General features: G+C 47.2%; 2 protein-coding genes, 1 long non-coding RNA gene and 3 pseudogenes across 4 annotated transcripts; 1 reads left to right on the top strand and 5 right to left on the bottom strand.

The window, feature by feature from the left end:
* Positions 1-14,326: 14,326 nt before the first annotated feature.
* gpn1 (GPN-loop GTPase 1) lies at positions 14,327-20,142 on the bottom strand. The gene is made up of 13 exons (XM_086101872.1): positions 19,950-20,142; positions 19,223-19,316; positions 19,034-19,140; positions 18,791-18,828; positions 18,613-18,691; positions 18,439-18,533; positions 18,308-18,353; positions 17,729-17,875; positions 17,585-17,667; positions 16,944-16,983; positions 16,756-16,846; positions 15,866-15,973; positions 14,327-15,153 (listed from the first exon to the last, which is right to left on the bottom strand). The coding sequence occupies exons 1-13, from the start codon at positions 20,082-20,084 to the stop codon at positions 15,047-15,049; spliced, it is 1,170 nt and encodes a 389-aa protein (XP_085957998.1). The 5' UTR covers positions 20,085-20,142; the 3' UTR covers positions 14,327-15,046.
* Positions 20,143-28,062: 7,920 nt separating this feature from the next.
* Positions 28,063-29,355, bottom strand: LOC147186628 (uncharacterized). Its single transcript, XM_086101873.1, has 2 exons — positions 28,391-29,355; positions 28,063-28,304 (listed from the first exon to the last, which is right to left on the bottom strand). Exons 1-2 carry the CDS (start codon positions 29,218-29,220, stop codon positions 28,298-28,300), a joined length of 837 nt encoding a protein of 278 aa, XP_085957999.1. The 5' UTR covers positions 29,221-29,355; the 3' UTR covers positions 28,063-28,297.
* Positions 29,356-30,117: 762 nt separating this feature from the next.
* Positions 30,118-30,985, top strand: LOC147186627 (uncharacterized). The gene is made up of 3 exons (XR_015098994.1): positions 30,118-30,238; positions 30,476-30,490; positions 30,793-30,985. It is a non-coding gene; the product is annotated as an uncharacterized LOC147186627 (long non-coding RNA).
* Positions 30,986-33,548: 2,563 nt separating this feature from the next.
* LOC147186626 (interleukin-17F-like) lies at positions 33,549-36,362 on the bottom strand (annotated as a pseudogene). Its single transcript, XR_015098927.1, has 3 exons — positions 35,380-36,362; positions 34,268-34,473; positions 33,549-34,193 (listed from the first exon to the last, which is right to left on the bottom strand). The product of XR_015098927.1 is annotated as an interleukin-17F-like (transcript).
* A 4,481-nt stretch (positions 36,363-40,843) lies between these two features.
* Positions 40,844-49,752, bottom strand: LOC147186625 (uncharacterized; annotated as a pseudogene).
* Positions 49,753-56,189: 6,437 nt separating this feature from the next.
* LOC147186624 (uncharacterized) lies at positions 56,190-57,398 on the bottom strand (annotated as a pseudogene).
* Between the last annotated feature and the right edge of the window lie 13,700 nt (positions 57,399-71,098).

The following is a 71,098-nucleotide window of genomic DNA, read 5'->3' as shown; positions in this document are numbered from 1 at the left end:
CAAGCAAAATTATTCAGAATGAGGTTCTGGATTGTTTAGCAGACATGGTTCGAACTGAAATTGCAGAAGAAGTGAAGTTTTCAGCATCATAGCAGACGAAACAAAAGATGTAAAGAAAAATGAACAGATCTCAATTGTACTAAGGTACTACTACAATGGAGCTATCCAGGAAAGTTTCCTCCATTTTGAATCCACAGAGAAGCTCGATGCAGCAGGCCTTAGTGAGAAAATAATCCACATATTGGAAAGTTATGGTCTAGAGTACAAAAAGAATCTTGTAGGCCAAGCTTATGACGGGGCTTCTGTCATGAGTGGGAAGCATTCCGGAGTACAGGCGAGAATCAGAGAGAGAGCAAAATATGCCTTCTACATCCATTGCACCAGCCACTGTCTAAATTTGTTTCTTGTAGATACAGTTAAAGCTATCCCAGAGGTAGAGCAGTTCTTCTATTTACTAGAAAAACTGTATGTGTTCACATCTGGATCAACTGTCCATCCTAAATGGCTTGCCATACAAAGAGATATGTATGAAGGTGCACCAAGAGAGCTCCAGCGTTTAAGTGACACTCGTTGGGCATGTCGATTTATAGCTCTACGTAACATCATGGATCGACTGCCTGCCCTGAAGCGACTCCTGCAAGAGATTGCCGCAGAACGTCATGGTGAAAGATCTGTTGAGGCTCGAGGTCTGCTAGCACAGATAAATTTTGAATTCACAGTGTATCTTGTTGTGCTTCGTAAAGTGTTTGGAGAAACAAAACTTCTCTCTGATATTCTGCAGTCTTCAACACTTGACATTTCAAAAGCTGTAGATTTAGTTGAAGCATTAGTTAAGACATTGAGTGATTTCAGGCAAGAGTCGTTTTTTGATGATGTGTGGGATGAAGTGTTGAATGTTTTTGGGCAGTGTGATCCAACACCACCAGCTGAAAAACGACCAAAAACACTCAGCTCAAAACTCAGCCAGCACTGTGTACTTACCACTCTTGGGCAGAGAGAGCCAGAAAGAGATAAGGCCTGGTTTCGTACAAACCTTTTCTACCCAGTCATTGATCTTATGCTCAGTGAGCTTGAAAGACGATTTTCAAATAAAAACTGTGAAATCATGAACAGCATTCCAGCTCTAAATCCCCAAAAAGATGCATTCCTCAAAGAGAATGATCTGTTTTCATTTGCAGAACTGTATGATTCAAATATTGATGACCTGGGGCATGAACTACATTAGTTCAAAAGAATCTTGGAAAGAAAAATCCAGGCTGGGATGCTGAGACCCTCGAGTACAGTGCAGCTCGTACAGTTCATTGAACCATACAAAGACGGGTTTTTTTTAGCTCTACAGACTCTGTAAAATCGCTGTTGCAATCCCAGTGAGCACTGCTGCTTGCGAACGGAGTTTTTCAACATTAAAGCTGGTGAAAACATACGTCAGGTCCACCATGAATGAGGATAGACTAAGTAATCTTGGGGTACTGAGCATTGAGTCTAGGAGGGCAAAAGCACTAAATCTTGACTCATTTGTTGATCGTTTTGCCAAAAATCATAAAAATCGCAGAATACGGTTACTGGAAGGGTAGGGCAGCTTAAGAATGTGATTATTATACTGTTTTCCCCCTTCTCATCACTGTAATGTTATGACTGCAATGTTTTCAAAGTTTGATTGAATAAAGAGTCAAATAAGTCTTTTTTTCCCTGGGTTGAATGTGTCCCCCTATCAAAACCCCTGGCCCCAGCCTGGCCCCCTCAGTGAAACTGATCTAGAACCGCCCCTGTCGGGCGGCCTTCCCAACTGCCGTCGACCGCCCGGAGGGGGACTTAGAAAATTTTTCAAAGTGAAGGAGCTCCGCCGTAAGAGGCCGGCTCCGTGCTGTGGGTGGCTGGAAACACCCTCACGATGGTCGGATTACACTCTGAGGGGCCTCCCGTGAATCGCCCTGGAGGTCACTCGTTCGAAACATGCTCTCCTATATACGTTTCGGAAGGTATTTTGGTGAACGCTCACTTTCTAAGCCTTTAGCCTTCTTGACCCCCCAACTGGTTTACCTACTGCAGCGCCCCTAACGACCAAAAACGGTACTGCATACCCCTGGTACCTCCGCCATTGAGAATGAATGGGGAATTTTCTCATTCTCTCAATCCGACCAGGAGGCCTCTTCCCCGGCCACACTTGGCCTCCGAGCCGGCCCGGGCTTCGCCCCTGGTACCCCCAGCCGCACCCCTGGTACCTCCAGCTTCACCCCTGGTACCTCCAGGCTTACCCCTGGTACCTCCAGCGGCACCCCTGGTACCTCCAGCGTCACCCCTGGTACCTCCAGCCTTACCCCTGGGACCTCCAGCGGCACCCCTGGTACCTCCAGCGGCACCCCTGGTACCTCCAGGCTTACCCGTGGTACCTCCAGCGGCACCCCTGGTACCTCCAGCGGCACCCCTGGTACCTCCAGCGCTACCCCTGGTACCTCCGCCATTGAGAATGAATGGGGGAATTTTCTCATTCTCTCAATCCGACCAAGAGGCCTCTTCCCCGGCCACACTTGGCCTCCGAGCCGGCCCGCTCTTCGCCCCTGGTACCTCCAGCCGCACCCCTGGTACCTCCGCCATTGAGAATGAATGGTCACTCGTTCAAAACATGCTCCCCTATATACGTTTCGGAAGGTATTTTGGTGAACGCTCACTTTCTAAGCCTTTAGCCTTGTTGACCCCCCAACTGCTTTACCTACTGCAGCGCCCCTAACGACCAAAAACGGTACTGCATACCCCTGGTAACTCCGCCATTGAAAATGAATGGGGAATTTTCCTCAATCTCTCAATCCGACCAAGAGGCCTCTTCTCCGGCCACACTTGGCCTCCGAGCCGGCCCGCTCTCCGCCCCTGGTACCCCAGCCTCACCCCTGGTACCTCCGCCATTGAGAATGAATGGGGAATTTTCTCATCCTCTCAATCCGACCAAGAATGCTCCCACAATGCTTTGCGGCACTAAGAATCGCGTTTAAATGCATTTTGTGACAACTATTTTCTTTGTGACAATTATTTTCTTATTTGTTTTGGATACATTATTTATTCAGTCGATTTCTCTTTTTCATAATCAGCTAAAATAGATTTCAGTTGTTGTTTTATTTTGAGTAATAGCTCCCACCATGCTTTGTGGCACTAAAAATCGTGTTTAAATTTCTTTGAAGTCAAGATGGCGCCCGAGTAGGCAGCCGTTGGCAAGTGCTCTCATGATCCTTGCTTTTTTTTGTTGTTTTTTGGTTTGTTTTGTCACTTTGTGTTTGTTGTTACATCGTGTGGACCTGATGTGGACTTTTTTCAGCATTTTTTGGCCACGACATTCATCAAGGAGGAAACTCTGTGCTTGGTGGTTGCACCTTCTCGGCAGCATGGGTATGCCAGCACTGTTTTTGCCTGGGAGGAATGTCGGCGCCATTTGACTGTCGTTGCTGGACAGTCCCGGGGCGCTTGTGTCTTGCGCCTGTTATGGGCAGCATTTTTCACAGCCCCACTTTGTTCAGCGGAGAGATCGGTGCTGTTGAACGGTCTGTGGCTGGATGGATGTAAGGCTTGAGGAGCCGACGATGAGAAGAAAGGAGCGTTAGCGCGGAGCGCCGATGCGGATGTGGAATTGGGAGTCGCGGCTTGGAATTGAAGTGGATTTACATGGGACAGGAGATGTGAGCCAATCTCTTTTTCGTCAATGGACGCTACAGCTTCGTGTTTGCTTTCAAAACTTAGCTTGGAGCAGACGTGTGCACATTTTCAGCATGGCGTCTCTGATCCACTGGTGAAAGGACACTTTGATCCTCTCCTCTTTCATCTATAACTGCTTCAGACAACAAAGTGTATGCAGAAAAGTGGTGAAGATTGCACGACTGTCTGTGTCCTATGTGTTGTGTTGTGTTATTTTTGTTATTTTGACTTCAAAATGGCGCCGCGTGAGTGGCTGCCTTTCCAGCAGCTCCTATATTTTGTTGTTCTACTTCTTCCTTTCATAACTTTGCTGCTGTGAATCTGGAATTTCTCCATTGCGAGACTAATAAAGGTTTTCTTATCTTTTCTTATCTTAAATGCTTGTTTTGTGACAATTATTTTCTCATTTGTTTTGGATACATCATTTATTCAGTCGTTTTTCTCTCTTTTCATAATCAGCTCAGATCGATTTCAGTTTGCTTTCATAAATGTGTTTAAAAGTCGTACCGTGAGTGTACTGGAAGGTCGGATTGGAGGGGTGCGATGGCGTGGCGTGTCCACCGGAGGGAGACACTTTCATGCCTTCGAGATAGTGGCCTTTTTTTTCGGAAATGCTCCCACCATGCTTTGCGGCACTAAGAATCGCGTTTAAATGCGTTTTGTGACAACTATTTTCTTTGTGACAATTATTTTCTTATTTGTTTTGGATACATTATTTATTCAGTCGATTTTTCTTTTTCATAATCAGCTAAGATAGATTTCAGTTGGGGGGGGTTTGAGTAAGAGCTCCCACCATGCTTTGCGGCACTAAAAATCGTGTTTAAATGCATGTTTTGTGACAATTATTTTCTTATTTGTATTGGATACATTATTTATTCTGTCGTTTTATCTCCCTTTCCATAATCAGCTCAGATTGATTTCAATTTGCTTTCATCTATTTGGTTTTTAATGTGGTACCGTGATTGAACTGGAAGTTCGGATTGAATGGCTGCGATGGCGCGGCGTGTCCACCGGAGGGAGACACTTACGTGCCTTCAAGATTGTGTTTTCTTTTTTTTTTGCTGAATATTTCCCACCATGATTTGCGGCACTAAGAATAGAGTTTAAATGCATGTTTTGTGACAATTACTTTCTTATTTGTAATGTATACATTATTTATTCAGTCGTTTTATCTCCTTTTTCATAATCAGCTAAGAATGATTTCAATTTGCTTTCATAAATTTGGTATTTAATGTGGTACCGTGATTGAACAGGAAGTTCAGATTGGAGGGATGCGATGGCGTGGCGTGTCCACCGGAGGGAGACACATTCAGGCCTTCGGAGATTTGTTTTAAGGAAGACAATTCAATAAACGAGTTGATCGATGGAAGAACGAAGAAACAAAAATCAAAATCATCCAACAGTTCGTCATACAAGGGGACAGAATTCTTTCCCACGCCGCAATTGGTTTAGCTGCTGGGAAAGGGGCACAAAGCGGACCTTAGACGATTCAAACTGTTTGGAGGGGTGCGATGGCGCCGTGTGTCCACCGGAGGAAGACACATACAGGCCTTCGGAGAGTGTGGCTTTGAGGTACAGTAAATATTCCCATCCCCGGAATTCTATGGAAAGGAATATCCTTCACCCGGAATAAAAACCTATGCATTAACATTTTGACTACGATATTACATGTTACCGGAAGTTGCGTAAGCGGAAATTCCACTACCCGTAACCCGGATGGAGGTGTAATGCCGCGGGAGCTTAAATACACGCAACGCCCACCTGATGCGACGGAAAAGACAACGCTGAAACAAATTTTCACTTCGCGTTTTTCGATCATCAGATTCTAAACGATGACGTGCAAGTGAGTTTTTATTGCCGTGCGTTTTACTGTAATTGTGAATGATTTTAACTTTATTCACTTACGTCCTGTAGAACGCGGCACTAGCTTAAAAGCAGCACCCACTCGACACGACCGAAGAAACGTGTTTGCTTTGCCGTTTTCATTCATCAGATTCGAAAAGAAGACGTGTAAGCGACTTTTTATTGGCGTGCGTTTTACTGTAATTGCGAAAGATTTTAACTTTATTCACTTACGTCGTGTAGATCATTGCATCGAAACGTAGAAGAACTGTAACGACTGGAGCGGAGCGAGTGAAATGCATCCGTTTGAGCGAGGCTGGACACAAAGTTAAAAAGATCCAGCAGACACTTGGGAGTCGGAAAGACGCAAATCTACGAAACTTTAAACAACAAAGCATCGATTCAACTCCTGATGACAAGCCACCATCCAGCAAGGAAGCAATGCAAATGGCAACAAAAATCCTTCAGTATGCACAAGATTTACCAGACATCGGTGATCAATGGGACAGTTACTTGCAACTAGCAAGAAAACTGTATGACACGCAGGCAAACATTGTTATAAACCAAAGAATGCATCCAACAAAACAATCCAAAATACATATTTTTTTTTGGATACACCTGTATTGCAGTTTTTGTTATATAAACAGTTTTTGGACAGTATATTTTTGTATTTTATTGATTGTGTTGTTACACGTGCATTTTGTCAACATACTTGCAGGTTCATAAAGGACATGTACCATGCTCATTTCCCAAATGAGGAATTTCTGTTATCAGGACAAATTGGACAGCGCAAACACGAGTCCGTACTAGAGAATATTTACTGTAGATCATTCAACATGAGTTGATACATGGACGAATTTGGAATGAATACCTTAATCATCCAACAGCTAGTAGTATGACAGCAAAGAATTCTTTGCGAAGGCCATTGTTGTTTTTGCTGCTGCGAAAAGGCTCCCAAGGGGGTGTCAACGAGCAGAGTTCGGGAAGCCCTATCCAAAATGGAGGGGTGCAATGGGGCGAGGTCTCCACCGGAGAGAGCCATATTCAGGGCTCGGAGATGCTGGCTTTTCTTTTATTTAAAACGATAATTTAGTCGATGAGTTGATAAATGGAAGATTGAAGAGAAACAAGCACCCGACTCATTCAACAGCTTGTGATATGACAGGACATTAAATGAGTTAATGAGGTTCGGTCACAAAATTGCTACTTCTCTTGAGCTTTTGGATTACATCCAATTTAAAAAAAATAAAAAAAAACAGGCAAGGATTGGGGCAGTTTTTAGTTAATAAAAAATACATATTAACCATAGATCTTGTTTTTTAACTCGCAAATGTATAATACAAGCACCCCTTTCGCAGTTAACACTAACGTGTTTATCATCAATCAAAGCTGAGCTGTATTTTGTTCAATTCGAGTCCAATTAATTTTATTAACATTCCTTCTTATATTGATAATCGGCAATGCCTTCATTGTAATCACTATGTTTGGATCAATTCACCCACTATCAAGTTTCAGCTGCAACACACAAGCATTGATGGTGTTTGTTTGTTTGGTTCAACTTACCAAAGAGCTCAAAGTTGAAAGCTGCTCGAGACGCTGAAATGCAGCGAAATCCACAGCGTGAGCAAGTTTCCACGCACGAGCATTTTCACTCCTCAAGTGTAGAAATCGAACACAAATTACTGTAGTGACGAAAAGCGCTGAAGAGAACAAACCCAACTTGAGTCACTTCAACTTGAAAGAAAACATGTAATAAAGGTCACGTATTTGCTCGTGATGTTACAAATGGAACTGAAGTCGCGAGTCATGCCCAGCACAAAGGAGGCGTTTTTTATTTAGTAAATAAAAAAAAACTCCTGTCCAATCTAGTCACAATGTTTTTGCATACTCGGTACAGCACTTTCGTTCCAGGACCTGCGGTAACCAATTTAAAATGCCCCCAAATTTGTCCACTTACGTGTCCGACTGGAGTCAATCAACTCGAGGGGGTGAGGCTAATTAATCAAGACTAATCATATCGGCTGTGTGCTGTCCTTCCAAACTTTTACAAAAACAGCTCGCCGCGCCTCTGCATTCTCTTGGCTGCAAGAAAAGGATTTTAGCACAAATCTTGCTTTCGCGTAAACAAGTCTGGAGTACGATATATTCTTCTCCTGCTGCCGACATCTCAAGTATGTTTAAACTCAAGCTTCCGCCTCGGAACGAGCGCAAATGAGTTCAAATGGAGGGTAAAATGCTGGCGTTAAAATGGTGGCGTTAGAAGCAGGATTTGGAAGCATTTAATGTATGAAAATTTGCATCTGTGGAAGAAGGCCCTTCTATCGGCGGTCGAGCTGGTCACGCCTCGCGAGGTAGCGAAGCCACATTGGGCGAGGGATGTCATATTAAGCGAGCAGTGACACGGGTGCGTGACAGGTGTTCCCGCATTAGTGAGGGCGAGCGAGGCACGCGTAGGAGCAAGCGCACTGCCCCCGCGTGGGAATTTCGTTCACTTTTCTCGCGACGAGCGTCAGATTTTGATTCACAGGTGATTGGCATTGGCAATTGATTAATCGTCATACCCTTTACAGTCAAGGTGTCACATCTAATTCGTAATTATCACATTTGGTAATAGCAAACTGAATAAAGTACGAGTAAAAAATGACACAATAAAAGCAATGACTAAATAAATGACACAATAAAAGCAATGCCAAAAGAAAAATGTCCCTAAAACTTATTTTATTCATTAAACACGATTTACATGTTGAGTGAACGCTGGCGCGTTTTGGCTGCCGGTGCTCAACCCGTATTATTTTGTGTTTTTTGTTATTGTAAAGTGTCCTTGGGTGTCTTGAAAGGCGCTTATAAATAAAATCTATTATTATTATTATTATTATTACATGCTTCGAGGGTGCCGCAATGGATGCTGGGAAGGTATAGCTTCCGGCCCAGCATTCCGCGACCGTATGTTGTAATACACGCAGACCATTCAAATTTAGAAATGCGTACAACTTCAAAAACTTCTTAAAACACATCGTGAAGATTGGAAAAAGTGGAAGAATGTCATTAAATTTTTTCCAGAATATCATTAAAGAAGTAAAAAAGAGCGAGAGTGGAAGCCATTTTATATTTCATGTGACGTCAAAGGAAGAGCTCCCACCATGCTTTGCGGCACTAAGAATCGCCTTTGAATGCATGTTTTCCGACCATTATTTTCTTATTTGTTTTGGACACATTATTTGTTCAGTCGTTTTTTTTTCTTTTTCATCATCAGCTAAGATTGATATGTTTGCTTGTGGGGGTTTTTTGCCACTTTTTCTTTGATCTTTTGATCTGCTTCAATAATGTCACGAATTTCAAATGAAAATAGGGGTTTTCTCAGTTTTCTCATTTTTAGATGAGATTAAAATTTAATGAATTAGACCCTAATTAATCACACGATTTTTTAAATTGCCTGACAGCACTAGATATAGACATATACTGTAGATATAGAGAGCTCCTTGCAGTGACTCTTGAAACCTGAAACAAAATATTTTACAATAAAAAAAAAAAAAGCATGCAATGAGGAGTAGGCCTAGGCTGGTCGCAAAACGAAAAGCTACCCTCCAGCCCGCCCTGACAGCACCGGGTAGCTCCTTCCGCCAGAGACTGTTACGCCCGCGCTGCAAGAAGGAGAGATACGGCCGCTCGTTCCTCCCGACTGCTGTCAGGCTGCTGAATAAACATACGGGAAAACCTGCAACCATTGGAAATAGCACAGCCACCTTACGCAGCGTTTTCTATGCTATTGCTAATTGATGACATTTATTCGACAAATATATTGCTCATGCTATATTTTAGATTGCACTTCTATCGAACTGTGTGCAGTTCTTCTCGGAAACATTTTTGTGCAATGAAACACTTTCTCCCCCCAATTTGGCTGCTGTAGACTGCAAATTTCCCCAGTGTGGGACAAACAAAAGTTATCTTATCTTATCTCATGTAATTGCACGCATGCTCATGAAGGGCTCAAGATGACTTCCATGTTCATTTCAACAACGCGCCAATACGAGGTAGGGGAGGCCACACTTGTATTCCGCACCCTACAAAATAGACCTCGATGCTGACCAAACTAAGATTTACAGCACGTCATCATTCTTGCTTGGCCCTCGACGAAGGCGGACGCTTTTGCTTTCTGCTCTGTCCCCCACCCCCACCCCCACCCTTCCCTGCTCGCCACTCAGTCCATGTGCTGTCTTTGTCTGACTTTTCCTAGCCTCCTGTCGTATTTTCATCTTAAAAACAAACATGGAATTGGTTGGCTGGTCTCTCGATGCCATCGACAACATTTTCTCGATGAGAAGAGCAGGCAGTGGGGAGCCTACTTGCCCCTCGGGGACTTTTGCTGCTGGGTACACCCTAGATCCTTGGAGGAAGCGGAGAATGGTGTGCCTGTCAACACTGTCCGTTGAGGATGTGGATGACATCTACATTTTCGGCCTTCCGATAACAGGTATGCTGCTGTTTGGTGTTAGCAGTTTCCTGATCTATCGCAAAATTCAACCGACGGGAGCGGCTCTATTGGAAGTGAAGAGGCTGCCGGTCTAAGGATGGCATAATGCGGATGTCCAACACTCAGACGCAGACTGTGCTCAACCACAAACTGTTGCGGTTTTGGAGCGTCTCTGCAAGATGGTCAAGAACTTGGAGAAACTGGAATCCGTGCTCAAACATTGACTGAAATCACAGATTTGGCTGATCGACGCCACTAAAGAGACATAAGCCACGGACTCAAGGCTGTCTTAAATTCTTGGGCAGCCTGCTACCAAAACAACATCTGCTATCTCGACCTTCCCCTGATGAAAGTATGCACGGAAGCTAGTCCCCCATCACCCCCTCCCTCATACATTCCCTTGTTTCACCGTCTTCATTGTTTATGTCTTGTGACCTGTTGTAACTGTCATATGCTTGTGCAGGAGTTTTTTGCCTCACTCAAATTATCCTCAAAATGAGGGTAGTTCGAGCGTGTTTTTTTTCCTCCCCCTCTCCCTCCCTTGTGGTTTCTTTCTGACTTTCGGGTTGAGTGAACGCTGGCGCGTTTTGGCTGCCGCTGCTCAACCTGTATTGTTTTGTGTTTTTTGTTATTGTAAAATGTCCTTGGGTGTCTTGAAAGGCGCTTATAAATAAAATGTATTATTATTATTACCCTCAGGCAGGACAGCGGCCCGCGAGGACCGAGTTTGGACACCCCTGCCGGACTACGAATACCCCCTCCCCCCCTACTGTTAACCCAAATCCCTCGAGAGAGAAAATTTTATTGAAAATATTTTTTTCAAGGTTTGTTTCACAGCCTCATTTGGGGAGAAATGTCCAGCCCTTCATTGTTTTTTTGTTTATGTTTTGTTTCCCTTATTTCCCTGATTGAATGAAGGAGCCGTCTTCTTTAGTTCACATTTTCTTCCTCGAACCCTTTTTGGTCTCTCCGCTTCTGAGTAGTCTGCTTTTCACACAAAAAACAAGCTTCGGGCTGCGGCTTTTGGCAAGAGTTTTTTGCAAGAGGCAGCGGAGATGCCGAGACACGTTCACGGTTGATTAGCCAACTCTGTGTGTGTGTGTGTGTGTGTGTGTATATATATATATATATATATATGTATATATATATATATATATGTGTGTGTGTGTGTGTATGTTAGCAGAGTCGCTTCACAACACGTGCAGATTGGCACCCTTCTGCCTAGTATCCAAGAATGACAAGTTGAGCGAGGTGTTTCCATCGGCCATGTATCGGCGTGTTTTATTGACCAGGTGGAGAGAGAAAGAAAAGAAAAGGCGTGTCCCTTTTTATAGGGCCGACCACGTCACTCACACTGAAACAAAAGTAGAGCTATATTGCCCTCTACTGGCGCAGTCGAAAAAGGCAATCATATAATCCCAACTATATATATATATACAGTGTGAGAGAGCGAGAGAGAGAGAGAGAGCACCTTGCAGTGACTCTTGTGAAACCTGAAACAAGACAATGCAATGAGGAGTAGGCCTACACTGAAATAAAAGGTGTGTCGAATTTCCTCCGTTTTACTTGGTTGAGCCGGCTGCACGCAACAAAATCATTTGGATCAACTTCAATATCCGGATGAGCCACGTCACATATTTACTGCAACTACGCCAAATTCATCACACAAGGCCAACCTAAACAAGATAAACTCAGTTTAGGGGGTCATGAAGTATCCTACAAGTGTTTTTCCATTTGCATCACAGATGGGATAATACGGTCTTGTGTCATCACATCAAAGCGAACATCGGAGTTTCCCCTGCAGATTGATCAGAGGAGTCTTCTGTATCATCGGAGGAGTCCTCTTCAGCAGCTCCCTGGATCAAGAAAATCAAAAGCACGACAATGTTTTCCGATCCACATCGACATGCAAACACACGCACAGAGATGTATTTTGGGGACTTGGCTCAGCAATCGACTGAGCTAAGTCGCTGACGCCCCAGCGACTTGTTTAGACCGTCACAAAGGAAAAGTGGACATCGTGAGCGGTGGTCGTCAAAACCCAACTGCATACTTGGAAGAGCAAATACAAACATTTTGGATCAAAGTGGCATCATTAAAAAAAAAAAAAAACAACTCCCCCACGTGTGACCGAACATCGAAAATGAACGTGGGTCATTTTAGACCCACGTTGGCCCGTCCGAAGGGTAGTGATGGAAAAATGTTTCCGATTCAAAAAGGAAGAAAGGAAAAAGATCAAATCATTGTGTGTGATGGTCAAAAACAAGTGACTTGAGGAATACCTTGAATACCGAAAGAGGGAATTAATTGATCCAAACCAAAAACTCGGCCGAGTCGCTTTCGCCCCATGTTGTGCATCAGAGGGTTAACAGCGCGGTGTGTCATTGATTGGAAGCCGCGTGTGCCGGCGTGTGCCGGTGCGTGCCGCGGTGCCGGCCTCACTTCCATGGGCACCCGCTCTGTGACCGTTTGGTCCGCCTCAGGGTCGTTGATGATGTTCCTGGCCTTGCTGGCGTACTTCAGCGTGATCCGCGTCTCCTGCGGGCAATGCAAAGACGTGCTCGAGGTCCTCATCCGTGCAACGATGTCGTTTGAAACCAGATGAGCGATTATGTGCAGTTGAAGGCCAAAAAAATTGTCTGGATGGACGGTTCCTTTGCCTCATGGTGGACTCAATGAACTGGAGTCCAAGTCCATGTCATCTCCATCTCAATTTTTTTTTCTTTACCACGGTGGGACAAACGCACCTCAAGGTCACTGAAGAGCCGCAGGACGGTGGCGATGATGGTGGTCTTGGTGCACAAAAATGTTGTGGATGAACCTGGGGATGATGCCTGCCTGCGAGTCCCGCCAACGTTACGAGAGCCAAGCGGTCGGGAAACGTTTGCGGGGGGCCATCGCCCAATGAGAGGCGCGTCGATCTTGCCTGGCCCCAGTTGCGGCCCGCATCCTGACCCCGCCGTTCTCCCATCACGGTGTGTGTCTTTCCCGCTCCCATCGGCCCGTAGCTGCAACGCATCCACCAAGAACAATGTTCAGCCCCTCCGGGAATTTGCAATGTCCGGCCACAATTCGACGCATCACCGAATTATGGAGGAGTTTGCAATTTCCAGTGATCATTCAAGTCCAAGTTAGCGCCCTAGGAGGCGGCCGTCGGCAGGTGCCTTGTATGTGTATGTGTGTGCGTACTGACGCAATTATGGTGCACTTCAACCATCGGAGGACATCATCCAAGATGGGAAACACAAGCCTGCTATAGACTTCAATCTGGGTGGTGAAAGCTCCAAGCACCCTGCGGGATGCCGACAACGTCAACAAAAAGTGCACTCAGGTTCTGTCAGCAGAATGATGATATGCAGGATTGCAAATCAACGGACCTCATCGAACGTGTACCACTGCTGAGGCTCCTCCTCATGACCTACCGTCTGCACACTAACTTGCTTCAATTCCGTATCGTGCACAATCGTGTATCTTGTCAACGCGTTCGGCATCACTGTGTCGCGACGGCTGCAAGGGAACAAGGTGCACGCAAACATTTTCAGCTCCCTTCAATCTCCGCATTGTTCAACCTCAAATATTAGCGCAGGGATCGAGAGTCTCTATCGATGTCTGGATCCGAGACATTGTTTTCAAATTGCCGGACTCGACTGAATGCGGAATGATGGACACTCATGAGTAACGACGAGGATGACCTGATGATTGATCATTGAAAAAAAAAAAAACAGGAACGATGGAGATTACCTGCATCTGAGGACCACGCGGATGCATCTGTCTGTCATCTGGGGAAAAATGATCCATCGATATCTGATTCCATCAGGAGGGGGAGGACTCGATCCGACTTCTTCCCGCTCCTTTGAACATGTCGCTTTGCTGGCAGACGACGCTTTTCTTTTCCTTTCTGAAAATGGGACTGACCTTCTCTTTCTCTCCATTTACTCAACAAGCAAACAAGCCCCAGAGAAGCTCGCGACAGTCAGCATCCCAGGCGGCGCCCCCCAACACAAAAGAGCTGCGAACTTACCCGCGCCCTTTCTCGAGTGAGTGACCCGCCGCGCCGCCCAGCGAGTTGATTTGGTTGCCCATCAGCGTTCGGTGGGCTTCCATCTCGGCCCCGACGCAGACCGCAGCAAGCGAGGCTGCCTCTCGGATGACGTCCGCAAAGAATCGGTAACGTGGCATCGGTTGCCAGCCAATAGCTTGGCACGCACACAGGAGCAAGCTTCAATCTTGACTAAGCCGGGCTAACGCACCAAGAATTTTTTTCTTCGAGAAACGGGTGGCTCCAAAATGGGATTTAAAAAAAGAAAAAAAACCATTCCTTCAGTCGGTCAGTTGGGTTACCGCTTGTTCTTTATTGAAGTCTCTCATGCAAAATGGCTTCAACCAGAGGTTTGTCTTATGCCCCCCCCCCCCAAGATGACACTGTCGTGTTTGTTTTTTTTGGAATTGCATTTTGTGAAGCACATGAAAATAGCCCCAACGGTTCCCTTGTCACAGAGGAGATTGGACCGCAGAGTCACCGGGAGAAGAAGCGGCCGCAGGGCCCAACGAGCGGCTCCGCTGACGAGACGTCACGCGTCCCCGAAGACGAGCGGCACGCCAACGGCTCAAAGGGCCGCCGAGGAGTCGGAAGCGTGCGGGAAGCCCTCGTCCGTCGCCGGCATTGAGCTTGCGCCGGCCTCCGTCCGCCGATTCGGTTGGATGCGCGCCCGCGGACCGTTTCGGGCGCGGGTCGTCGCGGGCCGCCGTCCGTCGCTCCCGGCCGATTCAAATCGTCGGGAGTCGACGATTCGAATCGGGCGAGTTCCGGGCGGAAAAGGGGCGCCGCCGGCTCCGGGCCCCGTTTCGAGGCTTCGGTGAGCCCGACGCGCAAGCGCGTGTCGGGAGAGCAGCAGAAAAGAAAGCCGACTCGACGGGCAGAGCCCGCATCGGGCGCCGCGCAAGCGCCGAGTCCAAAGCGCAAGCTCGGAACGAAGAGGCGGCCCTCGGCAACAAGAAGAAAAAGGAAGGACAGGGGGCGGGGCTTTGAGGACATCTTGATTGCGCTCCGCGTCAAGGGTCCGGGGGGAAGCGGCACTTCCAATTTCGCACCTCCACCACCTCCCTCCTCTCCCGCAGGAAATTTCCAAAGGCCTCCTCCTCTTTGCTCTCCTCCACCCCTGAACACAAACACACAAACGAGAGGCCGCCGTGACTTACGAGCGCCCCGACGCGGAGGCTTTGTTCCTCAGACGTCAAGCTAGCTTGGAATGAGAAGAAAGGGGAAAGGGCCGTCTCTCTCTCTCTCTCGACGGGTCTACAGTTGCAGACCGCCGACCTATCTGCGAGTGTTTTGTCACGGGGCTTTTGTTGCGGCCCTCGGAGGCGTCGGGCTGCGGAAAATGATAAGATGGGCGCGGAAAGGCAACAAGCGGGTCGACGTGCGCCGATCGTTTGATTGTCTTCGCCCATTGCAGGATTTAGCCCGTATCGCTTTGCCGGAGGACGATGCTTTTCTTTTCCTCTCTGAAAATGGGACTGACCTTCTGTGTCGCGAGCCCTCGCTCGCGCGCGCGCGTGCCCAAAAGGGGCACGTTTGGAAAAAGGCCGTGCGAAGCCTGGGTTCAAACTCTGACAGCGAGGAGCGCTTCTGTCGCAGCGAGCCGGCCACAAGTGCCGCGCGGACTGTCGGGGAAGCCGTTCTCTGCCGAGAGCGGGGGAGGGGCACTTCAGGGTCCACGAGGAGGAGGAACCGCACCTGGGACGGGGAAGCGAAACGTCCCCTCCGCAGGTGGCGCAACAAAGCGCACCGCACCCTCACGGCCCAACACGCCCGCCGCCTCGAAGATCGGAACGACCGCGCGCGCATACGGAGGCCGGCTGCCATCTTACTGCCGTGGTCCACGTCATCCGCGTCGCTCGCCGCCTCGTCGTCGTCTTCGGAGTCCGGGGCGCCGCGAGTCATGATGAGGTCACTGGGCCCGCCCGCGCTGGCCGTTTCTGGAAAAAAAAAAACAAGCGGCGCCATCGGCGGGGGTCGGCCACAATCACGCGCGCAAATCGCACCGCATCTGCGAAGGCTCGAATTGAAGCGGACTCAAAAGGAACGCTGCTGTTCTCGCGTCCCCGCCGTTGGAACGCCCGAGTTTCAAGGAATCGGGCCTCCCTTTCTTTCCCATCAAGCGCGCAACGAGCCCGTATTCCGTCTCCTCTCTGAAAAGTAACTCGGATGAGTGTCGCTTGGGCGCCACGGTCTCCGTGGCGCGCCATGAGAACGGGTGAAAAGCGAGAGAGATTGGCTTTCACCGAAAATAGCGGCACGGCAAACGGCCGTCGTCTCAAATATGTCAAGTGCGATCACCGTTGACATCTTTCACCCACGCGGGCACCCGCACGCACTTCCGCAAAGATTCCGAGGGGTGAGCAAAAGCCCCCTTTTTCACTCGTCCCGTTCCCCGTTGAGCGCGACGAGCGAGGCGAGATTTGGTGGGATGATGCGACGGCGATGGAGCCGAATGCCAGCGGTTGGAGCATTTGGCGCAGCGGCTCCGCGAGGGGACCGCCCGGGTCCTTTGACGCCGCTGAAGTTTGGGAAAGCCGTTGCGCTCGCTCGCATCATCTGCTCGGAAGCGGGGGTGAAAGTCGCCGTTGGGAGGCCCCGCCTGGGAACGTCCGACCCGGAGCTTTCAATGGGGAAGGCGCGAGTGACTTTGGCTTTCTCCAAAAGAAAAACGACGAGAGAAGCCGGCCGAAGCGTCGACCGAAGCGTCGCGCGCCCCCACCTGCGCTCGAATCGGTCGTCATGTGGACGGCGCCGAGGTCCCTGCCGAGTCGCTCCAGCTGCTCTTGGCGTTTTCCGCTTTGGGCCTCCAGCTGTCGGACGGGGGAGGGGCGAGAAACACAGGCGGTACTCTTTGCCGGGGGGGCCGGCCGCCTCTGGGGCCGGCGCGGCGGGCGCGGAAACACTCACCAGCTGCTTGCGGAGTCGCTCGTATTCCGGCCGATAATCCCTGAATGGCAAAAGCGCGCCGCCGCGCAAATGTGAAATTCTTCTCGGAGGAAGGAGAAGCAACAGAACCGAGCGGACGACATTCGCAAAGCCCTTTGACCCGAGTCGAGGGAGCCAACGCAAGTCGCGGGCGGGCCGGCATCTTTTTTGCTTTGAGCGGCGCCCGAAAGGTTTCCGACGGCTGGCCGCCAACGCCGCCGTCTCCAAAAGAACCGCGGGGCGGACCGGCAAGTGACGCCCGTGCGACTCGGCCGGCCTCAAGCGCGGAGGCAACTTCGTCCCTTCCCTCTCGCCCCGGGGCTCTTCAGGGTAGCCGGCTCAATTCTTTTCCCTCGCCCACGGCGGCGCGCACGTCGGAGCGCTCGCTCAACGAGGCTTTTCGCGCGCGGCCGCCTTCTGTTGGCGCGAGTGCCCCTCGGTCGACTTTGGAGCCCATTCGTCGTGCCGTCCGAATTTGGGGGAGAAAACGGGACCCGGGCCATGGTTGGCTCCCTCCGACTTTCAACGCCGATGAGACTTTTGAAGACCCCGCGGGAAGGAAGCCCGCCCGGGTCAGGCGCACGCGCGTGCAAAATCCAGGCTTTGGAGGAGAAGATTCTCACCGCTCGTACTCGTCGGCCGCCTCCCGCACCTTCGCCAGCAGCTCGTCCAAGCCGCTGCCCGTCACCGACGACGCGCCCACCACCTGCGCGACGAGCGCCGAGTCAGCCCGGTCGACGCCACCGAAGGAGGCCCGGCCGGCTTACCCTCAGGTTGGAGTAGAACTGGTCCAGGACCAGACTCATGGAGCGCGTCAAGTTGCTGACGTAGGACCTCTCCTGGTTCAGGGCGTCCTGGAAAGCCTCAAAGTCCTTCATCCACTCCACGGCGAAGCTTTCTCCAATGATGTCCGTCTGCAAGACGCGCACACCTCGGTCAGGACACCATTGCGGCGGGCTCTTTGTCGGCAAAAGACACACCCGGCGTTGCGAAAAGCACTTTCCGACCGTGCCTTTCGCACGACCGATTTCTTGCAACTCATGCTGAGAAGACCGAGAAATGGGAAACGCAAAGGACTACGCGCTGTCCGGCAGCACTTTTCAGGACGGGCGGGCCGGCCGACGCCCGCGCCATTGGCGTCGAGTGAAACGCCCGCTTTGAAATCAGAGAAAGTGAAACCGACAAACGCCACGGGTGGAATATCTGGCGACCCAAGGCCACGGCGCGGCTCGTCTCCGCCTTTGGGGCTCATGGACCCCGACGGCGGGCTTTGCCGTCAGCCGGACGCGGTCCGAGGGCCCCGCCGAAAAGCTCTGGAAGCAAGGAGGATCCGGGACGCGACTCACTTTGTTCATGAGCACGATGAAGGGGAGCTTGGTCTTGTAGAGGATGCTGCAAAGACAAGGACGGACATCGGAGAACGTCCCGAGCGGCGGCCAGGCAGCGGCGGCCAGGCAGCGGCGGCGGCTTTCCCGACCTGCAGGCGTACAGCATGTTGGACATGAAGGTGACGGGGCTGACGCTGCGAGACGTGTCCATGACGTAGACCACCACGCAGGGGAAGGACGACGCCTGCCGGGCACAAAGGGCGCGTCAAGCGCCGGCGAGGAAGGGAAGCGAGCAGCCCGAGGGCGGCCGGCGACGGACGCACCAGAGCTTCCGTGATGATGCTGCCGGACGCCGACCACGTGAACACTTCGATCTGGCCGGGCGTGTCGATCAGGACGTACCTGCGGAGGTGTGCCGCAGGGCTCGAGTTCAAGCCGAGAAAGGCCAAAGACGGCTCCCGCCGTCAACATTGCGTTTCCTCGTCCAATCAATTGACTGACCTGTGATCGTGCTGCTTCTTCTCGATGAAGTGCATCACCTAAAACGCACGCACATAGAAAACCCCCACAAGTTGTCTTTTTCAAGCAAATTTCCCCAGTGCGGGACAAATAAAGCTTATCTTAGAACTTCTAAAGGGAACGAATGGTGGTGGGGGGGGGGGGGGGGGCATTGTTGGAGCTTTGGCTCCAAAAGGCGTTCCCCTCGGCAAAAGGCCAATGCGGCGCCCAAGGAGTGCGAGTCACCTGATCAAAGCGCGTGGCAAACAGGTTGAGCGAGGTGACGATGGCGCCGTTGGGTCCCAGGCCGTACTGCTTCATCACCTCTTTGTAGTTGACCGTGTCTCGAATGTCTGCCGGGACCCACGTCAAAGGGAGGCGCTGAGCGAGCGGAGAGCGGCGCGTGGGCAAAGGAGGCGACGAGCCCTGCCTTACCGATATTGGCGGGGAAGGGAACGTCGCGGACGGCGGGGTCCAGGTTGATGACGTAAGGAGGACTTTGGAGGCCGTGAAGATGAGCCGTCAGCCTCTGCGGAATCCACCAGACGGGGCAGCGTTGAACGAGGAACCCGGCGGGGGCCGCCGCTCGGCAATATTGCCATCGCGACCGTCTGAGACAAAGTCGTTCGCCCCTGGGGTAAACTCGTAAAAGGCGTCGTCGAGCGCGCGCCTTCCGTTTTGCTGACGTTCAGACTGAAATGACACGCGCCGAATCGTGTTCGAGCCATTCTTGAGCCGGGAAGGACCCGACGCGCGAGAAAACGTTTGCAGCACAAGAAAAAGATCGATGACGACCGATCCACTTCTGTGGATCGAATTCAAAGTGTGGACTAAAAAGGCACTGACGGCAAAGTTGTCACGTGAGAAAGAAATGTGTCGTCGGCAAGCCCTCACAGCCGCCCCGCCGAGGTTTGGCGGGGCTGTTCACGCGCTGTGACGTCACATTGCAAAGTGGACATTTCGCCAAATGAATCAAGAAAGAAATCGAATCAAAAACATTCCACGCTCTTATCCGGACAGCGTCCCGGTTGGTCGCAGCGAGGCAGACTCGGCGGGTTCGGTTGTTCGATAGACCTTGTGGACGGACGACGTTGGCGAGCTGGGCTGTTAGCATTGCTGAGCTAAATGCGCTAAGATTTGCTCAATTTCTTTGGAACGCTACCTGAACGAAGGTGGTCTTTCCGGATCCCGCCATGCCAAGCACGAGCAAACATACGGCTTTCCTCCCATCGTTCTCCTCCGCGAGATTCTTCTCAACGTCCGACAATACGTCGCGCGTTGCACCGGGCGCCGCCATTGTTCTCCGCTTCCGCTTCCGCTTCTTCTTCTTCTGCTCCTTCTTCTTCTACTGCTCCTTCTTCTTCCGGTAGAATTTCATGGCGGCAGTCGGCAAACAATTCGCTTTACCGCCAATTGATACAAAGCGCGAACCAAGTCAGACGACTAAACCAGTGGCACAACAACCCACCCGACTTAAGTCTTGTCCCTTTCAAATGTAATCACCACCTTCACCTCTTCTCCGTCCGTCTTTCTTCACAACTGTATGTTACTGTCTTCCCTTCAATCCAAAGCACGAACCTGACTTTGAGCTGGCTTCCCTGTTGCACGTTGGCCAACTTTGCCACCTCCGGTCTCTTCTGTTGGTTCCTTGCATACATTGCCCGCATGACGCGTCTGCTGACTTGTGCCATCTGCTTTCGCGCACCCTCTTTCTTTCTTATTTTTTTTAATGCCTCGACGCTGTTGGAGGATGATCAAAAAGGGGGAAGCGTGTTGTTGTCGACACGGCGGGATCCCTTGACCGTTCTCCACTTCCCCAGGTCCTCCGCGTGTTCGTTTGATTCGGGCTGAGTTGATGTGCAAAAGTCAGAGGCTGGAAATGGAGAAGTTCTTGCAAGATGTTTTACTGAACGTTCAGGGCACAACACGAATCGATTCGGGCTCCTGTGAGTCTCAGATTTCATCAGGAAGCACCGAGCAACTACAGTCACACGTACATATAGGGATAGTATGTTAATTATATTAATTAGGGGCGGGCAGTCCTTCCCCTTATGTAAAAATCAGAAACAAAGAAAGGTCAATGTAGTTCGATCTTGGCATTTTGACAAAGTACAGACCACATCTGCTGTGCACAAATCTCGAGAGAAGAGTTCCTCCTCTAGGGAACTTGACAGCCTTCAGGAACTTTCCCAAGGTGGGAGACGCAAAAGAAAACACTTGGGGGGCTGTTAATCACTCAAGGGGAAATAGGACCCCAGCTTCACACTACATTCTTTGTTTTAAGTAGCGGATGTTCAGGACAGAGACCTAATAGTCAAAGTCGACCTGTCTATGATACAAAGTTTTAAGCTAAACATATAACATCTATAGGTGATATCTTCAATCCCTCTCTCGGGCTCGAAAGAGTCCGAAAACTTGTTCGAAAAGCTTTCCCTCTCTCGGACTCGTAAGAGTCCGAAACCCTTAAATGCATCTGAAAACATTATGTAAAGACGATGTTTCAACAGCAAATACATTGATTGGTGAGATAAATTCAAAACGATATGAAATGTGATAATAGTAACATAAACGCAAACGTCAAAAATACTAATGTGTAATTCCAGCATGCAAAAATGGCGGTGATCATGAAAACATTGTGCATGCGTCAAATTCAAAAGTCATTTGGGTGTTTCCTATCATATGCAAGCAGATGCCCTCTCTGGTGGAGGCTGAGGTGGAGAGTCTTCCACCGTATCCCACGGTGGTATAAGTGATAGCTTTGGGAGTGGGGCAGCGTTCGTTCGACGAGAGGGGAGTTTCTCGCCTGGTGGATGCGAGTTGCACAAGCAACAAACCGATCAAATACTTTGCGATCATCGTCGGTGGATACTTTGAGTGTGATGACAATTTTAGGGCAGACGACTTGAATTCAGGGTGTGTCGCTGGGATTGCTGTGTGTTTTTTTTTTTTTGCAAGATGTGACCTCAGCTGCTGTTGGATTGCAGTTTTCCTGGGTGGAAGTTGCTCCTGCGTTGTCTGTTGCCGGGTTCAATCTGGAATCGTCTGGCTCTGTTCGGGATTCGTCGAGCGTTGTTTCGAAGTCGTCAGGCGTTGTAGTCGTCCCAGGCTGGTCTCCCTGGCTGTTGATGTGATGGAAGCTGATCCCTGTGGGCCTTGAGCTGGTCTGGTAGACGTCAAGTGGAACCACGTGTCTCCCTTTCCTTGCAGGCGAACCGCAGATGAAGTCCTCTCCGTCACCTTGTATGGACCCGTCCACCTGGGTTCCGACCACTTCCTTTTCAGAACCTTTAACCACACAAGTTCACAAACATTCATTAGCGGTGGAGCATCGGCCTGTTTTTCGGTCAGGCTGGAGAACGTAAAGGTCAGCTGTCGCAGCCCAGGCGGTCCCTCCACCTGCGATTCCTCCAGTGGAGCTGTTGGTGCCGGAAACGGTCTGTTGGTATGACATTCAAATGGTGTCCACCCTTTGGCTGAATTTAGTGACATCCTTACATTCATTAAGGCAATTTGGAGAGCCTGTACCCAATTTAGCTTAGACGATGCTAATGCTTTTGCTAATTTTTCTTTGATGTTCCTGTTCATTCTTTCAACTTGACCTTGGGACTGTGGGTGGTACACTGAACCAAAAGAGTGTTTTAAACCCAGGGCCTTCTCTACTTCTTGTAGATGTTTGTTTTTGAAATGAGTTCCGTTATCGGACCTGATTTTCTTTGGGAGCCCATGAGTTGGAATGTAATGATTGATCAAGTGTTTGTCATGTTCCTGTTCTGGGTCTGGCCAGCAGGTGGCAGACTGAGTGAACTTGCTGGCTGCACACCTGCTACCAATCTGTCAATTATGGAACTGTGTATTTAAGCACCCACAATCTGTCTTCTGGTTGTGGGAGTATTGTTTATGCCTTGCTATTTCCATGCCAATAGACTATTTCTGGCTTTAGATCCCGTCGTGTTTTGCTTTCGAACTCTCGGTACCAATGGTTTTGTAAGTATTGGATTTTATTTTGTGATTTGGCTTTCGCTTGCGTGTAGTTTGATACATTGTTTTTTGTTTGTCTTTGCGGTCCTTATTTTCCCCCCTTGCCTTTTATGCAAGCGCTTTTTGTTGTTCGTTTTTTGTGCCCTCTGGTCCTTGTTTTGACCAGCGCTTTATGTTATCTCTTAGTCGTGGCGATTTTTGTATTAAAAACATATTTTTGCAACGGCGACCTTGTTGACGTCTACACTTTGGGGTCCAAAACTTAATTCGGCTTGTCCGAATCGTAACAGAATACTCCCACCATAATGGATCCCGTAGATGTTAACAGGATAATGACCGCCTTGACCAGCCAGGGACAACTGGTGGGCCAGCACGGACAAGCGTTCGCGGAGCTCCGAGAGACCGTCTCCGTGCTGGCTCATCAGCTGGATAATTTGAGTTCCCGGATGGATCAAACGAGCCACCGAGAAACGCCACCCTCAAGATCACCTACGGTTGCCACCGAGATACCATCTTCCCCGATCGTAGGGCGGGAGCCTAATTTCTACCGTCGTTTTATTCGTAATTACAGCCAGAGAGCACTTCCATTAACCCGGTTGACGTCCGTCAAAGTCCCGTTTAGGTGGGATTCGGAGGCCGACAGAGCGTTTGCCGAATTAAAGAAGTCATTCACTAAGCCACCCGTGTTGCAACACCCTAACCCTGATATTGCTTTTGTAGTAGAGGTGGACGCTTCGGATTCAGGAGTGGGGGCAGTACTGTCTCAGCGTTCACCAGTCGACCAGAGGATCCACCCTTGCGCCTTCTTCTCACGACGTCTCAGTCCTGCTGAAGCCAACTATGATGTGGGTAATCGAGAATTGTTGGCCGTCGTGCTAGCCCTACAGGAATGGAGACACTGGCTCGAAGGAACTAAGGAGCCGTTCACCGTGTACACCGACCACAAGAACCTCGCATACATTCGCTCAGCCAAGAGACTGAACTCCCGTCAAGCCCGGTGGGCACTCCTGTTTACACGCTACAATTTCACGCTCACCTACAGCCCAGGATCCAAGAACGTGAAACCTGACACCCTATCTCGGATCTACGACCCAGCGGCCAAGAGCAGTGTACCTCAGAGCATCCTACCGGACCACTGCATCATGGGAGCGCTCAGGTGGGAGATTGAGCGGAGGGTCCAGGAGGCCCAAGAGGGAACCCAAGTTCCGGCTGGATGTCCTTCCGGAAGGCTATTTGTGCCCCCACATCTGCGCGCGGAGGTGTTGCAGTGGGGACACACATCTAAGGTGGCATGCCATCCCGGAGTTAACCGGACATTGCATCTCGTCACTCAGCGGTTTTGGTGGCCTGAGCTTCGAAGGGATGTTTTGGACTACATCAAGGCCTGCTCCGTCTGCGCATGCAGTAAGGTCTCACATCAGCCTCCGGCTGGTTTGCTACAACCCTTACCTGTTCCACATCGACCTTGGTCCCATATCTCAATGGACTTTGTCACTGGCCTCCCTGTTTCCCGGGGAAAGTCCGTAATCCTCACCATTGTGGATCGCTTCTCCAAGACCGCCCATTTCGTTCCGTTGTCCAAGCTGCCGTCCGCCCTAGAAACCGGCGACCTCCTCATCAGCCATGTCTTTCGCCTCCATGGGATCCCGCTGGATATTGTGTCGGACCGGGGTCCCCAATTCGTGTCCAGGGTGTGGAAACGGTTCTGTCGCGCCATGGGGGCAACAGCAAGCCCGTCATCGGGATACCATCCACAGTCCAACGGACAGACCGAACGGATGAACCAGGACCTGGAGGCGGCTCTACGATGCGTATGTCTCCACCGTCCCTCATCTTGGGCCGTCCACCTGCCTTGGGTAGTACGCGCATAACACCCTGGTCTCCTCAGCCACAGGTCGGTCTCCCTTCATGTCTGCCTATGGCTATCAGCCTCCGCTTTTTCCATCGCAGGAGGGGCAGGTGGAAGTCCCGTCGGTACAGCACCATCTCAAGCGGGCCCGTCGCGTATGGAGGGAGACCAGAGCAGCCCTGTCGCGTACCGCCACCAGAAACCGCCAGATTGCGGATCGCCGCCGTCGCCCTGCGCCCAGCTATCAGGTGGGGCAGAAGGTATGGCTGTCCACGAGGGATCTGCGACTGGCAGGGACTTCGCGCAAGTTGGGGCCACGCTTCTTGGGGCCGTTCGAGGTGGAGTCCATCAACGGCCCCGTCAGGCTCCGGCTGCCACCCTCCATGAAGGTGCATCCCGTCTTCCACGTCTCCCTGATCAAGCCTGTGACCGACAGCCCTCTGGCTCCTCCACCCACGTCACCTCCTCCTCCGCGGATTATTGATGGCGATCCGGTGTACACGGTGAGGGAAATCCTCGACTCTCGGCGCAGGGGTAAGGGGTTCCAGTACCTGGTCGACTGGGAAGCCTACGGACCGGAGGATCGGCAGTGGGTCCCCCGCTCCTGGATCTTGGACCCGGCTCTTCTCCGTGCTTTCCACACTGCTCACCCATTGAAGCCGGGTGGTCCGTTGAGGGGGGGTACCGTCATGTTCCTGTTCTGGGTCTGGCCAGCAGGTGGCAGACTGAGTGAACTTGCTGGCTGCACACCTGCTACCAATCTGTCAATTATGGAACTGTGTATTTAAGCACCCACAATCTGTCTTCTGGTTGTGGGAGTATTGTTTATGCCTTGCCATTTCCATGCCCATAGACTATTTCTGGCTTTAGATCTCGTCGTGTTTCGCTTTCGAACTCTCCGTACCAATGGTTTTGTAAGTATTGGATTTTATTTTGTGATTTGGCTTTCGCTTGCGTGTAGTTTGATACATTGTTTTTTGTTTGTCTTCGCGGTCCTTATTTTCCCCCCTTGCCTTTTATGCAAGCGCTTTTTGTTGTTCGTTTTTTTGTGCCCTCTGGTCCTTGTTTTGACCAGCGCTTTATGTTATCTCTTAGTCGTGGCGATTTTTGTATTAAAAACATATTTTTGCAACGGAGACCTTGTTGACGTCTACACTTTGGGGTCCAAAACTTAATTCGGCTTGTCCGAATCGTAACAGTGTTTAGCCACAACGTTCGCTGTTTCCGTTTTGCATGGATAGGCTTCTGGCCATCCTGAAAAAGAATCCACTATTACCAACAAATACCTGTATCCTGACACTGGTTTGATCATGTCAGTGAAATCCATCGAAACCACTTGACCAGGAGCAGTCACGTCCGGATCGTGAGTGCCCTGTGGTGGCTTCGTCGTAGGCATGCTGTTGTACCTGCTACAAACACTACAGTCCTGTAGTTCACTTTTTACAATCGTTCTCATGAAAGGGTGCCACCAGGTGTGGAGTCGTCTCAGTGTTTCATCCACGCCTACATGGCACACTCCATGGGCTTCACTTATCAACTGTTTTTGTGGTGGGATGCATCTCCTATCCTTATTCCATATTCCATTATCAATCTTTGCACCCCCTTTTGACTTCCACACACTCTTTTCTTCTGGACTGGCTTGCTCTTGCCACAACTTGACTGTATCCTCATTCACCTCTTCCCTATCGGTTAATTCATTCTCACTGATCATTAGTTGCAATGTGGGAAGATGATAGCCTGCTGCCTCTTTTGCCGCCTTATCAGCCGAATCATTTCCTTTTGCTACAAAGTCTGAGCGTTTGGAATGTCCTTTGCATTTAATGATGGCCACTGCTTTGGGCAGCATTAAGGCATCTCACAATGCTAGGATGTCTTGATGATGCTTAATTGGCGTTCCTACAGCAGTCACAAAATCATTTCGTTGCCACTCAGCCAGCGCCGTGTGTATTACCACGTGCACATATGCTGAGTCAGTGTAAATGTTGGCAGTTTTTCCCTGGGCTAGCATTAAAGCTGTTTGAACCGCAATCAGTTCAGCTCTCTGTGCTGATTGAGGACCTGTTAGTCTTTTTGCTACTACCGTCGTGAAGTCGTCATTCGTGTCACAGCGAATCCCGACTGGAGTCCTTTTTCTCCTTTGAAGCAACAGCCATCTGTAAACAGTATCATGTCTGGATTATTCAATGGTGTCTCATACAGTTCTTCTCTGAGCGTGTTTTCGTCCACTATCCGCTGTGTGCAGCAGTGTGGTTTTCCTTCCATCATTCCTTCCGCCATGTTGACGCCTTCGTGCGTAAACAAGATGTGGGGTTGGGTTAGTATTGTCTCGATTTTTCTTTGTCTCCCTCCTGTCATGGTGAATGCCTGGCTTGTGACGTATTGTACAGTGCTGTGTGATGTGCGGATAGTGAGTGGATGATGTAAAACTATGTGCGATGTTTTCTGAACGAGCCGAGCAAGAGCTGAGGCATAAGCCGCACATAAAGGATGTCGTTGTTCATATTTGTCAAGTGGAGTGGATGCATACATGCAAGTGTATCGTTCACCAACTCCCCCTTTCTGAAAAAGCACCGCAGACACACTGCTTGATTTTTCAGACACATCAAGAAAGAACATTTTGGTGTCGTCTGGAATGGCCAACGAGGCCGCAGAGGAAAGAAACTGTTTCAAGCTGATAAACGATTGGTCTGCATCAGAAGTCCAGGTAAGAGAGTGAGTCAAGTTTCGCATGCCTTGGTCATTAACCATGGCGCGCAAAGGACGTGTGAGTTCAGCGAAGTCTGGAACATGGTGTCGAGAATAATTACAAAGTCCCAGGAAGGCAAGCATTTGCTTGACATTGGTGGGTTTGGGATGGTGCAAGATGTCATCCTTGTGTGAAGGTGACATGCCTGTCCCGTGTCTCGAAATGAGCCGCCCAAGGAATGAAACTTGAGGGCGTGCGATTTGAAGTTTGCTCTTCGAGCATTTCAAGCCAATCGTTGCCAAGTGAGCAAGCAGAGATCGTGTGGCTTCAACACACACAGTTTCAGAAGGAGCAGCCAGCAGAATGTCATCAACATATTGGATCAATAGTACTCCGGCTGAGAGAATTAGTGGCGCCAAAAGTTGCATTGAACAGGCCTGGAGAGAGAACAAAGCCTTGTGGCAGTCGGTTGTACGAATAGCACTCACCATTCCATGTGAATGCGAAATACTCCATCATGGAGTCATCAAGCGGGATGCAAAAGAAAGCATTCGCCAAGTCTATACAAGTGAAATGAGTGTGGGATGGTGCAAGTTGAGACAAGGTTGAATGCGGGTTGGGAACAGGCAAGGTAGGTGTCAAGACAGCAGCATTGATGGCGCGTAGATCGTGAACCATGCGGTATTTTCCGGTATTCTTTTTTTCTACGGGTAGGATGGGAGTGTTATATCGCGAACGCGGAATTTTGCATAGAACACCCGCTTTCAGCAACCCATTTATTGTGTCTGTTATACCGAGACGCCCCGATTCTTTAGTTGGATACTGTGGAATATAAATCGGCTCGGGTTTTATTTGAAAAATGACTGGAGTGACGTCACATCGTCCCACGTCTGTTGAGTCGGTGGCCCACAAGTGCTGTGGAAGTTGTTCGAGCATGGATGCAGCGAGATCACTATCGGTCATTTCTCTGCCATGATGCCTGTCCAAAAGATTATGTTCAAGAACTGAAAAGGGATAAAATATATCAGATTGGATCCAGTAGGCATCGAGAGATGTGGAATACAACAGGTTTTCGTGTATTGTTTCATACCAATCAGTCGCCGTTGTACACTCCCTCACGAATGGACCAAGATCCTTGGCTGTGTGTTGCGGAGAAACCATCAGCGAGACATGTGGATGGCAGGGTGGCATATACGGGTCGGACGGATCTGCCATCACGTACCATTTTTGTTGTTCGTCTGTTAGAGAAACCGAAAAGGCTACTCCTGGCTTTCCTACAAACAAATCGCCCATGTTCAATTGCCATGTGTTTCCCTCAACTTCCTTAAATGCTTCACTGTACACTTCATCACTTTTTCTGTCATAGTAGAGTGTGCAATGCATGCAGTCCGACACCATATCATAAGTGCGAAGGTTGCGAACCCAAGGCGACCATTTCGTCCAGAAACTCTCCGCCTTCCTCCAATCAGTTGAATCTGTGTCCATTCTCGCCCAGTAGATGTCAGCAGTGGCACAGGCAATTCCAGGTGAGGTAACTTGTCTCTCGAATAGCTGTAGTTGAGCGTCCGTGTGGACAGATTGAGTAGAGCAGTGGCAGGAGTTCCCTGATGGGAACTCCAAAGTGAGTCCATCAGGGCTGCATTTTATGATCGGGGCCGTCTTGATGAGGAGATCACGACCCAACAGGTTCACTGGACAATTTGGTGCAAAGACAAAAGAGTGCATCAACGTTTGTGAGTAACATTGAGTGCGGACAGGGGTAGTCATGTGCAGGGTGGTTTCCTCTCCCTTGAATCCAACTAATGAGATGCCGCCGGTAGTAAGGGAACTTTCTGGTGGTAAGGTCATGACGGTGGAATGTCGCGCTCCAGTGTCGACCATGAAAGGTAGAGAAGTTCCTCCTACCGTCAAGTTGATCATCGGTTCCTGCAGACCGCGGCTAGTGGATCCAGGGCCCCATCATTGCGAATATTGACCGGCAGTCGGTGGCAGGTATTGTAGGTTTGGTGGTTGAGGAGGGCCAGGTTGCAGAGGTGGCATGACAGTCTGTTGTGGTGGCTCATTATAGGATTGTTGGTTGTAGTCTCCCCTGCCACGTGACTGTGCGTAGCCTCCTCTGTCGTAGCTCCTTTGTTGTCCTCTGCCTCTGCCCCCCCATCTTTGTCCTTGTGGTCTGGCTCGGCAGTCACGTGCCCAGTGGCCCATTTTGCCACAGTTAAAACATTGTCCTTGGTCACCAGGGGGCGCTCTCCGACCCTTGAATGGTCCCGACTGATACATCATGCACTCAGAAAAGACAGAAGGTGATGAGGTGTTAGCAGCCGGTGGAGTCACGGGCTCCTCCTTTTTCTGCCAGCTTTGGAGCTGCATTATAGTCAATTGGGATTCAACCTTCTTTCGCTTTTCATTTTTTGTTTCGTTATCTTTACTATGTCTCCGTAGATGGTGCTTCAGGTGAGACAGCCAGCGAGCGTGGTCAGCGCCAGGGAGATCAGGGTTTGACTCCATGGACTGGACTACGGATTTGGGAACCCCTTTTAGCACAGCCGCCCGAATAAAGAGAGGAGTCAGTGGGTTGATGACCTGTTTTTAGCGCAAAATCGACTTGAGCGCGATCAATAAATACTGCTGCATCCTCATCTGACTTTGGAGCAAACATCAAGTCAGAGATAACGACCTCGGGTATGGGGAACAAAGCATCTAATGCTGTCAGTATTTTCATAAACTGTGTGCTAGTAAGTGCGATGTTGTCCATAATGTCTGTAAGTCCCGATTGTTTCAAAAGAGTCTCTACCTGAGACAGCGGGCACGATTGCGTCATCAATGCTCTTACGTCACCTGCTGTGAGAATTTGACCTGTCGTGGCGCGCTGGACGGCTTTCAGCCAGCTCTCTCCACCATTCTGCATGGGAGGAAGTTTCTGCAACATCAGACTGAGGTCAGAGGGGATGAATGGTTTATAATACATTGCTTGACATCCCGACACAGGGTCCACCTTGGATATCATGAGAGCTTGGAAAGCAATCCCTCCCATAGAACGAGTGTACATGCCTCGCGGGCTCTGCAGTAATGAGGTGTCAATTTCAGTGTGTCGCGATGTACTCAGTGGTGAGTCTGGATGTGTATCTTTAAGGCTCTGTAACTCGCTTTTCATGTCAGTCATCTCCTTCTGCAGCTGGGACATGTATAGGTGTGTATTCACAGTCGCCATATCCTTTCGTCGTTCCCCCTCCTCTATCTCCTTCTGTCCCTCTTCAAAAATAACATCTCGAGCCTCACGGCTGCGTCTCATCTCTTCCTCTTCCTGTCTGTGTGCTTTCTCCTCTGCGTCTTTTAAGAGTGCGAGTAGCTCGTCACTAACATTCCTCGGCACTTCCTGATGTCTTGTCAACAAACTTTTAAATTTTATAGCTCTTTCTAGCAATTGTCGCGGCTCACGCCTGTATTTCATTAGTTCATCAAATTCTTTTTGTATCATGTCGATTGAAGCAGTGACTCCTGCAGCCAGCGAGTCCGCAGCTGTCTGTCTGGTCGGATCAGAAGGTGGTCGACCCGCAGCGCCAACTCCATCCCAGTCCACTTGTAGGCTGCCTCCATAAACTGACAAAATAGGACAAACTGGTACAGATGTATCTTTAAGCATTTGTTTTACGTTTGCATAAGGTGAGTCGGTGAAAGGGTTAATAGGCACGCTCTGTCGCCCCACGGCAGACTCACAATAGGATGGCGGCGCAGAGGGCAGCTGCTTGACTCCCACACTTTCTGTCTGAGATTCTTTTCTTGACTGTTTTACAGCATAGCCCATTGCCAACAGTCTGGCATTTTTTTGTCCATTTTTCAACTTTCTTTAGACTTCCTCTCACCTTCCTGCCTCTCGGAGACAACTTGTTTGTTCTTTTCACATCTTCCTCCAATTTTTCCTTTTTATTCAAACATGCTTTTTCTACTTCTTTCATCAGAGTCACCAATCACGCAGCCGAAGACATCGGCGGGAACCAGCCCTTGTCACAACATTCTCTCACCCACTCTCTCAGTTCATCCCTTTTTTCTTCTCTACTTTTCTCTGGCAAAGCGACCACACACACACTACATGCACTTCTCACTTGATCACTCAGCAGCACACTACGGCCATGGTTTGGAATAACACGGGTATCGAACCACTCCAACTCCCTATCGAATTCCCCATCCATCTTTATACTTTAACAACACAAAACAAATTACAAACAAGGACACGACACACAGATTACAAACTCCTCTTCTCCCCTCCTCTTTTTATTTTATTAGCGGCCCTATTTATTTAATTAACGTCACACAAATGGAGGTCAATTCTTTCCCTATCAATCTCGCCCTTCCTTTTGCTGTAAATTGAAATGTGTGACTCCCTTTATTCTTTTTCCCGGGAACCCCTTTTATTCGCAAACTGCAGTATTTAATATCCGTGAACTTCGTTGTCCACAAACCTCTGACTCGCAAACCTCTTTATTCGCGAACCTCTTTATTCGCAAATCTCTGTACAAGTGAATTCTCCTGTATTCTCTTTATGATCTTATTAAATTTGAGGAATTCCTGTTTCTAAAATTCTTGACAGAATGAAACAACCCCGCCTAAAATAAGATCAGTCTTAAAATCAACTCGTCTTCCTCGAGGAATTCTAGTCTCTAGGATTCTTAACAGAACGAGACAACCTCCCTGAAGATGAGTTTTTCCTTTCCCTTTTTCCTTATTCTCTTGTACTTCACTTGCATTTCTCTTATTCTCTTATTCTCTTGTACTTCACTTGTATTTCTCTTATTCTCTTATTCTCTTGTACTTCTCTTCTTTACCGGTTATTTTAGGCCTTTGGTTTAAGCCGCAAAACGAGGAATTATTACTCCTATAACTCGATAATTCGAGCGGAGTACACCCAGTAATACGTTTAAATGGGTTTAAACCGTAAAACGAGGAATTATTATTTCTAGAACTCAGAATTAGAGCGAAATACACCTAGTAATACGTTTAAACAGGTTTTCTCAATTACCAGCCCCGAACTAATTTGGTCTCAAATCAAACGTGAAGCATCACATCATATCAGTCAACAGGGCAGAAAATCAATCGAGAGGATAAATGTCCTCTTACCTTATCAATTATGGCGCGCCGAAATTCTGCCTGTTGACCGACAATCAGCTCGAATCACGTCGGGGTCACCAATTGTTGGAGGATGATCAAACAGGGGGAAGCGTGTTGTTGTCGACACGGCGGGATCCCTTGACCGTTCTCCACTTCCCCCAGGTCCTCCGCGTGTTCGTTTGATTCGGGCTGAGTTGATGTGCAAAAGTCAGAGGCTGGAAATGGAGAAGTTCTTGCAAGATGTTTTACTGAACGTTCAGGGCACAACACGAATCGATTCAGGCTCCTGTGAGTCTCAGATTTCATCAGGAAGCCCTGAGCAACTACAGTCACACGTACATATAGGCATAGTATGTTAATTATATTAATTGGGGGCGGGCAGTCCTTCCCCTTATGTAAAAATCAGAAACAAAGAAAGGTCAATGTAGTTCGATCTTGGCATTTTGACAAAGTACAGACCACATCTGCTGTGCACAAATCTCGAGAGAAGAGTTCCTCCTCTAGGGAACTTGACAGCCTTCAGGAACTTTCCCAAGGTGGGAGACGCAAAAGAAAACACTTGGGGGGCTGTTAATCACTCAAGGGGAAATAGGACCCCAGCTTCACACTACATTCTTTGTTTTAAGTAGCGGATGTTCAGGACAGAGACCTAATAGTCAAAGTCGACCTGTCTATGATACAAAGTTTTAAGCTAAACATATAACATCTATAGGTGATATCTTCAACGCCTAAGGTCATTGCAGATTCAGGGTGTAGGCCACCTACTGCCCGAAGTCGGACGGGAGAGGCCCCCACCCGCCCCCGACCCCCCTGAGAAAAAGGGGATTTAACTCATCGATGACAGAATTAGCATTTTGACATGGCTAAAAGCTCCAAAAAGTTAATTTGTGCATTTGATGGGCCCGGTCATTTCTCAACTTTCCCAAGTTCCCAAATCTCCTGCACTTGACATCAGGGCAAAACTAAAGTAAGCTTCTGTACAAACAAAGGCTACCTACGTGGTTCCTCGCCTCAAAACCCCTTTGGAGAACTTCGGACCTCTCGAGTGACCACATTGGACGTTTTAGGGAGGGAACTCTCTGGGTCAGGAACGTGCCCCCCCCCCCCCCCCCCCCACTCCCCGCAAGGAACACACTGGTCGCCCGCGGGCCTGTTTCAAATTGAGCTCACCCAAAAAAAAAAAAACGGAAGATAGATTTTCTAGGAACGGTGCAAACGTCATCATTTGATTTTAAAATGTCACCGGATTCATCCAAGTAAACCGTTGCCTATCGGTCTGTTTCCTGGCGAGGACTCCCGATCTTGATCAGAGGAGATTGTTCATCATCAGTCATCCCGTTTTTGGCAAAAGAAACGAAAATGTATTTGAGAACGGAGTGTGAAACTGGGATCCCTTTTGCATGAATCGAGCTCGGTGCGCCCCGACCTCGGTCCTCCACTCTCCCCGGTCTTCTGGCCAACGACACCAAGGAGTCGAGTTTCCTCTGTTCAATCTTTATTCACAAAGGAGATTCAAGTTCATCCAAAAGGCGGCGTCAGAGCCGCGGCGGCCGCCGGGGCTGCTGATCCCTGACACACATGCAGCCGACGGCGACGAGGCGGGGCTCCAAGCGGTAGCGCTGCCGCTGGCGCGGGGCACCGGCTTGAGGTGGCGCAGCAGCAGAACCTGATGCGGGATGGGCCGCGACCTGAGCCTCAGGTCCTCCGCGCCGTTGGAGTCCAGGCAGCCGCGCAGCAGGCAGCGGGCCTCCGACACCGGCGGTAACACCCACGCGTCCTGCGACACGCTGACCGGCGCGGGGAAGAAGCGGCGTCACAAATGTCAACAAACGTCTCCCGGCGTGCGTGCGCGTTTTCCTACTTGTAGGTCCAGGTTGAGATGGAGTGGTTCTGCAGCGGCCGGAAGGTTTCGGGGGGACGCAAGATGTCGGGGTAGAGCTCGAGGGACACCGTCTGGGTCTTCGCCATCTAGGACTTGCCGAGCGCCGCCCGGCCTTCGGATCGGCCGTCTGCCCCCGCGCCGGCCGTGCCCCCGGACAGCAACGCCACCATCGTCGTAATCGCTACCTGAACACATCGCCGGTCATCAAATCAAAGAATCCTCATCAACCGGCAATTTTTTGGGTCCTCGTCGGCACCCGTTTGGCTCATATGTGCCGACGATTGCCGATGCTCGGTATCGATCGCGGCGAATCGATGGCAAGAGGGGGCAAACGTAAGCCGAACGGGGCCGATGTTCATTTCAAAGTCATTCAAGCAGCGGGCCACAGAAAAAAGACAAGAAAAAAAGCCACAGAAATCTCTTGTACGTGCGGCACATCCGCCGACTATTTCCTTTTGACCGGGCTCGCCTCGCCCGGTCGAGGCCCGCAAGCCGTTTGGCGGTCCAAAGCAAAGATGAGAGCACGTTGAAAAAGCCGACGGCAACTTGGACACGGATTAAGCGCAAGCGAACACGCGCAACAGGCAGAGGAATCCCGCGGACCGCCGTCGAGCTCAAATTCTGCCGCTCGCTCGCAAATCTACGCCGTCCAAAAACGGACAGCTCGTCCGTCTGGCAAGAGTGCGGCCAGCGGGCAATCCCTCCTTTGGCGTGTGCCCGAGTGCCATGCTCGCCCCCCCCATCCGCGCTCTCCCTCGCAAAGCTTCTGCCGCTCCGGATCGCCCGTCGTCAGCGCGGCGGGGCGGAGAACTTTCGGCCGCTTTGGAACTCGCTGCCGTCTTTGAGCTTGTCGAAAGGGCGCTTCGCAGACCCAATGTTTGATTCTTATTGTTTTGAAACGTCATCGTCGTGATGCTAACAACACGTGACCCCAAATCCAGGCCGAAGCCAAAACGTGCGCGCGGTCGGCTCAAACGTGTCTCGGCAGCTACGTTGCGCTTCAACTGCACTCCAGTCGGTGCGCTTTTGGCACAGAGGCAGCGGTCTTCGGAATGGTTCTCGTGACCGACCTCCGCACGGCGGCGTCTTACCGTGGCAACGGCGGCGTTTGGCATGGAAAGCATGGTCGCGGCCAGGCGGAATCTTCCGTTCTTCGCTCGGGAGGCTCCACGGGTGCCGCCGGAGGTCGTGGCGAGCGAATGACGAGAGCGCGGCGTTCCTCGCCGCCTTTATCCCGATTGGCCGGCGCCGATGTCATCTTTGACCTTCCTCGGTAAACCACACGGGCCGACCGGCCGGCGTGACGAAGCGTGACGCCCGACCCACTTTGGCACACATGAAAGCTTCTAGGTCAGCGTTTGATCTCGTCGGGTTCCGCTTTGGGATGAAAGGACGGTGGCTTCCGGAGCCCCCGCAGACAAAAGCTGCTGACTGGCGCATCTCGCGGCGGCCAACTTCCTGTTGACGTTCCGCCGGGTGAGGTGGGCCGCCGCTCCCCCGAACCGGGGGGGATATCGAGCGTTGTCCTGGCCTTTTCCGACACGTCGGGCAACATAAAGTCGATCGGGTCGGCCGTCGGTAACGGCGACGGGCCGTCGGACGGGAGAAGAGCGAGATGAGCACGCGCGGAGCCCGAGACGAGCCTGCGTGCCCCACGTTTACCAGTTGGCGCGCATGACGAGTGGAGCGACGGAGCGAGAGTGGGCGCTCGGCACAGGAAGTGACGAGTGTCGCAGAGTCTGACCTGGTTTCGAGTGACTCACTGTAAAACGCACAGTTTTACAGCTCTCATCACATTTTCTGCTCGTTTGCGCCCACGTTGCAACTCGATGCGCGCGAATGACGTCCTGCGGTGCCCCCGCCGCCTCCTTCAGCCATCGATGCGTTCGAGCGCGTTGCGTTCACGTCCGATATTCGACATGCAATGTGCTCAATCCTCGACATCCGCTCAGTAGCAGAGATGTGTTCCTCGAGCCGGTCCTTGGCCTCGAGGACCGGCTCGAGGCAGTGGCGGTTCTGGGGGGGGGGCCAACGGGGGCCAGTGCCCCTCTAGCACCGATTCTGGCCCCCCTGTGGCCCCCCCCTCCGAGCGCAGATTACGCAGTTGTGCCGAGTCGCCGACGCGAAAGGTGGAACCAAAGTGCGTGATTTAACATTCTAGTCGGACCCTTTAGTGCGCTGCGCCACTTAAAAATGAGAAGCAGTCCGCAGAGAAGGAAATTACCACGACACGAGTGCTATTTGCGTGTGTGCGCGGTGTGTGTGTGTGTGCGTGTGTGTGTGTGTGCACGCGTGTGTGTGCGTGTGTGTGTGTGTGCGTGTGTGTGTGTGTAACTTTTTTAGTCTCCCTTTTTATTTTAATTTTTATTTAACAGGATCAATATATAAGACATATGCATGTAAAACATCTAGCTTCAGTGTATTTGCAATTTTTGTCCCCGGCAGGCTGGTACCATATCATCCCCTGGCTTGAATTTTCTCAACAGATGGACACGGCGTATTGTTACGCTTGCAGACATTTTATCCCTCCCAATACTGTTTTTTTCTCATCACTGTAATGTTATGACTACAACTTCAAAGTCTGAAGAAATAAAAAGTTAAATAAGATTTCGAATCTGTCTTTTTAGCCCTGGGTTGAATGTGCCCCCCCATCAAAACCCCTGGCCCCAGCCCGGCCCCCTCAGTGAAATTGATCCAGAACCGCCCCTGGCTCGAGGACCGAAGTGCGAACCTTGATTCTCGGCCTCAGAGTCATGTCCTTGGTCTTGACCTCGGATTGCGGGTCCTCAGACAGAATAGGGGATTAGAGCTTCGAATCCTTTGTCCAAGGACCGCAGAAATCATTAAGGATTCTAATAAATGCCATTCAAGAAAACCCATAATGATGGATTAACCCTGGCGCTTTAAGAGGAACGGATTTGCCACTGACAAGTGCTAGTTGGCGCAACGTATAAAGAGCGGCATCACAGTTAGTTTCAATCACGGTTCGTTCCGTTCGCGATCGGCAATTTAAATAGCGTGTAAAGCCTTTCTGTAACAGTGGTGTCTTTTATTTAGTTATTTTTACACAGTCGTCACGTTTGTGCGGTCGCACTAGAATGTTTGTTTGAACCAAGTAATTTGCGTTACAGCTGGAGTCAATAATGCCGGCACTTCACTTCTGGGTTTGGCCGTTGGGATTTGGAGTCCTTTTGCTCGATTCCAGTTATGTTTGCTGAATGCTTTATCATGTTTGGAATAATGAATATTGATAATACATAGTTTCAAATCATGGTTGATTCAATTATTTATTATTATTGTGAACTTGAAGGTATTAAATTAATTAATCTAGTATTAGTGGTAGTGGTAATAATAGTAGTACTCAAAGAATGTTTAGAGATTCAGCCATCTCGTTACCTCTGCGTCCCGCGTCCTAGACGCATAATTTTCCCACGGGACGCACAGTTACAAACAATGTGCGTTTTTGGGACGCAAGGAAATTTCTCAGTCAAAACAAACAAACAAACAAACAAAAAAACTACGGCAAGCCTGAGGACTTCGCAGTAACAATCGTTACCGGTAGCGTGTCGTTTCCATGGCGTCATTTTCACGGAACCGAAAAATAGTTTAACTTTAAAAGTCACCGCACTTGAATTGACTGTGATCAACGCCATTTCACTGCGCCTGTATGTGTGTTTGTGATGTGGTGTGTGAGTGTGTTTCTTCTAATTTACTTTCGTTTTGTTTTGTTTTCAGTGTTGGGGGGACGCAACAGATGACGTTGTGTGCACATGCGGGTTGTTGTTTTAGTCCGCAAACTGAGGAATCGCGCAGATGAAAGTTTGAGATGGTGGCGAAAAAAACCTCACCAAGGTCTACTAATTACGATATTTAAGAAATAGGAATGCTAGTCTGATTTTTCGTATGAATCGTCCAAAGGGCGTATCACTAAACTCACCCGTGACGTATGCACAGAACGCGAGAGCGAGATACGAGCGAGGCACCATTACGAGGCAAATTGGTCATTAGATTTGTAGGCTAATCGCAGTGAAAAATATTACGAAACAGGATTGGTTATTCTATAATTTACTGGTTGTAGCATGGTAACTTTATGAATAAAGCATTCGTCACAAGGTGTAGTAATGCTAATGTTAACTGTTGGTAGAACTAATGATGACGTGTGTTAAATTCTTTCGTCAAATTGATCATAGATTACACATGCATCGTCTCGGGAAGAGGATGTCAAGCCACATCAATACTTACCTGTATTAATGATTACCAGTCAATTAATCTTTGCAGCGTGAGATTGGAAAAAATACTCTGATGATGCCACATGAGTACACCACTTTTTGATCCATTTATTTTTTGGAATAAACCTGGAGTACACAGCTGCTGATGTAATGTTCATTGTTAATGCAGTTTTCAAACATTTACCCGTGAAACATTATACTTTTGAGTTTCAGAATTCTTGATTATCAATATCAGTCAAAATAGAAAAATGGGTTCCCATGATGAACGTTTACGGAACCCAACATTTGTTATCGTGGTTTCCCATTGGGTAATCCGACGGAACCGAAAAACGGTTACCATGAATTTCCGAAATCCTCAGGCCTGCTCCTGAATTATTTAAATTTTTGCAGCATTTGTTTATCATTGTATGTATATGTTGTTGTTTGTGTTATTATCATATGCAATTGAATAAGTAGACCCTTTTAGAAGTCGAAATTTGGGACTCTCTCAATGCATAATGGCACTCATACTTTTCTGATCAGCGAGTCCCTGGGACTCGCTGCCGGTAAACTGTAAAATTATCACTGAGAGATTACCGCTTTTTCTGCAGTCAGTGATTGACTTCTATGCCAAGTCATTTCTCAACTTGTGTTCCGTGTCATGTCATGCCTGTTGAGTGTTGATTTACTTCATATTAAGAAACTACTGCACGAAAACATTAATTCATAAATGTATACCATATTATTATTTTTTCTCAGTTTAAATAACACGTACCCTGACTGTTCTACTCTTTGAATAAAAACACTTCATTCAAGCGTTAGGGAGTGCAAAGGGTTATGATGGAGGGTTGTATAATAGTGGTATAATAGCATTGTTTTATACATGTCCTCGGCTAGGCCTCAGCTTCAAAATCAGTCCTTGGCCTTGGCCTCGGAGGCAAGTCCTTGGTCCTTGGCCTTGGCCTCGGAAAATTTCTCAAGTCCTTGGCCTTGGCCTTGCCTCGGAAAATTTTCCAAGTCCTTGGCCTTGGCCTCGGGTTGCTGGTCCTTGGACACAACACTGCTGTTTATACAGAGAAAAGGCGACAGGCATGCGGAAGTCCGCCAATGAGTGAAGGGTGGGCGTGTATGAGGACGCTAAAGGTACGTCCCTAGCAGGTAACAGTAGCCAATGAGTGAAGGATGAGCGTGTAAGAGGACGCTAAAGGCACGCCCCGAGCAGGTACCAGTCGCCAATGAGTGAAGGATGAGCGTGTAAGAGGACGCTAAAGGCACGCCCCGAGCAGGTACCAGTCGCCAATGAGTGAAGGGTGGGCGTGTACGAGGACGCTGAAGGCACGTCCCTAGCAGGTACCAGTCACCAATGAGTGAAGGGTGGGCGTGTAAGAGGACACTAAAGGCACGTCCCTAGCAGGTACCAGTCGCCAATGAGTGAAGGGTGGGCGTGTAAGAGGACGCTAAAGGCACGCCCCTAGCAGGTACCAGTAGCCAATGAGTGAAGAGTGAGCGTGTAAGAGGACGATAAAGGCACGCCCCGAGCAGGTACCAGTCGCCAATGAGTGAAGGGTGAGCATGTAAGAGGACGATAAAGGCACGCCCCCTAAGATGTCGTATGTTTAAGATGGTGTCTGTTTTACCATGCCTGTCTGCGCCCAATAATACAGTTTGTTTTGTGTATGTGTCAAATACAGAAATAGCACCCGTTACTGAGACTGCGCCCAACAATACGGTGCGCCGAATGGTCGTGAAAATACGGTATATATATATATAAAGTGTGAATATATATATATATATATATATACAGTATATATTCAAACTTTCCATGAGACTTGGTGGAGAATGACCAAGCGAAGATCCTGTGGGACTTCCAGATCCAGACTGACAAGATGGTAATGGAAAACCAACGGGATATCGTGATCATAGATAAAGGGCAGAGGAAAGCCGTTGTCGTGGATGTAGCAGTCCCAAGTGATGGAAACATCAGAAAGAAGGAACACGAGAAACTTGAGAAATGCCAAGGGCTCAGAGAGGAGCTGGAGAGACCCTGGAAGGTAAAGGTGACAGTCGTGCCTGTGGTGGTCGGAGCACTCGGGGCTGTGACCCCCAAACTAGATGAGTGGTTGGAACAGATCCCGGGAACAACATCAGACATCTCAGTCCAGAAATGTGCAGTGGTGGGAACAGCAAGAATACTGTGCAGAACCCTCAAGCTTCCTGGCCTCTGGTAGAGGACCCGAGCTGAATGGGGGACGGACACCACCCGAGGGGTGAGACGAGGATTATATTAAAAAAAAATGGTGTCCGTCCCTCAAAAAGATTTCTGTCCAGTGTGTGTTCTGGTGTGTTTTTAAGGTTCTCTTGTTAGAGGATTTTTGGCCACAAACTGAGCAGGAAAAGGTTTCTCACCAGTGTGGGTTCTTGTGTGATTTTTTAAGTGTCCCTTCTGATAGAATCTTTGGCCACAATGTGAACAGGCAAAATGTTTCTCACCAGTGTGTGTTCTGTGTGTCTTTTTAAGTTTCTCTTGTCAGAGAATTTTTGGCCACAATCTGAACAGGCAAAAGGCTTCTCACCAGTGTGGGTTCTCGTGTGATTTTTTAAGTGTCCCTTCTGAGAGAATCTTTGGCCACAATGTGAACAGGCAAAAGGTTTCTCACCAGTGTGTGTTCTGGTGTGTCTTTTTAAGGTTCTCTTGTCAGAGAATTTTTGGCCACAATCTGAACCGGCAAAATGTTTCTCACCAGTGTGTGTTCTGGTGTGTCTTTTTAAGTTTCTCTTGTCAGAGAATTTTTGGCCACAATCTGAACAGGCAAAAGGCTTCTCACCAGTGTGGGTTCTCGTGTGATTTTTTTAAGTGTCCCTTCTGAGAGAATCTTTGGCCACAATGTGAACAGGCAAAAGGTTTCTCACCAGTGTGTGTTCTGGTGTGTCTTTTTAAGGTTCTCTTGTCAGAGAATTTTTGGCCACAATCCGAACAGGCAAAAGGTTTCTCACCAGTGTGGGTTCTTGTGTGTACTTTTAAGTTTTCCTTCTTGGGGAATCTTTTACCACAAACTGAGCATGAATAGGGTTTCTCGCCAGTGTGTGTTCTGGTATGTATTTTTAAGGTTCCCGTCTTAGAGAATCTTTGGCCACAAACTAAGCAGGAAAAAGGTTTCTCACCAGTGTGTTTATTCGCGTGCTTTTTTAAGTTTCCCTTATCAGAGAATCTTTGGCCACAAATTAAGCAGGAAAAAGGTTTCTCACCAGTGTGTGTTCTGGTGTGTCTTTTTAAGGTTCCCTTCTCAAAGAATCTTTGGCCACAAACTAAGCAGGCAAAAGGCTTCTCACCAGTGTGGATTCTCACATGTCTTTTCAAAGCATTCTGACAAGTAAACATCTTCCCACACTGACATTTCCAGGGTTTGTTGTCAGTGTGACATGTCCGATCCGATCCTGGGCAGTCGGCCCCACCTCCCGGGTCCTACACCCGGCACGAGTCCCGTTGGTGTCTCGCGAGGTTCCCCGCCAACAATTCCTTCCCACACCTCTCGCAAGCCACCCTTCTCCCTCCGCGACCCCCCTCCCCATTTGCTCTTCGTCCTCCCCCAGCCCCCCCACCACGCGCCACGCCCGCTCCCTCCCTTCTCCCTCCTCCCCTCTCCACCTCATTCTCTCTGTCCACTCTTTCACACCCTCTCACGTGTCTGGCATAGTTTGCTTTTGTCACCCACCTTTCACACCCTCCGCACTGTCTCCTTTCTCCCTTCTCCTCATGCGCTCCTCCCGTGCAACTCCTTTCGTGACTTATTTTATTCCCTTTCGACCCAAACATCCTCCCACACTTCCCACACTCAAACTTTACCTGTACCTCGTTCCTGCGGTGTATCCGCTTTTCGTGCATGGTTAGACCAGCTCTACTCCTGCACACTTTTCCGCACCCCTCGTACCTACATACCAACCCGTCATTCACTCTCCTAACATTCCTCTCCAGTCTTTCCTCGTTCCTTCCCACCTCATATCTGTGACCTTTCTGATTTTCCCATTAATACAGGTGATCCATTCGCTCACTCACTCTCCGCTTCCATCCTTCCCTGTCACTCGTCAATCTTTCCACCTCCGTCCAGTCCATTCCTGCATTCCTCATCATTCTCTTCCAGTACAACACCGTCTTCCTTTTGCGCCCCATCTTCTTCCCTCTTCCTTCCAGTTCCTCCCACCATCCCAATACCATAGCTTTTGTTAGTCTTTCATTTCCCATACACATCACATGTCCGATTCTCTGCAACACTCGCCTCTCGATTTTCCACTCAATGGATTTTACTCCCAGCATTTTCCTCACGTCATACATATTCACTCCTCTTTCTTGCATTTGCCTCAGCGGTTCTCCATTCCTATCACTCCACACATACCTATAGCACCTATCCATCCACTTCTGTAGTTTTCCCACATCCTTCTTAAACCACGTTCTTACCTGACAATCATACAGCAAGCTGCTCTCTACACACGCCTCTACTACTCTCCCTTGCCACCTCTTTGATAGTCGTGTCCCTTTCAGCCACCCTTTCACACTCCCCCATAGCTTTCCTGCCCTTTTGATCCTGTTTTTCACGTCTGCCTGAGTACCAATCCAGCTTCCTAACACTCTGATCTCCTCCCCCTCTTGCATTCCAAACTCCAGCACCTCCTCCTTCTCCTCATTGTTCCTCTCTTCCCACTGAGTCATCACACTTTTCACTCTCCTTACACTCTCGTGTATCTCTCCTTTCGTTCCCACTATAGTAGTGTCGTCTGCAAACAAGGCGCTCGACACACTCACTTCTTTTGTTTCCGAGCTCCCTCTCTCCCAGCCATGTTCACCTGCGAATGACCCTCCTGGTATCCACCTCCACACCACCATTTTCTCCTCCCTGTTATCTCGATTCCTCGCCGCCAGTGCCTGCCTCATCACCGCCTGATGGTAGATGTTAAAGAGGATCGGTGATGTAGAGCATCCTTCTCGCAGCCCTCTCGCTGGCATCCATCCTCCACTCACTCCCTCCCTTCCCCTCACCTTATACTCTGTCGTCTCATGTAGGTCCATAATGGTATCCAGACATCTGCCTTTCAACCCATACTGTTCAAGCAACATCCACAACGCTGGTTTGCTCACTCTCGGATACGCCTTTTTCAAATCTAACAGTCTTCCACATGGCCAGTCGTCATCATTCATATCCTTCACCCCTTCCTGAGTCACTCTCTTCTTACAATCTTCTATGTCCTCCTGTATGCGTACCATCATTTGCGTTACATCCGCTGTGGACCTCCCTTTCCTAAAGCCCGCTTGGTTTTCGTCAAGGAGCCTCAGGTGTTCGGCCCACCAACTCAGTCGCTTCGCTAACATTCTTCCTAACACTCTGCTGCACATACTCAGCAGGCACACTCCTATGTAATTATTTCTGTCATTCCTGTCCCCCTTCTTATGTAACGGTACCATCAGTCCCACTTTTACACTTCCATCCCACTGGTCCGCTCTCTGCTCAAACATCTTCCTCACTATCTTAATCACTCTTTCTATCACTTCCTCACACGCACTCCGTTTATATCCTATTCTCACCCCATCTTCTCCCGGTGCCGACTCTCGTATCTCCCTCATAGCCTCCATGATTTCCTCCCTCTCAGGCACCTCATTCATGATCTTGTTTGCTTCGCTCGCTCTTCTATCGTCCCTTAGATCTACGGCTCCTTGAACCGCCTCTTCGATCACTCTCGGTTCTTCCTCGTACCTCTCCCTCGACACGCTTTCAAAATGCTCCTTGAACTCATTTGCTGTCACAGTAGTGCTCCGAGCGGCCGGTTTATCCCTCTTTCCTAACTTCCTAAAACATTTGTACATTTCGCCAAGCCTCCCTCTCGAACATGCTTCCTGACAGTGCTCAATCACCCCTTCCCACCAGTCTCTTTCCAGCCTCCTCAGCAACTTCTTCAATTCCTTCCGCGTTTCCTTCACTTCCGCTTTTAGTCTGGTGAGCTCTTCTTCCATCTCCCCCACTCCTCTCCCTCCTCCCCTCACTCTCAACCTTCTCCTCGCATTCAGTGTCTCCATTTTCTTGTTCCTTCTGTCTACCCTCTCCCATATCCTCTTCTTCATCTCTTCTATCTCCTCCTCTCTCCCTACCGTCCAAGGGTTGGATATTTCTTTTCTCTCCCTTCCACATATCTCCACTGCTGTCTCCACCATTATGTTCACCAACTCCGTCCACCCGCTCTCCTTTACCAGTCCTTCCTTGTTCAACTCCTCCAGCTTCTCTCTTGTCCTCTCCTCATATTCTCTTTTCTTCTCCTCCTCTTTCAACACCTCCCACTTCGCTTGCACCACACTCCTCTGGATCCTCTCTTCTGTCCTCCATCTCTTCCACTTCCCATTCACCTTCATGCACACCGGCCTATGGTCTGATAATTCGTACTCGCTCATAGTCCACATCCTCTTCACCATGCGGTGTCTCTCATTCCCTTTCACCAGAAATCCATCCAACTCATACCATTTTCCACTCGCCGTGTGTCGCCACGTCCCCCTCCTTCTAAACCTCCTATAGCTGTTAACATATGCCAGATCGTGCTCCTGACACCATTCTATTAAGTCCCTTCCGGCTTCATTCATCCTCCCCAATCCATGCCTCCCACACACTCCTCCTATCTTCACATTCATTCCCACACTTGCATTGAAGTCTCCTCCAATCACCAGTCTTTCACTCCCTCCCATCGCCACCTGACTCCCCATATCTCGTCGGCATCTCTCCATTTCTCGCTCATCCGTTCCCCAGCTCGGTTGGTAGACTGATACCAGCCTGAGCCCTCCCAACACCACCGCCACCACTCTCTCTCCCAGCCACTTCTGTTGTCCTTCCTCTAACCACGTCCTCAATGCCGTTCCCCTCAACATCACTCCGGCTTTCCTCCCATGAACAAGCACTACCTGTTCCTCCTCCTCACCCAGCCACACCACCCTGCTTCTTCTGCCTTTAGTTCCGTCATCAGCACCACTTTCCATTTTTCTTTGTTGACTCTTTCTGCTGCTCTCCTCAACCTCTTTCTAAATGTTTCTCTCACACTCAATCTCCTCACATTCCATGTGACTATCACTCGTTCTCCATTCTTAGCCCGAGCTTCAGTTCTGTTTCCCCCTTACCGTCCCGCCCTTCGTTTCCTCCTGTCTCCCCTTCTTTCATTCCTCTCTCTTCTTTTGTCGTTTCTGCTCCTTGCTCCCCTCTTACGACCCGGGGCCTGGATGAGGGTGAATCCCCACCAAGTCTGTCTTTCACCCATCCTTCCACATGTCTTTTGTCCATCCCGCCTTGCTTGCGCTTCCTTCTCACCATCCCTATCCCACCCCCTGGGGAACCTTTTCGGTCCCACCTGGTCGCGCCACGTGCGGGTCCTGAAAGGGCCCTTGCCTGACTTTTGTTTAAGGAGGGTTGTGGGGCGGCTACTCCCACTTCCCTCCGTTCCGGCGGGGCGAGCATCGGGTCTCTCTTTCCGGTGAGGTCCCTCCTCCTTCCCTGTCGGCTGGTGGGCACTCAGCCGCAGCAGGGGCTCGAGACCCCCGGCGTTCCCCCTCGCGCCATGTGGAGGCATCCCACCATGCGAGGCAGTGTGACATGTCAAATCACCATCAGACTCTTCATCCTCATCATCATCAACATTTGATGATGTGTTATCACCATCTTTCATGTAAAGGTAATCTGGCTCCTCCTCTCTTTTAATGTATAGGGCCTGCTGTTCTTCCTCTTTTTTCTCCTCTTCCTCTTTAATGTGAGAGGGCTCTGCATCCAGCCGCTCAGGAAAAGCATCTTTGCTGATATCTGCAAGACACAAGAAGACAAAAACACTCATGGAATTCTGGTTTATAATTACAATGAAGGTTACTCAGGGTTCCCACTCTTCCACTTGCTTTTTATTTATTGACCTTTTAATGACTTGGACCAATTTAGCCATTTTAAGGACTTTTTCTCCATTCAGTGGGGAATTCACAGTGGATTTCCTGCCTGCTCAGCAATACACGGGCTGAACAGAAAGCCACTTATAACTGAGCTGGTGTTCAAATCATTGCTGCCAAAGGAAGGGCACATATTTATTTTTAGGGGCAATCACTTAACCCTTTATTTGACATACTGTCTGTCAAATGTTCATTTTCCTACCTGTATCACAGGTAGGAAAATGAAAAAAAGCTTTAATTAATTCTCAAATAAAACACACATAGAAAAGTTTTAATGGTCCAACCCGATTATTTTCCCTCATATCACATTCAATGATCAGACATGTTTGTTGTGCGGCGAAACAGCAGGCCAGGTGAAAAAGAATAAAAAGGCAATTCAGCCAGGATTCAGGAAGGAGATTTTCCAGTTTTCTTTATTTTCAGGAGTGACAGTTGACCAGTTTTGAGCAGCCCACGTGTAGCACTGCTCTCCAAGTTGTCCGGCCCCCAGTGACTTCCTCATTCATCTTTTAAAGGGAGTTCACTTGAGCTTCAGGCCAATCAGGTCCAAGCAACAATTGGCCCTTCCCAGGTGGTTGCAATTACCTCATCTGAAACAATTAGTGTTCTACAAAGTACATCAGTTTTGGATGGAAAGAAATGTGCACCTTTCTTCCATCCAAAATCCACAAAGAAACAGAATTTTTAATATATGTCTTTCGACATCATGACAATGTTTTAGAATGACAAATATGAAACTGATATGAAAATTAGAGAATAGCAGACAGTGACTTAGTTTTCTCCTCAATCTCTTTTGCAAGTTCTTGGCGATATATTGTCTTCTGTTTTGCTGTATGCCTCAATGCATTTGACTTGACCAGGAGGCTATGACAAGTGTTACCTCTCACGGAGATGCCCTTCTTGCACACTCGGCAGGAGGCCGACGTATAATCGCCAGCAATTTTTCTGACCCAAACACGGAACTCCAGCTTCTCCAGCCACGCCACTTGATCGAAGCGCACCTCAGCAGTCGAAAGTCCGCTGCTCTCTTCTGTGTGTGCGTCTGCGCGAACATTTACGCACGCGCACGTCTTTTGGAAGCAACCAACGTCACAAATCAAATATGCTTTGATCTACGACAACGCTAGCCTAGCCGAAACAACAGCTAAGCTTAGCTGACGCACACACTGCAGAGAGCAGCGGACTATCGACTGCTGAGGTGCGCTTCGCTCGAGTGGCATCGCTACGTATTTGTCTGTCACTTGTTGAGATTGATAAATTCGATGAATAGATTTTTCCAGAAAATACGGTAATTGTTTGCTGAGCCGGCAACCAAACCATCCATTCACTGCCCCAGGATGGTATCAATCTATTGTTGTTTCCCGGAATGACCTGAAGTGATAACGTGATCTGAACTAATCAGAGATGGCAGAAAAAGCAGATCTGATGCTTAATCTGAGACTCCCATGAGAATATTTGGCCACAATCTGAGCAGGAAAAATGTTTCTCACCTTTGTGGGTTCCTGTGTGTCCTCTTAGGTGTGTCTTCTGACTGAATCTTTTGCCACAATCTGAACAAGCAAAAGGTTTCTCACCAGTGTGGGTTCTTGTGTGATGTTTTTTAAAGTTTCCCTTCTGAGAGAATCTTAAGCCACAATCTGAACAGGCAAAAGGTTTCTCACCAGTGTGGGTTCTTGTGTGGTTCATTCATCTTTCCGTGATGAGAGAATCTTTGGCCACAATATGAACAGGCAAAAGGTTTCTCACCAGTGTGTTCTGGTGTGAATTTTTAAGGTTCTCTTGTCAGAGAATGTTTGGCCACAATCTAAACAGGCAAAAGGTTTCTCACCAGTGTGGGTTCTTGTGTGATTTTTTTTAAGAGACCCTTCTGAGAGAATCTTTGGCCACAATCTGAACAGGCAAAATGTTTCTCACCAGTGTGGTTTCTTGTGTGTACTTTTAAGTTTCCCTTCTGGGGGAATCTTTTACCACAAACTGAGCATGAATAGGGTTTCTCACTAGTGTGTGTTCTGGTGTGTATTTTTAAGGTTCCCTGCTCAGAGAATCTTTGGCCACAAACTAAGAAGGAGAAAGGTTTCTCACCAGTGTGGGTTATTTTGTGATCATTTAAGTTTTCTTTACAAGAGAATCTTTGGCCACAAACTGTGCAGGTAAAAGGCTTCTCACCAGTGTGGATTCTCACATGTCTTTTCAAAGCACTCTGACTAGTAAGATCACCATCAGACTCTTCATCCTCCTCATCATCATTTGATGATGTGTTCTCACCATCTTTCGTGCAAGGGTAATCTGGCTCCTCCTCTCTTTTAATGTATCGGACCTGCTGTTCTTCCTCTTTGCTCTCCTCTTCTTCTTTCAAGTGAAAGGGCTCTGCATCCAGCCACTCAGGACAAGCATTTTCGCTGATAAAAGACACAAGAAGACAAAAACACCCATGGAATTCTGGTTTATAATTACAATGAAGGTTACTCAGAGAGCTAGATTAGTTCAGATTACAACTCAAAATGTGACATGACCAGCACCACATATTCGTCGTGGATTTTTCCCCCTTTATTTTTATCCACGGTGGTGGTTTATTAATTTTTTTTATCCTTGGGTATTTGTGAAAAAGACTTGCACAGAGTGTGCCATTGCACATTTCTGAGTGGTGGATAAGTCCAGAGCGCAAATTCTACTGTGTGATTTTCACCTTTCGTGGAGCATTTCTGAACCGTGAAAAAAAGCGATTACTAGACATTGATCCCTCGTTATTTCGCGCTTCATTTATCACGGCTTCCGTACATCACATTTTACATTTTTTTCCAAAGTACTGTATTCAGAAAAAAATGCCGAACAATTCAGAGGTTTTGTCCATGCCTGTACTATTAGGCAACGGGCACTGCCTCAAGGCGCACGATTGGTTTCCGGTGCGATGTCGACCAATGACAGCACGAGTGGATTTATCCTGTGAGCTGATTGGCTGCGTATCTTTGCAGCTCCGCCCAGCGTGACGAGACACTTTGGAAGCTTTGTGTGTGTCACATCATGCTGTTGATTCTCTGGAATACTGTCTCTTTTATTTGCTTCGTGCGCGGCGAGCAGAGAGAGAAAGAGTGAGAGAGCGTGAGAAAGAGGGGTGAGAGAGGGAGAGAGAGAGAGAGAGAGAGAGAGAGAGAGAGAGAGAGAGAGAGAGAGAGTGCGACCATTGCGCTTCAAGGGAACATTGGTGCTGTTGCATCTCCGGTAAACGTAAATCTAAATGAAAGATACCTTTCACCTTTCATTGCGTTGTAGGGGTCATCCTGACGAAGAAACATAAGCATCATCTCGCAAGCGGGTTCACCTTTCTGGATGATTGTGCTGATGAGGAGACACGCCTTGCAGATTCTTCTCGCTTCATTGTTCAGCGAAAATACAGATTGAACGACATCTGGACTACCATGTTCTAGGGATGCTATTCCTGTAAAATTTAAAAATTACATTTAATGATTTAAATGATACATATGCAGTGAGAAAGATATATGCGCGCGCACAACATAGAATATAATTTGACATGGTCGATCTAACTCCCAAGTACTTACCAGATATGAAGTGAGCACTGCAAAGACGAGCATTGCCTCCTCAGTCCAATTCTCACGTCGTAAAGCTTGTAACCATAACTTTCGCCATTTTTTTCTGAAAGGGGTGTTTACCAGCAGGAAATCTTAAAAAGACAAGATCTCTGTGTGTGCATTTCTATTCTGACAACCCACGGCACAGCATGAGGACGCCATTACTCACACAATCGCCATCGAGAGGGGACGAGCCAGGTTGAGGAGGTACAGCTGTAGTCTGATGTGTGGACCTCATGGGCGTGAGTTGTGGACAGCAACAGCTACCGTGAATGTGTTTTTAATTGCTGCCTCTTGCTTGTTTATTAAAAAGCGAACAGATTACATCAGCGACTGAGTGCATCCTTGACCAATATTGAAGGGCATTACAATATAATTGTCCTGTATGATGACTGCTTTCTTTTGCTTTCTTACAATTTACTTACCTTCACTTTCTGTCAATTTATTACTGGATATGTTTTTATGTTCAATGAACAAACAAACAAACAAACAAACAAAGCTGCACTCAAAACTAAAACCATCTACACGTGAAAGCAACAAAACTCAAAAGACACTTTTTGAAGATAAATGCCAGGCCTCCATCACACTTTTTTTGCACAGACACACCTCACGTGAGTGTTTTTTATTTTCTTGATCTTTGTTTGTTTGTTTGTTTATTATTTATTGAACATATAAAATATACAATACTGCAACAAATTGGCAGCAAGTGAAAGCAAGCAAGATATAAAAAGGAAAAGAAAATAGTCATCATCACAAATTTTTGTTCAAAGGAGTAGGTAGAAGTAAAAAACTTATCCAGTCCTACACCTTGTTATATACTATGTGAATGAATCATTTTTCAATACAGTGAAAGGAAAACGTCTACATATCACCAAGTGCTTTTACCCATTTGAGTACTATACTGATCTAATTATACAACTTTGGATTTATTTATACATACTCATTCTAAAACCTTTATATGCCGATCTTCTCAAAATCATAACAGATACTACTTTTCAATTCATTTATCAATGTAATTCTGATGTATTTCTATGTTTTATAAATATATCAAATTTTATCAACTTAATTCTGATTTATGTAATTTTCTTGTACTACGCTCCTGAATTTGTTTTTGAAATCCGAAAGTCTTGCAACTTTTTACTGTTTTTAAACATTTTTTAAATTTTATTTTTTTATTGGGACAGAAAAAAATTACAAAACTTCCACAAAGTTCGCTGTTCAGAGCTGTTTTCACATTGCGTATCATTGTTGTTCGCTCTGGAATGCGAGAGACCTATTTGGCCACGCACGGCAAGCGCTTCCCTCTCATTTCTTAATACGTTCTAAAAATACGCAATAACATAAAACAACCACTCTGTGAACGTGAGCTGCACTCGAAACTAAAACCAAATACACCTGAAAGCAAAAATATTCTCTAAATTCACCAAATTTAGACAGATGAATAGAGGGTTCCGTCCTTTTTGCTAAAAATAGTAACAGTATCCCACAATTCCGTGCGGCGCACCATATTGGGGGGGGGGGGCTCGCGCTGATCGCGCAAGCATTTTTCACTACGCAGACTTCGAAACAAAAGAGTTGTTTACTGACTAATTTGGTGATTTGTGAATGCACACGACATGGAGAAGTATGTTGAAACATTGGATAAGCAAGCACATAGCCAATAACAGCATTATTTAGAAAAAAAATGCTGTTATTGGCATGGATCTTTATCAGATTAAGAAATCTGAATGGAGTGAAGGTTACCATTTTTTTCCCGAAATTACCTATCCAGATCTTGTGAACTATTTAATCTGTCAATCAAGCTCTTTTTTCAAACTGAAGGACTTTCAGAATTACAAGAGTTTGGAGAGCTATGACTGTTTTGTTTGTGGATGGGTACGAGATGTTCGTGTTTACAGCAAGACTTCGAGTGGACATCGGATAGTCAGAGCTAGAGTTATGCACTCTCAGAAGTTATCGGATCCAAGGGAACTTTCTTAAAAACATGAAATGCAAGCGATGAACTCTACCATAACTTTGGATTATTGATCTGTTTGGGTTATGCGCTTCATAACGCTCAATGGCACCCCATCAACACCCCCCCCCCCCCAAAACACACACAAAAAAAAAAAACACGTCTGCAGTTTCCCATGATGTTTGGAAAGCCAAGCTGCACTGATGAGTCCTGGTGGGACGAAACGTGAATGTACTCATGCAAAGGTATTTGATGATGTGATTGAAAAAATAAAGTAATAACTTGAATACGAGATTTTGTTTTATTTCCATTAGTACAAAATTATTTCCATCCATCCATCCATCCATCCATCTTCTACCGCTTATCCGGGGCCGGGTCGCGGGGGCAACAGCTTTAGCAGGGAAGCCCAGACTTCCCTCTCCCTAGCTACTTCTTCCAGCTCTCCCCGGGGGATCCCGAGGCGTTCCCAGGCCAGCTGGGTGACATAGTCACTCCAGCGTGTCTCCGTGAGCCGTCACCTTACCGTGGTGGAGGGGTTTGTGTGTCCCAATGATCCTAGGAGCTAAGTTGTCTGGGGCTTTATGCCCCTGGCAGGGTCACCCATGGCAAACAGGTCCGAGGTGAGGGACCAGACAAAGCACGGCTCACAAAGCCCCTTATGATAGATAAAATCGATGGCACTCAGTTTCCCTTGCCCGGACGCGGGTCACCGGGGCCCCCCTCAAAATTATTTCGTCCAGAATAAATAACAAAAACATATCTGTAATGTTCTTTGTAAAATATACTTTGCCACAGTATATGTATCACAATACCACTGATAGTTGCATATTACACATCAAATAGAATAATGTTTGCTTCAATCAAAAGGTACAACAGATGGACACATGTTAGTCAAGGCACAACACACAAAGACAATCACTATGCACTATGCTCTTCAAACACTCATTTTGTTCTGTCAATAGTTGGTTTTCTTTCTTCAGCTGAGAAATTTCTTCATTTGCCAAATCAAGCTTCTCAGCATCAGACAATTCCTCTACCACCTCAAGTACCTCTGGTAATGATTCTTCTGTTTCCACTGGTAGATCAGCTTTACTGTCAGCTTGCAAGTATGTGCTGAGTTCCAAAAGACTCATAGCGGCTTCAGTCTTTTTCCTTGCATCTTTCCTGTTTAGAAGTCTCTCGTGTCTGATAGCAGCTTTTGATGGTGATCTTGGCGTTTCATACCCTAATAGTTTGCTTGGTGCCCAATCAGGATGAGTTTCATCATCCAAGTGAGGCTTTCCTGAAATGCAAATATAAATATTAACTATTTATAGCAAGAGGGATTGCTTTAGCGTACTCACAGTGGAATAACATTTAATTAGAATGTATACCTTACACCAGGCTAGTTACATTTTTCTTCTCATGTAGTGCATTATATAGTACCAGTGCTAAACTCTAAAAATCATATTAATTTATAATATATATATAAATATAAATTTTGACTACTATTATCCATACACCAGTATATAAGAAATAGGGAAATATGCACTATACCATGACATGACACAATGACAATGTACACGGTGTATGTTGAGGAGGAGAAGCTGTCAATTTGCTCTTGGCCCTCCTTGGACACAGGTTCTTTTATCTCTCTATAAGGTGGAAGAAGACCCAACACCACGTCGTCTTTTCTTCAGTTTATCACAACACAACACGAATAGATTCGGGCTCCTGTGAGTCTCAGATTTCATCAGGAAGCCCCGAACAACCACAGTCACACGTATATATAGGCATAGTATGTTAATTATGTTAATTAGGGGCGGGCAGTCCTTCCCCTTATGTAAAAATCAGAAACAAAGAAGGTCAAGCAAAGTTCGATCTTGACATGATGACAAAGTACAGGCCATATCTGCTGGCCACAGATCTTGAGATTAGGGTTCCTCTTCGAGGGCACTTGACACCCTTCAGGGACTTTTGCGAGGTGGTGGAGGCAAGAAAACCCTCGGGGGGCTGTTAATTAACCAAGGGGAGATATGACCCCGACTTCACCCTACATTCTTTGTTTTAAGTACTTTAGCAGATGTTCAGGACAGAGACCGGTACCAATAGTTCTCATAGCAAGGTGAAATTCCTCAACAATGTTCTACTACTACTTCTAGCGGAATAATTCCTTAACAAATCCTAACAAATTCCTTAACAAATCCCTCTCTTGATCACAATTAATATTGCGATCACAAAACTTCAGTGTCAAAATCCGTCGTCAAAGCGGAACAACCAATTCTATCTTGTGCAAAGCATTATCAAACAAACTACAGCCGGAAATAACAGTCTCAGTGAAGCCTGACACCAGTGCCCACATTAGTAGAGAAATAGAGACCAAAACAACCAGTTTAATCAGAAAGATATGTTATTAGTTCTGGGCCCCCTGATAACTTTGTCTTGGTTTCACGTCCAGTTGTCCTTCCGAATGTCACTTTGAAGTTAGAGATGCTTCTTGGGGCTGACGCATTCCTTCCAGGTAGACACATGACGGGTCCTTTGTGTCACTCTGCGTGGTCCCATTCATCTAAGCTGGTGCCCCTTCCGCTTTAGGACCTCCAGATACACATGCTTGGGATACGTCTGTGGTCTCCCGGGGTGGTCACCCTGGAGTCTCGTCCACTTCTGAAAATAGGAGACGAGAACACTCAATGACTCCTTGTCTGCTTCATGGGGAATCGTTTGTTGAAGAGCGCCCGGGTCCATGGATTGCCATGGAGCGGGGAACTCCCGGTCACGTCCCATCTTAAAAGGTGTGAAACCTGTGGTGGACTTAACGGTGGACCTCATGGTGAGAAGCGCAAGTGGTAGCGCCCCATCGAAATCCAATGTCTCTGAGGTCATCACCATCAGAGTTTTGATATAAGCCTCTGATTCGTTGGTTCGAGCTTACCTTGAATTGCAGATAAAAAACCCATGCCTTCCAAAGTGGAGTCTTCAATTTAGTTGCCTACAGGACTGGACCTCCATCAATTTCATGCCGATACAAACCAGTCTCATCCCTGGCCGCCCGGTTAGTTCTTCTCCTCCGGGATACCCTCTCTTGGTCTGAAATAAGGTTGTTAGTTTGGAAAACATATATTTTCCCATTCTTGATTCCACCACCATCACTGACTGTCTCAAGTCGTCTTCTGCTGTCTCTTTAGTCATCTTGTCTGCTTTGTCATTACCTACTTTTACGTGGGGAAAGTCCTTCTAATATGTGCCCTGCATTTAATAACTATTTCTTTTGGTTTTAGCAGAGCCTCTCTAAGTTTTTGTTTCTTTTTTTTTTTTCTTCACGCTATGTTGAATCGCTGTTCCTGCTACTGTTTAAAAAAAAATTTTTGTAAACATTTGCCTCATGCTGCCGCATATCTGATGCATGCTGAATGTTTTTGTTCAATTGGGTCCAATTACATGCTGACGTATGTCAAAATTCATCAAAATTAGTCTTTTACTTCCCTGTCGTTCACGTTCCTGTCATTCACGTTCCCCTCTCTTTTCCGAAAAAGAACTACAGAAACAGAGCCTTCTTTTTCGGAAACATCCAAGTAAAACAGCTAAATCAGGCCGCACAAGAGAAACCGGCATCGCTGTACCTTCTGATGTGTTCAATCTCCCCAAAAATATAAGGGCAGTGCGCATTGTAATTTTTCCGTGCGATAGTTTGAAACTGCAAAAAGCCAAACGTCAAAGGAGCCACCTTGCGGCTTCCAAACAGCAAATCTTAGATGATGCATCGAGAAGAACATTACCATACCGAATAAGTACAACGCCATCCGTAGGTCAGAAAGAGTAGAGTAGCTGTTTAAGCACTTGAATAAAAATTCCAGAATACAAAATCGAATACGTGGGGCAACTGAGCGTAGCAAAATTTAACTCCAAGGTGAGAGAATGAGAAAAGTCCCTATACGATTCTGAAAGTGGTATATGGAAAAAACCTTTGCTAAATCGATTACAGAAAAATGTGTACGAATGAGAATCTTAGTATGTTTGAGTAGACGGCAAAAACAGTATGAGCGGCGCGGCCATGTCAGGCCTAGATACCAGTCAATGAGATGAGATCCTCTGACAGGTCCACTCTGGCTGCCACACCCTTTAGGACCTACGATAATTGAGGAGGAGGGAACATTAAATAAATTGCCTTGTGTTTCATCCAACCAGGCCATGCGATAAATTTCATTCTCTCGTTTGTCAAAAGCATTGTGCAGTGGGAAGGACCGATCAGCGGATGGTAAGGTCATATGGAGGAAGTCTAAGGAGACCAAAGCCGATACTGTTGGAAGACAGAGTTCAGTGGTGGGTCATCGGCTGACTTTAGCAATAGTCAGCCTTGTATCAGCAGGCATTGGGAGCAAGTGTGGTCCAGCATGTTCAGGTTCATGACAGTCTTTCAGTGAGGCCAGAGGTGATCCCTATTGTTGGGGATTCGGTTACCCATGGAGCAGATGGGTATTGTCCATGTGGGGGTGCCGTATCCTGTCATTGTTGTTGGTTTTGTGGAGGAGGAGTCAGGACTTGTTGATCATAGCCTGATTGATGAACAGGTGGGTGCCGGCGGTGCGGGCATTTCCGTGTCCAATGATTCACATTACCACAAATGAAACAGCCAGCTTGGCTCCCGTGACTTCCTCGTCCACGCCCACTCAGACCTCCCCCTAGCCATGCGTCTCGGCCCTGCCTTATGGGCAGGTCGTAATGTTGAGGTGGGGCTTGGAGCTGCGGTGGGGGTGTGATCAGCCGTGGTGGAGCCTGTTGAGAGACACTGATTGACATTTGATTAGATCTCCCAAGTTTCTCTTTTTTGCATGCATTACTGGAGGCTCTCTTAGCCTCTTGTATTCGTGAATTCAAAAAGTCGTTCTGTAGCTTGGATGTTTTCTCAGTCTCTTCCTCGGCTCTCATTCGAGATTGCTGCATATAATATAGGAAATGAGTTCGCCAGTTCACGTCATCTGAAGTCGGGAGAGTGGGAGAGTTAGTCATCATTTTCTGCACATCAGACGGACAACCCCCCAGCACTGCTTGCCTGAACAAAGCTTGATTCAATGGATGACTATTGGGGTCCTTGCCCAGTTGCAGTCACCCAAGCCCCCATACAATTATCCAAATAAATCATTGGGTGTACCTCAGATAGCAATTCAAACGCCAATTGTTGTAGAGGACCCAATGGAGTTGGATAAGGGGAACTCAGTGTGTCTGATTTTCTATCATTCAGCCTAGTCAATTTGCAAGAGGCTATTCCCTCTAAAAGGTCCATAATCTCTCTGGGTAAATACTTACTCTTAAGCCAGTCTATTGCCCACAACTGTATGTCATAGTCAATTTTAGGCAAATCCAGCAACATTTGCCTCGTCAATTCAGTCTCCTTAGTTATAAAAGTGGTCGCATCCCAAACACTCATGCTCTCATTATCCTGTTTAATGTGCATACATTTTTCTAATTTTACCAATTGTTTATGAACCACCCTGGCAGATCAGGGGGAAGCTTGGCACACAAGGGATTCGGGTGGGGGCCAGTAAAATGGCTAGAATGTGTTACCCCCCTGGCGGCCCGGTAGTCCAGTGGTTAGCACGTTGACTTCACAGTGCAGAGGTACTGTTCAATTCCAGCTCCGGCCTCCCTGTGTGGAGTTTGCATGTTCTCCCCGGGCCTGCGTGGGTTTTCACCGGGTACTCCGGTTTCCTCCCATGTTCCAAAAACATGCATGGCAGGCTGATTGAACACGCTAAATTGTCCCGAGGTGTGAGTGTTAGTGCGCATGGTTGTTCGTCTCTGTGTGCCCTGTGATTGACTGGCAACCGGTTCAGGGTGTCCCCCGCCTACTGCCCGAAGTCGGCTGGGATAGGCTCCAGCACCCCCCCCCCCCCCGCGACCCTAGTGAGGATTAAGCGGTTCGGAAGATGAATGAATGAATGAGTGTTACCCCTCTTCCTGTAGACACCTCACACCCTCGTCACCTCGCGACTCGATTACTGTAATTCCCTCCTGCTCGGTCTCCCTTAAAAAACCCTCCATAAGCTTCAGCTGGTCCAAATTTCAGCTGCCCGCATTATCACGCTCACACCATACATACACCATATTACACCCGTCCTCCAACATCTCCACTGGCTCCCCATTTTACACCGCATTCAATATAAAATCCTCCTCCTCACATTCAAAGCCATCGATAACCTAGCCCCTCCATACCTATCTGACCTCATCCATATTCCTACACCTGTCCGCTCTCTTCGTAATACAGACTCATTAACACATTTCAAATCCAGCCTCAAAACACATCTGTTGTTTCTATTCACTCGGACCATAAAGCCATTATTTTTATTTTGTTGTATTTTTTCTTATTTTATTTGATGTTGTTTTTAACATTGTATTCGTGATTTTAACTGCTTGTTGTAAAGTGTCCTTGAGTTCCTAGAAAGGCGCCCACAAATAAAATGTATTATTATTACTCTAGCTCAAATTGAATTTCACTTAGCTTTTTCTTTTTCGAACTATTGTCTTATTCATACAATTTATTCTTAAAACCTTGTTTTCTCGCTTTACTTACCTCTCTGCGCAGTGCATTCACCCTTTTCTCTCTCTGCGCAATGCATTCGCCTTCCTTTCTTTCCTACTTACCACCAGACGGTATTTCAACCGTTTTCTTGCCTTCAGGCCTTCCGTCCATCTTACAGTTCACCATGTTTTTATCATACTCACCGTCCAATATACTCCCTTATGGACCGTGTGACGTCACGTAATTCTCCAATTGTAACAATGGAGCTGTCCCTAACTTTCCCTAAATATACAGCTGTTTACTCAGACCCCGATCTCCAGTCGTCAGTCCTACACTTTAACAGCATCCAGAATAATAAAAATTACCTGGACCTGCCTCAGCAATTAACCAGTAATTTTTTAATTGCCTACTAACTCAGTTTGGTCTTTGCTCGTCAGCTACTAGCAAAACCTACGACTCAGCGGTTCTACCTAATTTAAACCGCCTACTTGGTGACTCAATAACTGTGCCAATTCGGTTATCTACTACTCAGTGGCAAATTTTGGACGGTATAGTGTTTTGAATATACCTCACACCAACTCTTTAATTCATTTTTCCTGTACAGTACTTCCTTTTTCCTCATTCCCTTAAAACTCATTATCAATTTGGTATTTGCCACCTACAAAAATCCAAAATACTATACTTGGTTCAACACATTCAGGTTCAGAGCAGTTTGATTTGATCGGTCCTTATTGGACATAAGCCGAATCTTGACACTTTGCCCGTAATAACAGGAACAGGTGTGTCTTCTTACCTGTTTAAAGTGGTGCGCTCCTTGTTTACTGCCTGAGTCTGAAGGTTCTGAAACCGGTGTCAGTCTTTTTCCAGAGAGATCCTGTTCGTGACGCCATTTGTTGAGGAATGGGAGCTGTCAATTTGCTTTTGGCTCTCCTTGGACACAGGTTCTTTTATCTCTCTATAAGGTGGAAGAAGACCCACCACCACGTCGTCTTTTCTTCAGTTTATCACAACGCAACACGAATAGATTCGGGCTCCTGTGAGTCTCAGATTTCATCAGGAAGCCCCGACAAAATACAGTCACACGTTTATATAGGCATACTATGGTAATGAGGGGCGGGCAGTCCTTCCCCTTATGTAAAAATCAGAAACAAAGAAAGGTCAATGCAGTTCGATCTTGGCATTTTGACAAAGTACAGACCACATCTGCTGTGCATAAATTGTGAGATTGGAGTTTCTTTCTCAGGGAACTTGACAACCCTGAGGGGCTCAGCATAGGTGGGAGACCAGAAGAAGACACTTGGGGGGTGTTAATCACTCAAGGGGAAATAGGATCTAAACTTCACACTACATTCTTTGTTTTAAGTACTTCAACAGACGTTCAGGACAGAGAATAGTATCAATAGTTCTCATAGCAAGGTGAAATTCCTCAACAATGTTCTACTACTACTTCTAGCGGAATAATTCCTTAACACACCCCTGCTTTAGAGTCATTAAAACCTCAGCAGCTAACGGTACTGGAAGCATTCAACTCAAGAGAAGATTTATTTTTTTTCTGACATCATGCGTTAACTGATTCATTTCACTTTCCGCTTTATCAGGTTTGACCCACCTTGGAAATGCCCCTGATGGGACTATGACCAGAATCAATCGCTGATACAGCAAGGAGTCTGGATTTCCAGGCTGCTAAAAGCAGAATGTAATGTTTGTCACATCGAGTGAAGAATCGAAAGGTATAGCGTAGCTTCAGCTCAAATATACTTCTCAAAGCTTGCATACATGAATGATCAAGGCTAACAATAATATAAACTATTTACATTATTTGTACAGTCCACATTTTCATTCATTAATCTTAGCATTGATAATAACATTAATAGTAATACTGCATTAGTGTTGTTGATGAACCTGGCTCACACAAATAGAGTCTTACTGCTAATGAACGTAGCAGTGTGGGGGAGGGGCATAGACAGGGTGGGGACTTACAATCAAGGTGTGTGTGAAGGCAGGCTGAAATATTCTTCACATTGAGTGTGGAATTGAAAGGAAGTCTAGCACTGAGCTCAAATGTACTTCTAAATCAGTTTGTTTGTTAAGGTAGGGTTGTGTCCGTCACATTGGGTGAGGAAATGAATGTAGGATGTTACAGTGTCCCAATATTGGTCCAAGATGCCAGCTGAAGTTTCAAAGACACTCCAGTCTGTTCAGGCCAAACAAGCCTGCAGTGCCAGCCTTGCTTCATTGGTCCACTTCTTCTCAATTTTCACTTTGAAGTTTGTATGTTGGAATTAAGTAGATTAACCAGTGATCAGATGAACACAAAGCTGCACGGGCAGCAAAGCGGTCTGAATCTGTTAAATTGCTCCATGTACAGCACTTTGTAAGCATTGATGGCTGTTTGAAAGTGCTCTATAAAAACAGTTGAGTTGAGTTGAGTTGTATAGCAGTGATTAAGACTGTTGCCTTCCCTGGCCAGACAATCAATGTCAGACTACATGAATGTAGCCCATTTTTATGCCAATAGTCGTGCCGCAGACAGTGTCTCGTAGCCGATTTTGAGTTGTCTTGACACATCGTAGCCTGTGTCGTGTGACATACGCAACGATTAGTCATCTGGTATCTGGGATGCTGCAGATGTAACACAGTGTTTGTGGTGTTTGCTGAGCCAACACTTTCTTGGACTTTGTGAGAGAGGAAAAGCTCATCCATTGTGTTGGGCAGCGAGCGTAGTTTTGCAACAAAAATCAATGGGAGCGGAGTTAGAAATCCTTGTTGTCAAAGATTTACCAAAACGTCGGCTCACTTCACCATCAACCCACGGCATCCACTTCATGCGCCATAGAATGCTGTCACTCCCCCGGTTAGTATCGCAAAAAACTTTTCTCAACTCAACTGTATTTATAGAGCACTTAAAACAACCATCGCTGTATACAAAGTGCTGTACATGGAGCAAATATCATATACACAACAATAAAACAACAAATTAATGACAAAGACAGTTGAAATAACCAATCAGTAAAACTAAGATCAAGTCTGAGTCATGCCCTGTCAAATGCCAAAGAATACAAACACATTTTGAGACTATTTTTTTCCAAAAACTTGCATCTTTATTGTTTTTACAACATATAGGACCATGCAAGTCTAAACATTTGAATACAGAGGGTTTCATATATTTCCACCTGTAGTTAATTTCGACATCAACATCCATTTATAACCGTGAAGGTAACAATAACGAGAACACACACACACATTCCTATTTGAGGACCACCCTTTCTGATAAGCTTCGAGAAGAACTAGTTTTATATTGGTACACTAGATGTCACCCTAACTGCTTTCCCCACTTCAAATTATCAAAAAAATAAATAAAAGCAATAAAAAGTGTACTGTAGTGACTTCTATATACATAATTCACCACCAACTGCAAATGTGTGAATGCAATGTTTTCATATGCTTGTCAGAGAGTTCACGATCATTTGGTAGCGGGGTAGAAATAATTGCAGTCCCTTTAAGGACCGCCATGTTAGTCTGCTTGTTTCTATGGAAACCGACTTTCGGCGGGTCTCTTTTGGCGTGGGGAGTTTTTTTGGTGTGCTAATAAAAAATGACACACTCTCTCGGAGTGCGAACGTGAGAAATTGTCGCTTTCTTCGAGTCTACAATTTCCACAGTACCGTGTTTTCACGACCATTCGGCGCACCGTATTGTTGGGCGCAGTCTCAATAACGGGTGCTATTTCTGTGTTTGACACATACACAAAACGCACTGTATTATTGGGCGCAGCCAGGCATGGTAAAACATACGCCAGCTTAAACATACGGCATGCATGCACGCACGCTAAAAACACGTTTTTAAAAAGGCAACGGAAGCAAAACTGAGTTCGGTTGTACTTTATTTAGCCATTTTACAATGTACTCACGTTTTTCTCTTCACCTCTTACACGCTCACCCTTCACTCATTGGCGACTGGTACCTGCTAGGGGCGTGCCTGTCACGTTACGCACGAAGCAGGAAAAGGAACTGCTTCGTACGTAACAGAGCAAACGAGAATAAGTGGATCCCCGAAATAGCAGACATTGACAAGGACTTCGTCAAAACAATATTTATAATAAACAAAACCCCGCCGAATAAACAACAGAAAACGCTGGTAAAAACGAGAACCAGGAAATAAGGAAACGCGACAAGAGAAAACGCTGGTAAAAACGAGAACCAGGAAATAAGGAAACGCGACAACAGAAAACGCTTGCAAAAAACGGCAAGGAAATATGATTAAACAATTACTAGTTCACGTATGCGTTTAGAATAGTCCCCATGGGAAGAAGAAAATGTAACCAACAGCAAATAGTATCGAATATTTACGAACATGGGCAATAGCAGTGGCACGGCATGCAATACTCCGGCAATGAGTCGACCGCCGGAGCGCCTAGATATAGCAGGTGCAATCACCGACAAATAGACAGCAGGTGTGCAGGCGGCAGAAATGAACGTCTGCCACCTGCTGCCAAATACGGAACATGACAGTGCCTTTAGCGTCCTCTTACACGCCCGCCCTTCACTCATTGGCGACTGGTTACCTGCTAGGGGCGTGCCTTTAGCGTCCTCTTACACGCCCACCCTTCACTCATTGGCGGACTTCCGTCACTCACCTTCTTCTCTATAAAAACAGCGTGTCGGCCAGCAGCGCTCTCAGTCATGCTTTGGAACTCGGCTCATACACTAGACGCTCCGCATTATACGGCGTCCTGTCCATTTTGGAGAAAATTTAAGACTTTTAATGGCGCCTTATAGTCGTGAAAATACGGTACTTGAAACTGAAGTAACAGCAGGAGTGAGTAGTCTGAATGGGCACATTGAAAGTCCTCACTCCTGTTGTGACTTTGGTTAAAATAATGAAGTCTGTATTCTGCTCATATTTAGTCATGCTGTATAACCTTCCCATGCCCACAGCGTAGCTTGGCGTCCTTGTAACAATCATCTCCTAGAATTGGAATACTCTTGTATTATTCCTCTCTTCTTAGTTAGGTTTGATGGTTAAGGTGTTATTCCTCTCTGTTAGTTGTGTTTGTTCAGACACTTGAAAGAAACAATGTAGAATGCTGTTGAAGGTATTTCCTGCTCACTGTGTTTACAATCACCTTTAGTGCCCCTCGACCCCCACCACTTTTAGGGCCCCCCTCCACAGGACATGTTTAACATCAAAAGAGGAACTGTTATCTCAAGTATCTGTGTTCCTGCCATCACACCAAATGGTGGGTAGTGGTGGTCTGGTCTCACCTCACCGCTCCCAACTTCTTCCAGCCACACCGGGTCAGATGACATGTTACTTTCTTTGTTTCTGGGATTTGCATGAGAGGGGTACTTCCCCGCCTCTCATTATCATATTGTCTCTATATAATCTCATGAATGTGTTTCTTTTACGCTTCCTGATTCAAATCTGGACCCCTCAGGAGCCCGAATCGATTCGTAAACTGCAGAAAAATAAAGTAAACCCTTCGAAGGAACTGTTCATCGCCTCCAGCCTTTATTTGGTTTACCAACATTCTCCTCGTCCGAAATTCAACGAACACACGGGGAAGAGGAGGCCACTCTTCCCCCAACAATACCTTTTTACCTTTTTTGTTTGTTTGATTCAGTTGAGTATACAAATCAGTTTTTGGGTTTAAGATAGAGAGTTTTTAATAAGAGAGTTTTTCCTCTCTTATTAACCTGCTATTATATATAGCAGACACTTTGTATTTTAATCAAAAAAGTATATATATTGTGAAATGTGCAGTAATCTGTGTTTTATGAACAATGTGATAGTTTCATCTTAAGATAAGCAGAGTTCCTCATTTATATATTTATAATAATCACAACTTGGACCGACCAATTGCTGTACAATTACTACTACAATAAAGTGACCCATGCTTTGGCCAATGAATTTCCATAACCAAATCAAATAAACTGTAAAACTTTATTTGAACACCATGTCAACATAAATCTTACCTCAAGCAGAACATTTTTAACAACACTGCTCAGGAACAGTTGAATAGAATTGAAAAAAATACTCGAACAAGAAAAGAGAACGTGTACTGAACTGCAAATTTGTAACAAAGACGTGCAACTCAAACCAGACAAGTAAAATTGTTGCGTTATTAAAACTGAAGAACTCGAGAAGCAGATCTTCTCTTGAGGGTCACAATTTTGTTGTGGACAAAGTTCTTTGTCTTTCCAGGATCTTTGAGCCAAGGTCTGCGGCTTTCTTTTTGCACTCAGTGCATTGTTCTTTGCCAGGCACTTGAAGCTCTGTTATAAGTCTCCCATGTGTTTTTCCACAGCAGCCTTTTCTTCTTCATTCCATGGTATTCTCAAATTTACTCTGTTAGACCCTAAATATGATGACAATTGCAATTTAATGAATTCTAAGATGCAGAGCAAAACTCATTCATTAACACCCAGACACTGCATGGGCTTCTCTGTGCCCAAGCTCATCTAAGACGGACAGATGTAAAGTGGAAAAGTATTCTGTGGTCTGACAACTCCATATTTGAAATTGTTTTGGGACATTGTCGGGGTCGTATCCTCCAAAACAAACAGGAAAAGAACCATGCGGGCTGATATGGTCGCAAAGTTCAAAAGCCAGCATCGATGATGGTAAGGTGCTGTTGTAGTGCCAATGGCATAGCGAACGTAAAGCGTATTTCAAGGCAAGATTAATGCTGAAAGGCACACACATGTTTGAGAGAAATTCCTCCTCATTTCAGCAAGACAATGCCAAACCACATTTTGCTCGTGTTATAACAGCGTGGCTTCGTACGAAAAGAGTGGGGACTACACTGGCCTGCCTGCAGTCCAGACCTGTCCTTTGAAAATGTGTTGCTCATTATGAAGCATGAAATACAACGGTGATGCCAGACTGCTGAACAGCTAAAGCTGTACATCAAGCAAGGTAAAATTGTATTATTTTAATTGAAATATTTCAGATTTATTTTACTTGTTATATGCAAGATCAATGTTTAAGAGGAACCCTTTAATAATTAGTACCCTCAGTTCCCAAATGTTCGTTGAATGTTTAATGGTGATAAAACAGCGGTAAACATGACCTTGTCCCAACTTGTTTGGAATGTGTTGCAGCCGTCAATTACAACTTAATAGTGTTGTCAATTAAATAGAGGTTGAACATGACATGCAAATTTGTATTATGTATTGATGTTCAACACATCCCACAAATACAAGCATGTGCTTCCGTTAAGACGAGAGAAGATTTACTGGGCAACATATAGCATTTGAAAGTTGTGTTATAAGAACATCAGGAATGATTTCATGCTGGTCAGTGTGGACCTAAAATGAGGATTCGACATAATGCAAATATTTGGTAGAAATAAAATACCGATTCCCGATTCAAAATATCTATTATCCAAAAATTTACTTCCCCCTTCAATGCATTCCAGTGGCGGCCAGCCTGGTCTCTATTGAACGCTAAATATGTTTCAAAAAACAACTTACATTTTGTTAGATTGCATTGTCCAGTGTGTGCAATGCATTTAACAAATGAAGTGGTAAGAACATGAATCCTAAATACAAAAAAAACCCCAAACCAATGCTATAATCGATAGTGTTATGTTGATATATATATTAATATATATCTATTAATTTTACCTTCATCCACATTTTTGCTTCTTTTCCCTCCTGCTTTGGTGCTGCCCGAGCCTGCTTTGGGGGTTATCATCTGGGGAGGATTGGAAAAGATTGAAAGTATAGAAGTAAGAATAGAGTATTTCTGTATGCCAGAATGATTTTTTTTTTTAATCTGGTGAAATTTCAGTGCATACATACCAAAAACAGATAATTTAATGGTGTCAAGATTATTTCCACTGAGGGTTCCAGTGCCTTGCTCCATTGCAAAAAGAAGCATGCTGATCTTTGCAATCTGAAACTTTTTATCAGTCTGTCGACAGAAGTCTCGATGTACTGTACACTGATGTCGTGTCCCATGAATCTTGCGACTTGTTCTAATTCTTGTTCACGAAGATACAACAGCTGGCACAGTGTAGCAACCTGTTTCCACAGTCTGGTAGATCTTAGGAATTGAGGGTTTTCTGCGTTGCTTTCTTCAGCATATTTGCACAGACAGTCACATCCCCGGATATTTGTCATTGCACCGGGTCTTGCAAAAAGATAGGGATTCTCAGCAGGTATCCCTGCATCTTCTCACTTTTTAATTTAAAAAAATCAATGGACTTTCATTCTTTCTGTAAAGAACACTGGAAACCTTCCTGCCTCTTTCCTCCCTGACTTCAATGCGAGTTAAGAGCTTGCTTAACTCTTTTTCCAATCGCGATAGTGTTTCAAAAATGTCCTGGATTTGTGCTGGCATTCGGTAGGTCTTGTTGGGGGGGGGGGGGGGGGGATTGGCCTTTCTCTTCCTTCGTCCATCCATCCATCCATCCATCTTCTACCGCTTATCCGGGGCCGGGTCGCGGGGGCAACAGCTTTAGCAGGGAAGCCCAGACTTCCCTCTCCCTAGCTACTTCTTCCAGCTCTCCCCGGGGGATCCCAAGGCGTTCCCAGGCCAGCTGGGTGACATAGTCACTCCAGCGTGTCCTGGGTCTTCCCCGGGGTCTCCTCCCGGTGGGACATGCCCGGAACACCTCACCAGGGAGGCGTTCAGGAGGCATCCGAATCAGATGCCCAAGCCACCTCATCTGGCTCCTCTCGATGTGGAGGAGAAGCGGCTCGACTCTGAGCCCCTCCCGGATGACCGAGCTTCTCACCTTATCTCTAAGGGAGAGCCCGGACACCCTGCGGAGAAAACTCATTTCGGCCGCTTGTATCCGGGATCTCGTTCTTTCGGTCACGACCCATAGCTCGTGACCATAGATGAGGGTTGGAACGTAGATCGACCGGTAAATTGAGAGCTTCGCCCTTTGGCTCAGCTCCTTCTTCACCACGACAGACCGATACAACGTCCTCTCCGTGAGCCGTCACCTTACCGTGGTGGAGGGGTTTGTGTGTCCCAATGATCCTAGGAGCTAAGTTGTCTGGGGCTTTATGCCCCTGGCAGGGTCACCCATGGCAAATAGGTTCTAGGTGAGGGACCAGACAAAGCACGGCTCCAAGACCCCTTATGATAAAAAAAATTAAAGGATCTCAGTTTCCCTTGCCCAGACGCGGGTCACCGGGGCCCCCCTCTGGAGCCAGGCCTGGAGGTGGGGCTCGTTGGCGAGCGCCTGGTGGCCGGGCCTACACCCATGGGGCCCGGCCGGGCTCAGCCCGAAGAGGCAACGTGGGTCCCCCTTCTCATGGTCTCACCACCCGTGGGAGGGGTCAAAGGGGTCGGGTGCAATGCGAGCTGGGCGGCAGCCAAAGGCGGGGACCCTGGCGGTCCGATCCTCGGCTGCAGAAGCTAGCTCTTGGGACATGGAATGTCACCTCTTCCTTCGTGTGTTCGTTAATTTCGGATGATGAGGATGTTGGTTATCCAAATACAGGCTGGAGACGATGAACAGTACTTTTAAGGGTTTATTTTATTTTTCTGCAGTTTACGAATCGATTCGGGCTCCGGAGGGTCTCAGATTTTGGTCAGGAAGCGTAGAAAAAAAACACAGTCATGAGAATATATAGAGACAATATGATAATGAGAGGCGGGCAGTTATGCCTCCATGCAAATCTCAGAAACAAAGAAAGTAACATGTCATCTGACCCGGTGTTGAATACTTTCAACAGCATACTGCATTGTTTCTTTTAAATTTTTGAACAGATACAACTGTTAAGAAACAATGACATGTATCCTCATTTCTGTAATGATGTGTTCTTTATTTTGAACGGATCTGCCAACCCAAGAAACTACGCCATATCCGGTCTGTGCTCGGCGCGAAATATTATTATTTTTTTCTTCTTCCTGTTCGATGGAGATGAGAAGCGGTTGCTCTGTGTAGACGGCAAATAAAACATGCCACGTGTGTGAGTCTAACAAGTAAATTCATCTCTCGTCGTTATTCTCCCAAATACATCCGACGAAGCGCACACCTCAACAGGTTATGGGCCCAGGAGACGCAGCTGATGTTTGGGAGATAAAAGAGAAGCCAGTGGGTCCAACTGTAGAGGAGCGGTGAGCTAACGTGGCTATCGCTAACCGGCTAAAAGAGCGGAGTAACGCTACAGCAAAATGGATCGAGAACGAGGAGCAGCAAGCAGGCCACTCCGACTGGCATTCGACGGAGATGAAGCTAAGTACGAAATATGGGAAACAAAAATGCTTGGACATTTTCATTTATTGGGACTGAAGAAGACTGTGCTAGGAGAGCCGGTGACAAGCCCCGAAAGAGTGACTGACGCACAGAAAAATGCAGATGCTTATGCTGAATTAATACAAATGTTAGATGATAAAAGCCTCTCACTAATTATGAGAGATGCGCCTGATGATGGAAGAAAGTCTCTGAAGATATTAAGAGAGTATTATGCCGGGAAAGGAACACCACGGATAATAAATCTGTACACCACGCTCACATCGCTTCAAAAGGGGAACGATGAAAGCGTTACGGATTACATTATCAGAGCTGAGACCGCCATCACAGCACTGCGGAATGCAGGCGAGACTATGGGCGATGGACTACTTGTTGCCATGGTTTTAAAAGGACTACCAGAGAGTTTTAAACCATTCGCAATACATGTGGCACATTCAGATGACCAAATCAAGTTTGCAGATTTCAAGACTAAATTACGAAGTTATGAAGCAACTGAGAAATTAAACACAGAGTCAGGTGACGGTGTGATGAAGACACAGGCCCAGGGTCGAAATGGGCGGCGACCCACAAAGACCAACACCCGAGAACGGATCAAGGATGACACCGATATGATTTGTTTCAAGTGTGGAATCAAAGGCCACAGAGCAAAAGAATGTCGACAGAAAACTTGGTGCAGTCGTTGTAAAAGTGACACACACAAGGACGACACATGTAGGCGCAGGGACAAGGATAATAAGAACAGACGAGATGACGCGAGTAAAGTTTCAGAAGATGGTGACACCGACAACGTGTTCAAGATGAGAAACAGCGACACCGGGTGCAGAGAGCGGTTGGATGCCAGCATCCGGGAGAGAGGGCTGATGGTGGACACAGGGGCCACTTCTCACATCATCACAGACGTGACCATGTTTAAGGATTTCGACAGCACGTTCAGGCCGGAAAAACACAGTGTGGAGCTGGCGGACGGCACGCGATGCAGCGGGGTCGCACAGAGGAGGGGGAATGCTGAGGTTTCTCTGATAGACAGCAAAGGACTGAGACACAAAACGACGCTGAGGAATGCTCTATACATTCCTTCATATCCCCAAGATATTTTCTCCGTGAAGAAGGCGACCACCAGCGGAGCTACAGTTGTATTCAAAGACGGCAAAGACGAACTGATTACTAAAGGAGGTACAAAATATGATATTCATGTGTATGGCAAGTTGTATTATTTGCATACTGAGAGTGAGCCTAATGACAAATGTAATACATGTCACGACATTCAGAAATGGCACGAGATATTAGGCCACTGCAATTATGATGATATCCTTAAATTGCAGGGTGTGGTTGATGGCATGCAGATTAAGGGTAAAGCATGTAAACCTGAACAAGAGTGTGAGATCTGTATTCAGGGAAAGTTCACTCAAAGTAGGAACAGGAACCCCGATACCAGAGCTAAGGCTCCCCTAGAGCTGGTGCACACCGACCTTGCGGGTCCTATGAACACTGAATCTATCGATGGTCACAAATATGCAGTATCATTCACCGATGATTACTCGGGTGCAATGTCTGTTTATTTTCTAAAGAAGAAAAGTGACACAGTACAAGCGACGGAGAAGTTTCTTGCAGATGTTACCCCCTATGGGAATGTGAAGCGTATGAGGTCAGATGGGGGCACAGAATACAAAAGTAATGATTTCCAAACATTGATGAGGGAAAACAAAATCAGACATGAGACATCAGCTCCCTATTCACCCCACCAGAATGGGACAGCGGAGAGGGGCTGGCGTACTCTTTTTGAGATGGGAAAATGTATGTTAGTTGAAAGTAAGCTACCAAGAGAGCTTTGGCACTATGCAGTACAAATGGCAGCGCATATACGCAACAGATGCTTTAGCAGACGTACAGGGCAGACCCCTTATCAGATGTTAAGCGGAAAGAGACCTAATGTATCCAAACTGCAAAAATTTGGGTCTACATGTTACACATACAAACACGACAAAGGAAAGCTGGATTCTAAATGTGACCAAGGACTTTTTGTGGGATTTGATAAATATAGCCCATCTTACTTGGTATATAATCCAGATACAAACAGAGTATCAAAACACAGGCTTGTGAAATTTGTGAACAAGGCAGCTGTTGAGAAACAGACACAGACAAATGAGACAGATCCAAACACAGATTATGACATGAGGCAGCCTCGAACTCGTGAGCTCATTCAAGAAAACAATAAGAAAGTAGAGAGTACTCGAAAGCCAAGTGTACACAACAGGGATGTACAAAATGATAGTCCAGGTACAGAAATGGCATCAAATGATAATAGCCTCACACAACAGAGTGACACAGGAGATGAACCTGAAAGTAGAAGATATCCTACAAGAGAGAGAAAGAAACCTAGACACTTAGATGA

Source organism: Hippocampus guttulatus, chromosome 21, assembly GCF_054856545.1.
Source record: "Hippocampus guttulatus isolate MCC_2025c chromosome 21, RoL_Hgut_1.0, whole genome shotgun sequence".
In the NCBI taxonomy this organism is placed as follows: Eukaryota; Metazoa; Chordata; class Actinopteri; order Syngnathiformes; family Syngnathidae; genus Hippocampus; species Hippocampus guttulatus.
This window is presented reverse-complemented; position numbering and strand designations above follow the sequence as displayed.

Excerpts from the sequence above, each read along its gene's own strand:
- LOC147186628 (XM_086101873.1), bottom strand. The coding sequence starts at position 29,220 with ATGATCAACTTGACGGTAGGAGGAACTTCTCTACCTTTCATGGTCGAC.
- gpn1 (XM_086101872.1), bottom strand. The coding sequence starts at position 20,084 with ATGGCGGCGCCCGGTGCAACGCGCGACGTATTGTCGGACGTTGAGAAG. Across the intron at positions 18,829-19,033 it reads TTGCCACGCGCTTTGATCAG|GTGATGCACTTCATCGAGAA; the intron begins GTGACTCGCACT and ends CGTGCGTTTTAG. Across the intron at positions 15,974-16,755 it reads GACGACCGATTCGAGCGCAG|AAACGGCCAGCGCGGGCGGG; the intron begins GTGGGGGCGCGC and ends TTTTTTTTCCAG.